Source organism: Enhydra lutris, unplaced genomic scaffold, assembly GCF_002288905.1.
Source record: "Enhydra lutris kenyoni isolate GAN:26980312 unplaced genomic scaffold, ASM228890v2 scaffoldscaffold19, whole genome shotgun sequence".
NCBI classification, from domain to species: domain Eukaryota; kingdom Metazoa; phylum Chordata; class Mammalia; order Carnivora; family Mustelidae; genus Enhydra; species Enhydra lutris.
The window spans coordinates 39,341,124-39,413,212 of NW_019154103.1; the positions used below are offsets into that span (position 1 = coordinate 39,341,124).

Below are 72,089 nucleotides of genomic sequence, written 5' to 3' on the forward strand. Positions count from 1 at the left end.
CCTGTAGCCTTAACTAGAGGGGATTTTTTTCTTCAATTCCTAAACTTTTATTTGTTATTATTTATTATTTAATTTAAATTCCATTAATGAACACAGAGTGTATTATTCGTTTCAGAGGTAGAGTTTAGCGATTCATCAGGTGCCTGTAACACCCAAGGCTCCTCACATCTGCTCTCATTAGCGCCCCCCCCCCCACTCCCTGCAGCTGGTTACTCCCTGCCCCACCCCACTCTCCTCCTAGAGGAGAATCTAAGGGAAGTTTGCAGCCCCAGTTAGTGGAGCGGCGGAGGGCAGTGCAGTGTTGCCCATGCCTCTAATACTCATGCAGCCCAGACCAGTAACTGCCTGGCTGGGAGTGGACGTGGGAGCCTAGGAGCTCCAAGTACCTTCATCTAGGGTCTGCTTGTCATCATCTAGGAGAGTATCCACCGGGACCACGGCTAGGTTCAAATTCACGGTTCATGGAGGTGCCAACGACTGTTAGATTATTTTCTTCTCACGGTACAAATATCGGCACGGAAGTGAATTAATTGGTGGGAGGGCCGCTGGCAGAGAACAGACAAGCTCCTTCCTGTCCCTGCGGAGGTTCTGAGGACTTACCTTTGCTGATAGACAGGAACTCTCTTGACTGTTGTCATTCCTACTGTAATTCCATGCAACACTTGCAGGCCAGTTAGGGGCGCCCCCCCCCCACCCCCGCAGCCCTGTGACCCGTGTCCAGGAAACTCACCATTCCCTGGGGAAGTGACGATTCCTGCAAGACCCGTTCCTTTCCCCCTTCAAGGACCCACAGACCTAGTAAGCTTGGAATTTTTTTTTTTTTGGTCATGCTTTGAAAGGAATGGCTATCAGAATGTCTTGTTAGGACCCCAAGTGGCAATCCATTTCAAAGTTGAGGTCAGCATTTTTGGTGTATTTCCCCGCTGGACTGCTCAACATCTGCGGCAGGCAGGGTGGCTTTTGAAAGAGCTGTGCAAACTTGGGTTTTCACCTCTTCTGTTTAAGAGAAACCCTGACGGGCAGGCAAACGACAGGCATCCTAAAATCCCTACTTGCCTTAGTTACTTAACGCTGGGTACAAAAAAAAAAAAAGAAAAAGAAAAAGAAAAAAATCACATGTGTTGGATCATTTGTTCGCCTGGATCATCGAGCCCGTGATGAGATGTAGCATACAGAGAGCACGGGTACCGGTGGGAGTGTGGGATTCCGGGAGTCATGAGTTTGCTTCCCTAGTCCATCCCTCTACTCAAGCCCAGTGTGACCTCGAGTTAGCTTGTTATCTATTTAAATACCGTTCCTGAGACATAAAATAAAGATAACCTCTCCTCCTAGGCTGATGGGAGATTTATCCGCATGGCAGTCTAAGGGGCTCTAAGCACAGTGGCTGATTGACGGTACACTAACTCCGGTATTAGATGTTGTCATCTGTGCTAGCAAAATGAAAGAACTAAACCATCAACAGGGTGTTAGATGCTTTATCTTTCTCAAGAGGGTAATCTTCTTTGAGGGTACCTAAAGACTATTTTAAAAGTTAATCTCTTCTTCCTTTGGGACAAAAACAAAACAAAATAATAACAACAACTGATTAGTGCAATTATCTTAACCTAACCTCTTGTAATTGGAGACGTGGGACTAAAATATTAGGTCCAACACATTTACTTGTATAATTTGGAGCTGACTGTGCTGTGTTAGGTCATGAATTCAAGGTCTGCAGCAACCCAGTGGATCCTGGATAGCTCTGAACTTCAGCCATAAAATGAACAAAGACCTCAAGCAAAACTGCCAGGAGTCCAGGCAACGCAGCGCTGTCCAGGGGAGCAGAATTTCCTGGGCAGAGCACCTCCTGACCCTGGCCTCCTCCCAGGAGAGCCCCGCCTCTATGAATGCACATTCAAGGTCTAAAACACAGAGCAGTTGCACAAGCCATTGCCTGGGCAGTGGGTGGGGAGGCACAGAACTTCCTGGCAGGCTTTTAGAGCTCAACAATAAAACACCTATAAGCCTCTCTGAGGCCACAGAGAACTCTCTGGACTTCTCCTATAGGAGGAAAGCGCTAACCTCCACCACCCATGTGATGAATCGCACTGTAGCAGTTTTCTGACATATGAGACTGGCATCAATTCTGAAATTTCTCTGTAGCATTTCCCGCTCTTGGTAAGGGAGTAGGAGTTAGACATGATTCTAGTACTTTAACTCCTTAGCTATTTTTTGAAAGTCTTTGCTGTGCAATGATTTTATAGAGAAAAGAAGATTCCCAATCAACAGCTCAATTAAGAGCGTTTCCCTGGGTTAGAGGAAACAGGGAGTGGCGCCTTATTTCAGAAAGCACAAGGGTGGGAAGGAATCCAGTTCTTCTGGAGACAAAGGAGTTGCCTGAAATCGCCACCTGAACCCTCTTGTTCCCTGAAAAATAATAGGCCTTATTGTGAAATTCAAAAATCCTGCTCAGGAAGAAGAGAAGGGAAGAAAAACAGCAACAGTTGGCTCTGAAATTTCCTGGAGACAAAAATGCCAGCCCTGAGGAGTTGCAGCCTACGGGTAACTCTGCCCCAGGGAGTGTGACGAGCCCTCCCTTCCCTTCGCCACCGTGTGTCTGCGCGCAAGCACGCAGCGGCTCGGCAAATGCAGAGCGACGGCCCACCACGTCAGGGTCATGGTCACGCTCGCGCCACCAGAACCCTGAGCAGGCTTCCCGCTCTAGACAACCTCGAGTGGTTTCCAGGGTTTCTTGTTTCCTTGCTTTACCCCCTTTCCCTCCGGCTCTCCATACCCCGATCTCTCTCGGAAGGATCTAAGTCCTGTAACACTTGTGCTGGGAGAGGGCTTTACTTGACGGCTTTTGGTTTACAGGATCGTTGGTGAACAATCAGTCTGTCTGGCAGGAAGGTACGCCCACAAATATTACAGGGAGCCAACTGGCTCAGGGCACTGGTCCAAGCAGCTTCATTTAAGGCATCGAGATCATAGAAACCTTTGGCTGGAAAGTTAAAGAAAAAAAAAAAAGAAAGAAAGAAAGAAAAAAGGAACAAAAAGGAAAGAAAAGAAAAAGAAAAATGGTAAAACATGGATCAGTTTTTATTCTGGACAACCATACTCTACTTTTTATGGAAAATATTTTCAGGAAATACCTGTTGACTGAGGGTTTAGACAAATCATACTACTTTTGCCAAAAAAAAAAAAAAAAAGTACCACTCCCTCTTTCAAGGGTTGAGTAAAAAGTTAGCTATGAACCAGAGACTTTTCACTCCTTGGATTTTAAAAAGGGGAAGACTGTTGTTTTATGTGTTATGATAATGCATTCTTCACTAATTATTAACATCTTTGCTTACACATTATTATCTTGTAAATACAACTTTTGGCCTTCTTCCAATTGACTCTAAATATAAACTTACAAAGGGAAAAGAACATGCATTTGTGTTTTCCTCTTCTGTAATCCTTCAATGGAATGTTCTGAAAGGCCAAAACTGACAGTTCAGGGTGAATTTAGGATGAATGATATCCTAAAAATGTATCTTCTCGTCATGGCCATAAACTCAGAGACTCTTTAAATAATTAAAGCAAAGAATGCAAACAGAATAGTTAATCTGACGAAAAGAAGTGTCCTTAAGAGAACAACCAAGATATCTGAGAGATGTATAATCGTCATTGGCAGAGCATAGGAGAAAAGGCATATGGCTTTATTTTAGAAAAAGTGCGGGATTTAGCTTTAATAAACCTTATTTAAATAGAATGGCTTTAGTACATTAAATTGACTGTGTCTTCGAATCACCCAAAAAGGCCCCCCTAAGTGTAGCCAGGCACTCAAACCTAAATTGCATACTTTTCTTTTTATCATTTTCACAGCAAATATTTCTTCATTAAAGCCCAGGCAATTCTCCTGTGACTCCTTCCTAATGGTTCACACAAGCATAGCAAACTTTAGATTCCCATCCCACTACTCCTCATGTTCTTGATTTTACTCCACGGGAAATTAAACTCCAGCACAACTTCATTTTTCTCCTTTGGACAAACCCAGTATCACTTTCCATGCAGGATACGGATGTGTATTTTGAGAGCTTTGAAAACTATTGAAAAGGGAATGGCACGGACTTTCTCCTTACTCATACGATGTAACATGGATTCAAAAATTCCAGAGTACCTGTTGAGTCTCACTGGGGAGGATTCATCACATTACTAAAAGTTTTTGAGTAGCGCTTTGACTTTGGATCTGGAGGAAGGGTTGTCTGGACCCCATGACCAGAAGAAGTCCATAGGGTGGGAATGGGAATTTTCTCAGCCTCGAGATGGAAGGACACCTTCAGAAACAAAAACAGTGTGGCACCCAGAGGACAACTGCAGGGAAGTACAGGAATAGGGCCCACCATTTCCACCTGTGGCCAGTAACAGACTAATGAACCCCTCAGGGCCTTCAAACCAGTCGTTTCTCTCTCCTCTTCTAGACTTGTGCAGAGAAGGTGATAAAGTCAGAAGTGAACAGATTTTTGACACCACACAGAACTGCTAGGAAGAGAGTTTCAGTGAGGTAAATAACGTCTTTGTGGGCAAATGCTCTCATTTCATGTATGGATGTGTTCACCTTGAACACCTTTCCCACCTGAATGATGGATTCTCCTACTCTTGGCAAGGACTGTGAAGAGTCGGGTCCTAGCAGCCTCTAGAACTTTATCATGGCAACCTAGATTCCACTCTGTGGGAGTTAGAGAACTCTTCTGTGTCACATTTCTGACAAGAGTGCTCTGGACTCATTGATACTGAATAACTTGGAGGTACCCTCTAGTTAGGCAAATCTACAGTTACAGAAAGAGGATTAATGAATTGAATGGTAATTTTCTTAAAACCAAGAATGATTTTCCTTTGAGGGGATCTGCTGAGGAAGTGATGACAGTAGAAATAAGATGCGAGGCTGAATTGGTCTGGCAAACATTTTCTGAACTACTTTGTTCTTGCCCCAAATGAGCAAACAAAGGCTCCATAAAGAGGCTGCACACAGCAGTTTACAGGGTTTCATTTGGCTTGTGCCGTGCTGTACAAAGTATTAATTGCAAAGTTTGAAAGATCTGGGCATTGCATATCAATTTCTGGATTTCCAGTTTCCTTCGTGTTATCAAAAATATGCCCACATGGAGGGGCGCCTGGGTGGTTCAGTGGGGTAAGCTTCTGCCTTTGGCTCAGGTTGTGATCTCAGGGTCCTGGCATCGAGCCCCGCAACGGGCTCTCTGCTCAGCGGGGAGCCTGCTTCCTCCTCTCTCTCTGCCTGCTTCTCTGCCTACTTGTGATCTCTGTCAAATGAATAAATAAAATCTTAAAAAAAAAAATATGCCCACATGGGAATAAATTTCTTAAAGGTAACAGCAGGAAGCAGGTAGCAGAGACCTCCTTTAGAGAGAGTCAGCATTCTCCCACTCACCATGGTCCCCACCCTCCCTTTTGTCACACGTGAACCAATTTATTCATTTTGCACCCTGGCTGGTGGACCCTGCAAACTGAGTCTGCTATGCTGCTCTGTGAATACTAAGACATATTCATATTTGAAAACATGTCTCTAGGTGCCCTCTAAGATTTTTTAAGCTTTGTGCTTCTTAAGTATTAAGTTTGATAATACATGAAAGTAGCTTTTGGGAAATACAGGGAGTGCCAGTGGGTCTCCCTCCTTGCACAGTTTTGACAATAGTGGCTTTACATCTTAGCTTCTGAGGTCCTTTGGTCAGGCATTCTAGAACTGTTTTTCCTATTTGGTTGTAATCAAGACAGTAAATGTTGCTGATTTCAGTTGTTTGAATAAGTAAGAAAGGAATACCTCTCCTCTAATAAGTTCGGAGAGAAAAGTCTCCCTTACACACTCAAGTCTTTTCTTCTTTTCTCTTTTTTTCAAAAACTTACCAGTAATGGTCCTGACTTCTGGTTTTTTAGGTTCTGGTCTCCTTAACTCTTTCGGTAACAAGTTGTTTTCATTATGCCACTTTTTCAGACATTGTGGTTCATGGATGGCAATAGACTTTGTTCCATATTCACGACCACAAATGTAGCAGATAACTGTTGGTGGACGCCTTATCATTGTTGGCTACAGGGAATATAAAATATCTGTTAGACAAAGTGCAAGTGTAGAAATAACACTTTAAAATTATAATACATTCACATTAGCTAGACAATCACAGTTTTTAAAATTCCAACCAGTCAGGGAAACTGAAATATTTTTGGCAATTAAGAGAATAAACCACGTCATCTGAGTGATTGGGAGTGGGGGAGAGGGTGTGGGTTTGGGAGGACGATAAGAAATTAAAAAGAGATGACCAGAATTCTACGAATTGGTACTTTATAAAATGTGTTTTCTCATTTAATAATTCTTGCTTACTTATCTTCTGGCCATTCTCCCTGCTAGGAGACTATGGAAATGAATCAGGTATGAATCATCTTTTCAATAACATCAGGCTCTAGTAGGCCAATATTCCTGAGAAGTAAAATCATAAGTGTCATTGGAGAGTCTAGAGGAGACACTGTACCATCCCACATTCCCTCACCTGAACAACTTCCTGTGATTCTAGGCCTTTTTGACCTGGAACAGGCGCCACCCCCAGACAGGGCAGCTAATCAATCACAAGTGGAAGTTGGTCGATAATGGCCACTTCACCAACCAGGCTGATTCCATGCAGTGTTCCAAGAGCCCCCTGCGGGACTGCACCTCAGCTGCTCATTCCCACCCTATACAGACTTCCTTCTCTTCCCTGTCTTCCTCCCACTACTTTACTGGGGTTTCCTGGGGCCACCTCCCCAATGAACTGCTTGAACTCGAGTCTTTTTCTTAGCACTTGTTTCTGAGAGAACTAAATCTATGGAAGAGTGAAGGATAAAATGGAATAGGGAGTTTCTGCTTCTGCCCAGGGTATAGAAAGTGACAAAAAAGATTGCTCCCACCTAAGCAATAAGAACAAATCAGATAACTTACGGAACCATAAGTTCTTAGTGTGTTGGAGAATCAAAGTTTCAAAGTACATTAATGAACTAAAAGGACTGCCTGAGTTTGAGAGTGCATCAGCCTGACAAAAAGAATATCTCCCAAGCTGTAACCTTACATGAGTATGAGGCAGCAGGTGTCTGCCACAGAGAAAAGGCAGAACAGCTGAGTGAGAACCCTAGGGAAGGCAGGCATGCAGGAACTATCTACACAAGCCCTCCAACCCACCATGTCTTACACCCAGTAACAGTAAGGCAGTCGGAGGGGGCAGTCTAACAAAGCAGAGAGACCCTCATCAATTCAAGAATGCAGGTCCTGCCTAAATCTGAAGGTAGAGCTGGAGAATTAGACCTTGCACAGGGTACCAGATAAGAACAATCTACTGCTGATGGGAGGGGTGGGAACTAAAGGTGGGGGGGGCAGCGGCAGGAGGGACTCCCTCTGTGTTGTGTGCATGAAGGGTCTGCAGCAGCCTAAGGGTGCAGCAGGAGAACAGGGAAGAGCCTTGTAAGTACAAGGCAGGGGTGTCTTACCACTGGGGGAGTTTAAAGCCTATAGTGCATTCAGCTTACCTAAAGCAAGGACTAAACCCTGGAAATAGATTGTCACAGAATTCTTAGATTTTTTTCTGAAACTAATCTTTTAAACACAGACTGTGATATGTTAAACGTGCAAACTTTAATCTCTACAGTAATCACAAACCACAAGCATATGCAAAGAGGCAGAACTAAAAATTCAACATGGGGGGGGGCGTGCCTGGTGGCTCAGTGGGTTAAGCCTCTCCCTTCGGCTCAGGTCATGATCTCAGGGTCCTGGGATCAAGCCCTGCATCAGGCTCTCTGCTCGGCGGAAAGCCGGCTTCCCCCTCTCTGCCTGCCTCTCTGCCTAGTTGTGATCTCTCTTTTTCTGTCAAATAAATAAATAAAATCTTAAAAAAAATTCAACATGGGACATAGAATATCAGGAAAAAAAAGGTAAGTTAACCACTTGTCAAAGAAAGATAGGAAAGGAGGAATCAACCAATCAACAAACAAACAAACAAGGACAAGAGGAATAGAATTAAAACACTAAGGTGATAGATTTATACTCAAATATATCAATAATTGCAGCAAATATAAACAGACTAAAGAACATAATCAAAAGGTATGGACTGACAGACTAGATTAAAGAAAAAGCTATAGATGAAAAACCCCAACTATATATTGTTTACAAGAAACATGTTGTATGAATAAAGACACAAACAGATTACAAGCAGTGGGATGGGGAAGAAGTTTCATGTAAACACTAAGCAAAAGAAGATGAGTATGGCTCTATTAGTAACACATAAATGAAATACAAAGGTTGGAAATGTTTCTTCCAGCTGTAAAGATCAGGGAAGCCTGAAGGAAGTAGCATTTGAAGAATGCATGGAGTTTGGATCACAAAAGGTGTTGGAGACAGGAAGCAGCATGAGCAGAGTCTCGGGGACAGGAACCTGATGAGTAGAGAAAAGAGCAACTAATATAAAATATTTACATTAATAATAAGAAATAGTTGCCCGGTGATAAGTGTGGTCTTGAGAACGATCATCAGATAGTTTGGCTTCAGGCATGTTATCAACAACCATGAATGCCATATTAAGATCTGGATTTTGTTTTGTAAGTGGCAGGAAGCTATTCAGAGGGGAATGACCTATAATTGCACTTCTCGAAAATTAGTTTGGCAATAATGTATCTCAAAGGGCTGTGTTGACAGCATATCTACGAAATCTTGAGCATCCACGGAAATCACGGATCCAAGAGAACATCAGTGGCGATGTCACTTGAGGAAAAGGGGAAACCCGGAAAGGCAGGTTAGGGAAGGAGAAAAAAAGTGGAATCTGTTCTGGACCTGTTGCATGTGATATCGTAGTAGAATTCAAACGTAAGTCCAGCCAAAACAGCAAATAGAGGCCTGTCATTTAGAATTCATGGGTTTCAGAGCTATGCACACAGAGACGATGTCTAAAACCACGAAAATTTCCAGAAAAGGAGCATATAGAGTATGTATGGAGGGAAAGTCCTGAGAGAATATCTACAACAAAGAGATTGGGCAAAGGAAGTCACAGCCTGGAAAGACAAAGGTTCAAGTTCGTAATTAAAGAAACAGGGCATGGAGACAAAAGACTCCGTTCAGAATTCTGGAAACACTTCTGGTTTCCAGAAAGGCAGTGTCATCACATCTGTGCAGCGCCACTGGGAGTAATGGGGGGTTGAGGAAAGTCGCTAGATTTGGTTGCCAACAGATTATGTACCAGTGACTTTTCAGAGTTGAGCTCCAATGGAGGGATAAGGATAAAAACGAAACTGTTTAAAGTTAAGGTCAAGGAAAACAGAAATATACTTTCAAAAAGTTTGCAGAAGGGAAATTTGAGACATAAGTAGAGTTGAAGAAAGATCTGTTTTGGGGGCACCTGGGTGGCAAAGTTATTTAAGCTCTGACTGCCGGTTTCTGTTCAGGACCTTATCTCAGGATCATGAGATCAACCCCCACATCAGGCTCTGCTTTTAGCAAGGATCTGCTTGAGATTCTTTCTCTCTTCCCGCCCCTCTCCCCTGCTCTCTCTCTCTCTCTCTCTCTCTCAAATAAATAAATCTTAAGAAAAAAAAAAAAAAAGATCTGTTTGGTTGTTGTTTTAGGGGTAGAAGTATCTCAGGCAGAGAGCAGGTTAGGACTGAGAGAAGAAGGCTAAGTATGGGAATGTCTCAGAGGAGGTAGGAGGAGATGTGATCCTCAGGGGTAATTAGAGATGTTAGCCTCCGATGACAAGGAGAAAAAAGAGAGAGAGATGGGTTGTCAAGAAGTGAGGCACAGGGGCGCCTGGGTGGCTCAGTGGGTTAAAGCCTCTGCCTTCAGCTCAGCTCATGATCTCAGGGTCCTGGGATCGAGCCCTGCATCCGGCTCTCTGCTCGGCGGGAAGCCTGCTTCCTCCTCTCTCTCTGCCTGCCTCTCTGCCTACTTGTGATCTCTGTCTGTCAAATAAACAAAAATCTTAAAAAAAAAAAAAAAGAAGAAGAAGAAGAAGAAGAAGAAGTGAGGCACAAGAAGGAGACCCTACAGGATGACTTTAGTTAACCGTGAGGCAAACCATCTTCAGAGAACAAACAGATTCGGATTCTGGGAAACAGAACAGCAAAAATTATGGGGGGTTTTGCAAAAACAAATTGGGATTCTCTTGGCATTGCGGAGAATGTGATACTGATAGTGACTCAATTAGGGAAGACTACTAAGACCCAGTTAGGTTGAGCTGCAAAAAACTTCAGTGGAATGAAAAGACCTTTTCCAGTGTTTATAAGTAGCACTGGGTGACATGAAAGCAGAAACAAATTAAATTGGTGGTGTGGTTTCCTTTGGGGATATAAGACACCGTAAAATGTATGCATGTTTGAGAGGCAACTAGCTTTTCACAAAGGCGAATGGGGGTTACACCTGCAGCGCGAAGAGACAGAGCAAAATCACAGTAAGAAGAAAACATGTTTCTGGTTTCTGCATACCCAAACAGAAATGACAATTCTAGAGGAGTAAAGTCACTAATACACAGCAAGGAAAATGGAAAATGGAGTTATTCCTGAGATGATCCACTTTCTAAAAGATACACGTTATTTGCTAGAGGGGAGATGGGTGGGGGATGAGCGAAATAAGGTAAAGGGGATTCGGAGGTACCAACTTCCAGTTATAAAATACGTAAGTCGTGGGAATGGGAAGTACAGGTAGGGAATACGGTCAGCGATATCGTAGTAACATTGTATTGTGGCAGATGGTAACTACACTTGTCTGGGGTAAGCAGTGGGAATTTACAGAATTGTCTGGTCACTATGTCGTACACCTGAAACTAAGATAGCATGGTATAATATTGTATGCTGACTAGACTTCAATAATTTAAAAAAGGATAATTTTAAAAATATTTTAATTAATTAATTAATTAATTAATTAGAGAGAAAGAGAACAGGGGGGAAGGGCAGAGGGAGAGAGAATCACAAGGAGCCTCTGAGCTCCATGCAGAGCCCAATCTGAGGCTCAATTTCATGACCCTGAGATCATAACCGGAGCCAAAACCAAGAGTTGGATGCTTAACTGACTGAGCCACCCTGGCGCCCCCAAAGAATCATTTTTTAAAAAGCACATTATTTGAAGTAGAATATTTTTCTTCTATTATTCTATGCTGAAGTATGCCAGTAAACTAAATTCATCAAAAAATGCCCAAATCGCGTTTAGTCTTCTTTTTTATTTGCCGTGTAACAGGATCTAATGCCTGAAAAGTGACTTTAAAAATATCTGGCAAATTCGAGACCTAAGAGAAAGGCTAAAGCAGAAGCAGTAATTTTCAAAATACCCATCGGTTTCTTACTATTTTTTACAGATTCATTTACTTGAAGATTAATTAAATAAGGCTTTTTAAAGTTTAACATGAGAAGCTCGCCTTTTTACTTTGCGAATAATGAATATTAATATTCCATATTGGAAATATGAGCCAAATCCAGTATTTAACCAAGCATACAAGCCGGATAAATGGCACGGGTCATTAATGGAGACGTTCATGTCACATTGTCAGAAGGTTTCTTTTGGAAGGAAAAATTAGAAGAAAACAGGCAGATCCAGAGGCCAGAAGATATGCACAAAATAACTTAAAGGGATGTGGGAGAAAATTAATACCATAAAAAGGCTAAGATGTTCTATATTATATTTTCCAAAGCTTGGTCCATACTCTATATTTGTGGTTGAACTGCAGTTGAACCTGCAACACACTCCATATTCTTAGGTTTTAACATTTTACTCCTAAGCCTGCTCCAGAGAAGTGTAAGCAACCCAGAACACAGCTGAAGAGAAAAATGCATCCCCTCGGGGCGGAATGGAGATAAGAGAACCTCTTTTACTTTTCATTAATTTCACCATTGTCAGTCGGAAACTTACAAAGAGAGCGGAAAGAGTTCCATCCCCTGGTCCCCCCCACCCCACCGGTTTGCTCTTCAGCCTCTTTTCTCTGGTGTTTTGAGCTGGTTAGGGGTAGGGGGAAGATGGAGGGCGGAGGGGGTCGGTCAGCGCCCCAGGGGAAGAAGAAAGGGCATAGGGTCTGCCATGACAAGACACAGCCCAGCAAGCAAGGCAGGCAGGCAGGCACACCGAGGCTTTGCCCGGCGCAGCTCCGGGGGCTGTCTACCTGGGGTCTTGCCAGGACCACGGATTCCAGGAAACCATAATCAAAGGAAGGCAAAGAGGAAGCCGATAAAAGTTCCAGCAGAGCAAATGGTTAAATCAACAGTCTTCCTGTCAACATTTCAGATATTCTTGGGGTGAGGTGTTAATTTTTTAACATTAAGGTAAAAGATTTTTTTAAGAAGTTAATCTCTGATTCTGCGGAATTGTTCTTTCGGGTGCGAACTGTTTTATGGTGGGGAAGCAGGGAGGAAGTTTATTAAGGGCTCATCACAAATTTGCTTTTGCTTCCTGATTTCCTGAGAAAGTCTACTGAGGCTGGAGATGGACAGAAGGCATTGAGCCCTTCAGGGAAAGCTTTCACATGTGTGTATTTCTTTTAACTTGAATCCACTAACTTTCATATGTTTCCAATCATTTTGCTGGCTACCATTGGCATTATCATTTTATTTTCCATGCAGTGTTTTTTTTTTTTTTCTTCTCTTTTTGCTATGTCTTTTCTCTACTGAGAACACTTCATGTTTCATCTTTCGGGCCAGGACTGTGCATGGCAAAGGAAAGTGGACATTTAACAACTTTCCTGAGTCACTGTGGGGGAATGACTGGTCATCCACGTATTACTTTTACAGTTTAAAATAAGTAGCAGTCACAACAAGTGTTGGTGAGGATGCAGAGATAGGGGAACCCCCTCTCTCTCTCTTTTTTTTTTTTAAGATTTTATTTATTTGACAGACAGAGATCACAAGTAGGCAGAGAGGCAGGCAGTGAGAGGGGGAAAGCAGGCTCCCTGCTGAGCAGAGAGCCTGATGCGGGGCTCAATCCCAGGACCCTGGGATCATGACCTGAGCCAAAGGCAGAGGCTTTAACCCACTGAGCCACCCAGGCGCCCCAAGGGGAACCCTCCTACACTGTTGGTGGGAATGCAAACTGGTGCTGCCACCCTGGAAAACAGTATGGAGGTTCCTCAAGAAGTTACAAATAGAGCTACTCTATGACACAGGAATTGTGCTACTGGGTATTTATCCAAAGAATACAAACACTCTAGTTCAGTACATGCACCCCGATGTTTAGCAGCATTATCTACAGTAGTCACACTATGAAAGAAGCCCAGATGCCCATCAATAGACAGATGGATAAAAAGTGGTATAGTATATACAACAGAACTCAGCCATCAAAAAGAATGAAATCTTGCCATTTGCAGTGACATGGAGGGAGCTAGAGATCATAACACTCAGTGAAGTCGGTCAGAGAAAGACAAATACCCTGTGATTTCACTCATAAGTGAAATTTAAGAAACAAAACAAAAGAGCAAGGGAAAAAAGAGAGACAAAGACAAGCCAAGAAACAGACTCTTAACCCTAGAGAACACACTGATGGTTACCAGAGCGGAAGGGCATGGGTGAAATCGATTTCATCATGAAATCGGTGATAGGGATTAAAGAGCGCTCTTGTCATGATGAGCACCGGGTAATGTATGGAAATGCCGAATCTCTATAATGTACGCTTGAAACTAATGTAATACTGTAGGTTAACTACACTAGAATTAAAATAAGATTAAAATAAAATAAAATATAAATAGCTGTGTAATACCACCATCTAAGTGATGGAAACAGAACAAGGACCAACAAAGTGCGTGTTTTGGTATGAAACAAGGTATTAACAAAAGAAGAATGGAAAAAGTTCCTATAATCCTAGACTAGGAAATCTATTTCAAAAGCTTCCAACAGCTCCCAGTGACCTCCCTGACAGCTCAGGCTGAAAGGAAACCCAGTAAATAGCACAACTCAGTTGCGATAGAGCTTGTAGAAGGAAGTAGAACAACTGGTTGAGGGGGAGACATATGCCTAATGGTAAGTGTTAGCGTATGAATCGTAACAAAAGAGATACTGATAAGTATAATCAAAGTCATTACTAGCAATTTTACGAAAGATCAGAAAAACTCTACATTTTGTCCTTCCTTATGCTAATCCCACAACAAAAACTAAGTAATGATAATGTGAAATTATATTTATGTGATATCATTCCTACATTAGGGGAACATAACCCAGCAAGATAGCTTTTTGGAGATTTGTGGTGAAACAGAGATTAGTGATGCTCGTGGGGGCAATAGATCCCTTTGAAAATCTAATGAGTTATACGGTCCTCTTTCCAGAATAATGTCCATGGATACAGAATTAGGCATATGATTTTGAACAATTGGTGGACTCTGTAAAGCCCACCCATTGCCCCCAGGAAGTTAGTCGAAGCAAACCTTTTTTATTCCCCCAATAGATGCTTCTTTGTGTGAGGAACCATTTGGCACCATTTAAATGCCTCAAAATGCCTCAAAAAAGGGCTGAGTTGAAGCAAGAACTTATGAAATACACCATGTCTGGCTTTAGGGTGATCTTCAGTCCTGCTTTGCCTAAAACAGTCCCTGTGATACCGGTTGTCTTGACAATTAACAGTAGCTCCTTCTTGAATTATCTAAGGTGTCCCTATTTGGTTAACAAATTATGAAATCACTCTACTTCTGATCTCTTTTGGAAAACATGATTTAATAAAACAGAAGGAATCAAGAGATGAAGCGACCAAACGAGCTCAGAAATCTCAAAGCCGTGACTCTAAGACTGGCTTTGACCTTGAAAATTGGGGTTTTGAGAAGAGAATGAAGAAAAGAACATTCCTCAACATATAAAAATACTTACCAAAATTTGAGAAAGGAAGGAGAGGGGCAAAGATGTTAACGATACTAAATTCTTTACTGTCATGACAAATAACTACTTCAAACAGTATAAAAATAAAACCCAGAGTTACACATTTTTTTTTCAAATCTGGTAACTTATCTTTGCTTTTTAACTGCAGCGGTTCCTTTAAAAATGAATATTCTTTTTTTTTAAGATTTTATTTATTTATTTGACACAGAGAGAGAGGTCACAAGTAGGCAGAGAGGCAGGCAGAGAGAGAGAGAGAGGGGGAAGCTGGCTCCCTGCTGAGCAAAGAGCCCGAGGTGGGCCTTGATCCCAGGACCCTGAGATCATGAACTGAGTGGAAAGCAGAGGCCCTAACCCACTGAGACACCCAGGTGCCCTAAAAATGAGTATTCTTTAGTGAAGAAATATTTATCTGAAATTCAGCAATACCATCACCATCTCTTTGGTTTCTTTCTGTCATAATCAAGTAAAATTAAATATAGTATCTGTTTTTTCCTTTATTAATATCTGTATTAATAACTTAGTCATGACCACCTTAGTCCCATGAAAACATCTGCATGCCTGTTTATTTATATATGTTTGTGCACAGAGAGAGATTCCTGGAATAATAATCACTTAGGTCAAACAAAAAGGAGCTTGGAACAATTTTTATGCCAATGTTTGTACTTTACTAGTGGCTTTAATTTTTTTATAATAAACATGTGTCATTTTTATAAGAATAATAAAATAAGAAGAAGAATATCAACTCCAGGGTCAAAACTTCAGTTGGGATTAGGTAATCCAATTAGTCCTAAATGGAAAAATCAAGTGGAGTCCAAAGTACTTTCTGAACATTCCTTAAATAACTGATAAAAGATGGTATAATCAAGCCTGTGTAGATAATCCAATCTAGTGTTGTCATCAATTAGTAACTGGACCTAGAATTAATGTTATAAATGAATAGTTTTGCATAGCATAAAATAAAACTGTAATGCAAAATGAAAATATTTACAGTATCCTAAATTACATTATTCCAATAGTACCATTTTATTTTGTCAGCTGTTCATAGTTGAACATACATCAGTCACATGTTTATATGACATAACTTAATTGAAGCCCTAGAATTTTACTCCATTACTTTAAAAAAGTGATAAAAAGGCCTGGAAAAAAAAAATCTGAAGACAGAATTTAGCATGAGTTTGTTTCCACCTAAGATAATCTAAATACAGCACTTCCAGATATTTTCATTTTTTTCAGCCTCGGTTGTCTGACCTGGTAGCGTTAGCCAAAGTATGATTTCAGAAATAGCTAAGTGGGACCGTATGGTATTAGCCATCTTATGCTAAAAAGTGGCAGCCAAAGAGATAATCTGGGGGGATGGATGGATTGAACCATCCCCTGGGTCCTCCGTTGTCCAATTGTGGCTGGACTGACAAATCAACATAGAATTTTCAGCCTCCCAGGTTCCCCCCTCTCTTCTCTGCACTTGACTATGTTTTGTGCAGACGTGGTGTGTCTGATGTGGTATCCAGAATTTCTGTGGTTTTCCGTGGCTACAGAAGAAAGGCCAAACATTTCATGTTGATTTCACTCATACCAACCTTAGACCTATGAAACAGGTCTACTAGCCACACCAAACTCAACACCAGACCTAAAGCTAGAGCCAACAGTTCTCAACTTTTCCTATCTTCATGACTTTACTCATCTGCTCCTTCCAGCAATAAATGTTTAAACGGAGGATAGCATCTTCCCTGTGCTGGAGGTTATGTGGCATGCCAATCCTTAGCTTTCTTTAGTAATGGAGACTAGCATATCAACTACTTGTTCAATTAGAAGGAAAAGTTGGTTAAGTGCCATGATAGACAGAGCCCCACAGGAGCCTGCCCTAGGAAGGAAGGAAGGGTTTTGGCCAGAAGCCAGTAAAGTGGGCTGTTGAATAGATAGAAAAGCACTTGACCTGTTCAACAACTGTTTAATATTACTGTAGTCAGTTAATATGAGCACATTAAAGTCGGTCATGAAGACTGATTAGAGAGAGTATGAGAGCAAGGACCAGTCTATTCAAAATAGGCACACCGAAAGGTTGGCACCTCTTCAAAGCTTCCTGCCATCTTTCCACTTTGGTCCTGATCCCAGACTCCACCTGCCTGCCACAAGAAACTAGCCACGCCTCGGGCGCTGGGGCATGATTGCACAGAAGAGACCTGCAGCCAGTACTTTCTCTGCCAACTGAGTGGCATCAGCCACAGCTAAGGCACAGTGCTGTTTGGGATGTCAGACAGAGGGAGGGCAATGAGAAAAGTAATGAAAAGTGTCTTGATCGTACTGAGACCTGAGTGTAAGGATGAGGACCTCATCCTTTTGAGACAGAATCAGATGAAGGCATGGCTCATGTTGGGGCATTTGATACTTGTCACAGATTAAACCGTCTTGATTTCTTTCTTGTTGAGAAAACGCAGGTAGGTTTTGCCTTCCCTGAAGTAGAAAGCATTCTTAAGTGATAATAAAAACAGTAAGGCACATGTTATGATGAGTACTGGGTGTTATATGCAACTATTGAACTGTTGAGCACTACATCAAAAACTAATGATATATTAGTATAGTATTATTATACTAATATTAGTATTAGTATAAGCTGGCTAACTGAACATAATAAAAAAATTTTTTTTAAAGATTTTATTTATTTATTTGACAGAGAGAGATCACAAGTAGACAGAGAGGCAGGCAGAGAGAGGGAGGGAAGCAGGCTCCCTGCTGAGCAGAGAGCCCGATGCGGGACTCAATCCCAGGACCCTGAGATCATGACCTGAGCCGAAGGCAGCGGCTTAAACCACTGAGCCACCCAGGCGCCCCAATAAAAAAATTTTTTTAAGAAAAAAAAATAAGGCAACTGGAAACACCCTTAAATAGATAAAGTATCACACTGCCATGGCATGGACTTAGCAATAAGTACCACTGATGCTTGTACCAACATGGATAGCACTCAGAGCCATGAGGCTGAGAGCAGCCAGACATGAAAGAGCCCATTGCTGCCGGATTCCAGGGAGAGAAAATCTGCACGAAGCTGTGGTGCTTAAAAGTCAAATCAGGGGTCACCAGGAGGTAGAAGCAAGAATGAAGCGTATAAGGAATCTTCGGGGTGATGAAAATGTTCTGTATCTTGATTACGGTGGTGATATAACAGGTACATAAAACTGTCAAAACTCATTGAGGTGCGTGAGTTTCATGAACGTAGTTTATTGTTTGTCTATCATTCCTCAATAAAGCTGGTTAAAAACCACTCATGCAGACCTCGTTTGGGGGAGTACTTTGCTTTGCAGTGATCACGGATTGCAGTGAATTTCAAGTCAGCAGTACACCCCGTCAGAGGAAATTGCAGAATCAAATGATGTACTTTAGAGCGACGTTTGCCGGGCACTAGAGACTATTGTTAAGATGTCTAGGTTTGCACGCTTTTAATTTGTCTCCCAAGAAATTCTTGAAAAGAGAAAAAAAAATGTCACGGAAGAAAAATGAAAAAAGAAAAAGAACTAGAGAGAATTAGAAAACATTTTATTGAGTCCCCCCCCCCCCCCCCGACACCGAACATTAACATTTTTAACAGGGACAATGCACTGGGGAGCAGCAACCCCGTTCACATATAATTTCATTCAGGAAAGTCCAATTCTAGACTGTCAGGCCCTCGCTCTGGGGCAGAGATGAGTAGTTTGAAAGTAGGGCTATTCCCCCATGCCTATATGCATGGCATCTGGTCTGTTGGGAACATCACTCATGCCAGTTTCTATCTTCCAGTAAAAGGAACTTCAAAATCCTTTAGTATATGAGTGCGTGTGTGTGTGTGAGAGAGAGAGAGAGAGAGAGAGAGAGCACAAAGGACACAGGTCAGGTCAGTCACTTTCTGCAGGTGATGTCAGGGATATCCAAAGGCGTTCTTTGCTTCAAACTATCCATGCCTTTACATTTCCTTTGGCTATGTCCTTGACCTCCTTCCAGCCTACAGTTATCATCTCTCGGTTCATTCCCCTCAAGAGGAAAGAGAGAGAGTCAGTCCTGAGAGCTTTGGTTCTAGAAGGCCACTAGAGAACAGAGGAAGCCTCCCACGTTCACGCACTGGGAAGCAGACGTTTGCTGGATTTCTTTGCCATCATGAAAGCTGTTGGCCTGTTCCTTTCTAGGAGGTCATTTCAGTGGGGCTACGCCAAAGCAACCACATCAAAATGTAAAAGATGTCATTTTATGGCCAAAAATGTATGTAAATGAAATGCCTGCCTTTTTCCTCCAAGGAACATGCTTCACATGTTACTTGGAAATGAAACTAAAAATGCAGCAAGTTTAATTGCCCTTTTTTATTTTTATTTTTAAAAGATTTTATTATTTACTTGAGAAAGAAAGAGACAGAGGGAGAGTACAAAGGGAGAGTAAGAGTGAGAGGCAGACTCCCCACTGAGCAGAGAGCCCAACGTGGGGCTTGATCCCAGGACCCTGAGGATCATGACCTGAGCTGAAGGCAGACTCTTAAGCAAGGTTAAGAGTGCCCTGGGTTCCCTATTGTCTTTTTTTTAAGGTTGCCTCATAACATCCCTCCATCAAAACAGTCATATGTCCTGTGTCTATTTGGGGATGTTCATTAACCTGAGAGTCAAAGAGGAATCAAGGAACCCAGAGGTGAGAACATCCTGAAAAAGAAACAATCTCTGTTGGTCTAAACCATGACTTTGATAAGTACATTAGAGAAAGGTGCCCCGCCTTAACATGTTTTCAAACCATCTGGTTGTGATCATTAATCTGTAATGGTAGAAATCACAAGATGCAAAATTAAAAAGTAATGACCATGGGAGGGATAAGCATGGCAATCTTGCCTGTCTCAAGACTTGGCCGCAGACCATTCGTCTATATGTTGACATGTACTTTGTTTCTGGGAGTGGGACTGGTAATGAGCACAGTATGGCTAGTCTGTCAATATCTGGGTTTCATCAGCTTTTTTTCAACTTCACAAAAGCCAGGAGAGCATTGAGATTCTAAATATTGATACTGAAGTCGCACGGTGAAGAGAAAGCACCCAGAGACACCTCCTAAAAGCACAGGCTTTTGGAAGATTGATACCTACCCTATGTGGAAATGCATCTGGAGGAATGGGCTGTCTGTCTGGAGGTGATTCAAGGTAGCCCAGATACTGTTGCTCAGGAAGAATCTTCTGGTTACAGACCAGGTGCCAGACACCATGCTAGATACAAACCAAGGAACTGGTCCCAATAGTTGGGATAACCATACTTCATTCCCTACCTTTACTTGGGAAATATTTTTTCACTTTCTCCTGAGCTCTTTCTCTGGACAATAGGTCAGGTGGACAGGTCCCTCTGTGGCATGCCCGGAGCCCACTCCGTGTGAAGTTAGTCAAAAGCAGAGTCTGGGTGACAAAGGAGCCCACTGAGTGGAGGAAGCATTTTTTAACCTCTTCACCCACTAATATGTTTAAACTCAGACTCTAAGTTCTAAAAACTACTCTCCAGATTGTGGAATCTCTCTAGGGTCCTGTACTTTCTGTAGCCCTGTAAAATTCTTAGGTTTGGCTCCTGGATGTTTGACTCACAAGAACAGCCTCCATGGTTTGGGGACTCCCACGGGTGATCCAAATGACAGTTGGCTGCTGAGGTAAGTTACCCTGTGTTCAGGTATGGAATGCACAGGCCAGTGGGCCCTGCTCTCAACTGTCACTTAACTACGTGCATCCCTTCATGGGTCCTTCACGACTCAGGCTGTCCCTTTCACAGCATCTTAGCCAGGCTACCCCCCAGAACTCCCTTCCCTCTGCTTCATACTCTGGATCTCTGACTGTAACCCGATGGACCAATGACCATTTCAGCCAACAGGCAGTCTTGTTGTACTTGACCAGCGTGAGGTTCTTAAAAGTTTTAAATGTGATATCTTTGGGGAGAACTTACTCTCCAAAATACCACAGACTCCACCACTCCCTATTGCCTTCCAGGCAGCCTACCCAAATCCTGAAAGCACTTGAGGAGGGGAAGGCCTTGAGTAGCTATCTCCCTATACCTCTCTCCAATCAAAGGTATTTGGCTTCTATCTCATTTCTAAGAGATGACCTGAACTTGTGGTTAATGGGCATTCATGTGCCAATAGCTAAAGAGGGTTTGTTATCCATCAATGAAATCTTTGTGTTTTAGCTGGGAGTCAAAGGACTAAATCTCGGACTGTGGAATTCAAAACCCTCCAGGTCACAGGGGAGGTGTTTTTGTTTTTGTTTTGTTTGTTAATTTGTTTTTAAAGCATGTGCAGTGAAAATTAACAGATGGTCACAACAAGAATTCCCTGCTTTCTTTGAATTTAGCCCTCAGGCAATTCCAACAGAACTCGACCAGAGTCTTGACACCCATTCCGAGGTCTGAAGAAGTTTTTACTTTAAAGGCTGAGGATGGTTTCCAAGACCACATAGTAACCACGCTCCCGGGAACCGGGCATGACCCACAAGTTGTCTGCTTGCCGGAGGATGTTTTGCTTCCCCACTCCTGATCACTGGCTGTCAAAAGCAGGGCGCGTCCTGCCCAAGGCTGAGGGACTCTGAGGCTCTTTGGATGGGTGTCATGCCATTGACCGTGTTCCTCTTTCTGCACAACAAAATTAAACATAGAGGAGTTGGGCCTTCATGGATGTTTTAGATTTTCCACACTCCTGATTCCTTCCACCAGGGCCAAATAATTGAAATGTCTGTGGTTAAGTGCACAAAGCATATCAGAAAAGGCAGAAAGTTTGGATGGAGAAATAAGAGGGAAAGTTTTTCTCCTCCATACGTGTGGAGAAAAGGACAAAAGCTCTTGTAGAAATCCTTAGGAACATGGCAATATTGAGAATATCTGACCAAGTAGCTGCTAATCATGCTCCAGCACTTTCTAAGTTCCAGGACTTGTACTAAGCACTTAACATGCTTTAATTCCAATAATTCTCATTATAATCCCCTGGGCAGGACTCAGAGCCTTGTTTTACAAATCAGGAAACTGAGGCACAGAGTAGTTAATAAGTAGTGAAGCTTGTTTTCCTCCAGAGAGTAGCTCTTCTGCCCTTGCCACTGCGAAGGGGCAGGAAGGAGCTGACAAGGGACAATTTGTCAGACACCCATCCTGGGTCCTGTGTGGGAGAGCCTTCATTTCAGCCTCTCACAGTGGGGCGACAGAAGCTGGAGAAATTTAGTAATTGGCTCAAAGTTCTGTGAGTTCATTGTTCATCTATTCGCAGATTCCAGGTCTGTCTGATTCCAGCTGCTTCTAGAAACATGGTGGAGGTAAGGTTAGCAGAGCATCATGCTCAGTCTTATTTGTCTGCAGAATCAGCCACTGGGTAGGATTTGAGAGAAACCAGCACAATTCCCACGTCTGTTCTCTTGACTACCTTGAATGTTCTTTCCTTTGGGTTGAACACCACCCTCCTTCCAGCTCCTCTTTCAAAAATGCGGATAATCCTATGAAAGATTTTCCTGTGAAGGATTTTCTCAGATTCTCCCAAGCCCCTTCCAACGATATCTAGAGGTGAGGGTTATTAGAGACAGGGAGTGTACACAAGGCGCTAACAAGTAGAATGAGATCAGAATATGAGACCGGGTCATCAGAGACTCCATTCCTAAAGTCAGAATTTTGCCTGCAGCCATTTAAAGCATAATTTCAACAAACCTGATGGAGACTGAATGTGTATAATTAAGTTTCCGTTCCCTTGGGCACTCCGTACACATGCAAAGTATAAATAGCATTTTAATGTATAGGAGTAATAGTATAGCTCCATCTGAAACCACAACAATTGCAATTTGATTGTCTAGAAACCACTGGTATTTCACATTTCCTTCTGGTGTTTTCAAACAATTCTACCCAAATGTCACATCTGGAAGGATCATTGTTTGAAACTGAATTGTTTTTGGAAATCACTGGATGCCACGTTAAGGAATTTTCCGACCCAGCCTGTGTATTGGCCCACTATTAGAGTCTGTTACTTATGATCTGGAGTTTTGTTTTGCTCCTTTGAACGATAAGAAAGACTTCACCAATCATTTGGAAGGGCTGCTAATATTCAAGTATCTGCACGTACCTGATTTTTTTTTAAAATGAGCTACAAGTATTTGGAATATAGGCTTAGCATTTTAGTTATTTAAGGGCTCATCCTGAGATACAAGGCTGAAAAATGTAAGTCAAAGAACAAATTCCAAATTGATCTTTTCTTCTGAAAGGAATACAGATTCTTGGCTGAAGTTTTTTTCTTCTCCTCCTGTTCCTCCTCTTCATCCTTCTTTTTCTTCTTCTCACGTTTGAGATAAAACTGCTTTTGCTCCTGATGTTTTAGAAGGATGTTGGTTAGAAGGTGAGGTGTACGATCAAGTAAGTCTCTTTCCAAATTATTATCAAGACTGACTTTCCTTGAAATACACGGCGTTGAAGTACACAGAACCTGGTGTTTGGTTCTGGTGCTTCTCTGTTTTGCATAAGACCTGACCTTGTGGCCCTCAAAGACTTTCAGGTCACAGGTAAAATGAACCATCAAGGGAGCAATGAGAGTAAGGGAGGAAAAACTCACAAACAGAGAAAGCCATTCATTTTTTTCCAGGTTTTATAGTTAGAGAGAAAGAAAGCAAATCATAGATACTATCTGACCTGGAACTTGGAAGCTGGGTTATTTCCAATGCTTGATTTGTCTCCATCTTATATACTAACAGGCCCTGCAGCTCAGAGAGAAGGCAAAGAGGAATATTAGAATATTGATATATTGAAATATTGGAAACTTCTTGAGTTCCTGGGAGTATCAGGCCCTCCTTCAATTTCTAGGACATTTCTTCATGTGTAACACAACCTCATCGAGGTAAATATTTGAAAGGGAAGTAGATGTAAGAAGGAGGTGAATTATACCATATAAAGGGAAAGCAAGAGAGAGTCCTAAGTCAGAACTTTTGTCTGACGATTTAGCAGTGAGATTCTGCTCATAGGAGAACCACCTCTGTTTCAGAAAGAACGTCTTCAAGGTTGTATTGCCTTTGGTGAAGTTCTAAGAATCTTGGGAGAGATGTTGGTTGTTGATCCTGGAATTTGGATTTCTAAGAACTATGCATATCCATTCAGTCATTACACAACAATTTACTAAGTATCTACAACCAGAAAATACAGATGTCTGCTTGGGGCTGGAAGTAGGGAGACGGAAATGACTGGGAAAAACAAGCACATAAAGACGTATGAAATTATTTAACCTGAATTAATTGTTTTGAGACTGTGGTGTGTTGTAGATTTGTCCATTTTAGGACTGACTAATAGAATTTATTCTGTATGATACTCTCTTCTAACAGAGGTGACAGTCAGTATAGTTGTTAAACAAATATAGGAGCAGAAAGCCATAGATTGGAACACCAGTGCAATAACTACCTAATATTTCTTGTCTTTGGGCTCTGGTTGAGGTAACCCTGTTAGGGTCTCTGCTACCATATGTACAATTATAATTTGAAGCTGATTTAAAAAAATAATTATGTTAAACTGTCATTGGTACAGACGAGCATTACTCTTCACATTTTCATATTAGGAAGTGATACCTCAATCTCACGGATAATGCTGTTGCTCTGAAATTTGTAACTCCCCCACCCTCAGTACACACAGAGTCCACACATGATATACAAGCACAGATTCCTTTGGGCTGGCTTCTAGAATCAAGAGTTCAGAAGAGAACTGGTCTGGTTACCTTACAGTTGTGCTTGGTACACCTGAGAGTCATGGGATCCAAGAATGGCTTCCCTGGTATGCGGGCATGGTTGGCACCAAGGAAAGATGAAGAAATGGCACATGGGGTTGGACATTAGTGGTCCAGCTGTCAGCATCATCAGGGGGCAGTTTGTGAGGTCGATGCTGGTCTTCATGACATCAACACAGCTGAGGAGGTGAATTAAGGCCACTTAAGAGGATTATAAGGCTAAGAACCCCCAGAAGGATCCCACTGAATGTTTCATCTACCACCTCCAAAGACTTCCAAGACATTCTTGTGTTTGCGAATCAGAGAGGTAAATGGTTCCAGGAGCCTAGCCTTAGTCTTGATTTTAGGAACTCAGTCTAACTGAAGGCATGAAGAGACAAATGACTAAGTAGACTCTTAAAATCAAACTTTTTCTCCCTCTGCCTCTTTTTCTCATTTGATGGGCTTGATAAACTTGACTGGTATTTCATTGAGAAAACATGAGATATAAGTGAACAGATCCAAGTTACCTCATCTTCCCACCAGCAGCCTACAAACTTGCCTTATCTTCATTCAACCTCCTCTGGACATGAGTAAGCGTCGCCTCCTGTCAAACTCCACCCTCCCAGTGTGCTAGGATCTCACCCGCTACTGTGTGTTTCTTCCCCAGGGTTCACACTTGTCCCCATGACCTCTCCTGCATCTTCAACCCCCTCTCTCCACTGAATCAGGATCCTAAACATTCATACATGTTCTAGAGTTTCCCATCTTCTATAGAAACCTCTCTTAACCTGACATCTCTATTTCTAGCCTACCCATTGGTCTTCCAAGGCAAACGTTTCAAAACACACCCTCCTGTGACTGGTTTTAGGTAGTTTTACTGTAAGCATCTTTCGCAAGCATTTTTGCTGCATACCTAATGGGCAGTAAGGCAATTTTGACGTGAAGGATGAAATAATGAAAAATAAAAGAGGAACAGTAAAAAGGACATAATGAAACATACAAAGAAATAAAAGTATTAATTTCTTCCTTCATTAAGAGAGGTATCAGTTTTCCTAATACAAGGATGCATATTTGAAACTGAGCTTTGTGTTGCATTGTGAAAACCTTCTACACTGTTCATTCTTGGCATATTGTCACATATCTGTCAATAGATGTTCCAAAGTTCTATGGGAAATGTGAAAGAAATGCTCATGCTGTAATGCGTCTGTTGCTGGGCTTGGTTTTCATTGTCACCGATGTATTATCATTTTCTTGTATGGTAGAGTATAGTATACAATCTGGTTTCCCACTCTCTTTTTTCACACTTTTTTCACTCTATTTTCTATCAAGTCTGCATATGGTGGTTTTATTCACTATTTTAAGATCACCACGTCTGTTTGTCCCTGGATGGAGCTTTATGAGGGCTAGGTAAGATTTATATAATGTAAAAACTGAAACTTTGTCAGTGAAGAAATGAAACCAAACTGTCAACCACTTATTTTGTCTTTTATGGCCAAATTGCTGTTTAGCCCATGAGTTACACAGTGAAAATGTCCGCAGCAAACTACTTGGGACAAAGATGTCTGTGGCAAAGATGCTCACAGCAACAATACCCCAAGGACACGATCTTTATCATTCACACACTCTGGAACCCCCAGCACTACACAGAATGTGTCCTTTCCACGGTTATGAGACTCAATCCACATTGCCAAGTTGAACAGGTATTTTTTTGGCCCTCATCCTATGCCACCTCTCAGCATCCCACACTGCTTTCCACACCCTTGTTTGTGACATTTTCTGCAGTGTCTCCAGGCTCTCAGTCTCCAGCTCCTTCTCCTCTAACCGCTACATCATTTAATGCCTCAGGGCTCAGCCTGGCGTCTCCCTTTCCAAACCACAACTCCTTCTGATGACTTTAAATATATATTAATAATGCACAAATATATATCCCAGTCCAATCTTCTTTTTTGAGGTCCAGACTTCTATATTCAGCCTGACTTACCCACTTAGATTCCTCACAAGGACTTTGAGTTTGCTGCGTCCAGAAAGGAGCTATTGGTATTAACCTCCAAGATCCTCCCCTGACTCCAGACTTATCTTAGAAAATGGCACCAGAGCATTTACTCAAGCCAGAAGTCTGGGAGCCACATTCGACCCCTCCTCAACACTTCCAACATCCCAACTGCCACCAAATTATGTCTATTATACCTCATCTCCATCTTGGCTATTAACGCGCTTGGCCAAGCCTCATCTTCTCTCAGCTGGACCCCCTCAAGAGCCACACAACGGATGACCTCTGTTCGCTGGGCAACTTCAGGGGCTTACTGCTTCTATAGCCTCATTTTGTATGCCTGTCACCTCCCTCATCGAGCTCGGGCCTCATGAGCTTCGGCCAGAATGTCTCTTCCTCTCCCTATTCCCTTCTCCCCACATCTTTACTCCTGGCTAATTCTTTCTTACCTGTCATGGTGCAGCTGAAATATCACTTCCTCCCAGAGGATTTCTCTAACCAAGATTCTGTATGTCAACCTCCCACCATTAGACACTGTCATATCACAATTTGGAATTCTATATTTAGTTCCTATTATTTCCTCCATAAGAATAAAAATTCCATGAGATCAACTGTAATTTTTTTTTGACTCTCTATTGAGGACTCAGCCCAATGCCTAACAACAAATATTTGCTGAATAAACACACTTCTATCCTCTGTTGAACACCCTTTTTGTATCTTAGACTTGAAAAGATAGGGTCTTTGGAATCAGATCTGGTTCTGACACCCACTAGCAAACCCACTGTGTAACTTTGGACAGGTTGTTTCACCTCTGTCTCCCCAGATGGAAAGTGGGAAAACTGTATCTGTGTTATGGTAAAATTCAAAGGAGATCATGCATACATAGGGCTGATCATAAAGGTATTCAATAAAAAGTCAATTTCCTTTCTTCTGTGTTTTTACCTAAACTCCAAATGTTTCTAACCCAGTAGATGCAAATGTGCTTCTATTATAAGGACACCTTCTCTAATATATTTGGAGGTAACAGGAGAACAATAGTATTTTTGACAGCACAGAGACCTTACTTTAAAACACCAGATGGCAGCACCAGATGCTAGAGATGTGTCTGATGGGCTCTTAGTTCAAACCTAAATATCAAGGATGACAAAGGTAGCTTAAAACTAGATTCAGAGAGAATCATTTACGGAAAGAGATGATTTCCCTAAAGAACGCCTAATTCATAATATAGTATGGGATTTTTAGGAACAATGTTTCACAGGTTACAAGCAGAATTCTAAGAAAATAACCCCAAGCATTATCTAACCAATAAAAGATAATGAGACTAAGGCTTCATTTTGGTTTGTAGTGATATTTAATTAACTGCTGATCTGTGTTCCAATTAGCCAGAAAGGGCCTGAAATCAAAGAGTGAAAGATGATTGGGTTTTAGAAAAGGGCAACATTTTTCCCCAAATATTAAAATGCTAGCACTAAAATTTATTCACTCATTAAAATCAAGAGCAGTAATGACCTCTATTACTGTACCCGTCAGCTTCACTTAGGAAATTGCTTACTAAAATAGACAGTAGGCTTACTAAAGAGACTAAAATTTAATAGACGAACTAAATGCAATATTAACATTTAAAAGGATAATCTATGGGTTTCCATATTAGGCATCGAAACTTCATCTGGATGTACCACCACTTTTAAAATCTTGCTAAGGTGGAGATTGCTTATGCAGCCTTTCCATTTGTTTTTGGAGGAAAGAAAGAAAGGGTGATTCAGCTCATGAAACCATATCATGCAGGTGCAGTGACCCCAGAGCTGTCACACCTTCGAAATAAAGATCCTCACTCAGGGTTTTATCCCGCTTACATACTGTTTAGCGTCCTTCAGAGCTCGCCTGTGAGATCAGAAAGGGTAAATGCAGCCTTGTGTTCTGGAGGAGACACAACAGGATAACTCAAACGCATGAGTTGGTTAGCGGGCAAAGCAGAGCTAGAGCAAAATGCCCGTGGAAGTCTCGGAGAACTCATCTCAGGCGGCATTTATTTGCGTTTGGGTTTGATTGAAGGGTAACAGCAGCGCCTGTGTCATAAAAGAACTGAGCCAGTCTATGTTGGAGGAACATTCTGAGCAGAGGCAATTCACTCTGCCAGCGGAACAGTATTGTTGCCCGACCGGAGTGCATCGTTTTCCAAGCCCCGCAATCATGGTGCTGAAAATATTCTCCCTCACCCGAATTCTCTACGAGACTGGGCCCTCTGGGAGCACCAGGCAAGCTCTGATGCTGATCCGCCATCAGATAACGATTCTAGAATCTGATTGACGAGAGAAGCAGCGCATATCGGAAGGGCGACAAGAACAGGCCTGTGCCAAAGCCAGAAGTCGGCTGTCACCGGCTGAAATATGGAGATCTAATCGTGCACAAGGCAGTGATCTTCAGGGGAAATGGATGATTTTCCATAATATTTCAATTTTGAATGATACAATGAAATTGTACTTCTAAATTTTCAATGACACAAAGGAAGAAAAACAGCAATAGATCAAATCGTAACTGAACGAGAAAACCACACTGCCTGGGAGAGGTTTCCTGGTGAAAAGCACTGTGGAATGGCAAATACCTCTTCTAGGGAAGAAATCAAGTCCCTTGCTTCAAGAGATCTTATGCCTCTCTGAAGCCTACCAGTTTTCTCCATTTTAATTCATGCAAGCTTGCTTTAAGTCTGGCAACGAAAGGGACCCTATGTTGGATGACCTTCCTATGCCCTTCACGAAAGCCTGTGTGGTCCCCAAACGGGCCAGCACACGACTCACAGCCATGAGCGCCAACTTCCTGCTGCCCTGCGGCTCCTCAGGTCCAGGAGCAGGGTTGGTGGTGCTGTGACACAGCCATGTCCTCCAGATGTCTTTGTTCTGACGGATAGCCCCCGCTTTGATCTAAACGCCCGAGTCACCAAGGGCCACCACTGTGGCCTCCTCTTCTGACATCTCCCCCCCACCGACGCCTGGCTGAGCAGGAGGGGTCTTCCTGGGAAGCCGTGAGCCCGGGCCAGCCTCTTTCAGCAGTCACGACTGAGTGAGAACACGCTGTGCTCAGTCTCTTGGCACAAAGTATGTGTTACAACAACGAGCACAGGAATCCTGACCATGCTCTTCCCTATCTCTAGATCTGTACTGAGAACATGTGAAGCAAATGCATACACTCAGGAAACAGGGCTGCGAGTCAGAGAGCTAATGGACTCGCCGATTCGTGGCCCTGAGACACAGATTCTTGTGTTCTCTGAATCCAGACCCCACACATTTTGGAAGAAAAGCAACAGCCAGGAGATGGGAAAAGCAGATCATGTTTATGAGACCAGCCTGTAGCTCATGCCACACTTAAGAGTGTGGGTTTTGATTTCGGTACAGAAACTAACCATTCTTTCTTCAGTGTTCATCGGAAAACTCGCCCAGCCTCTCTTAGTCTGACTCTTGGGCTTTATGATCATAGTCTTGGAATCTTCTAAACCAGTAAGTTTCTAATCATTTCATTTTAAACACGGAAGTGAGAGAAAAGTACTAGAAGACTGCCAATGTAATGCAATACAAAAGTAAGGAAGAAAAGTTGCAGTAAAAAGTAAAAAAAAAAAAAAAAAAGGCTACTTCCCATCCCCTAACCCCCAGTCCTTCTGGTTTAATCTTTTAGAAGAACTTGGGTAACCTGTTGCCCCCAAACCATCCATTAAAAGATAGGGGTGCCTGGGTACCTGGGTGGCTCAGTGGGTTAAGCTGTTGCCTTTGGCTCAGGTCATGATCTCAGGGTCCTGGGATCGAGTCCCACCATCGGGCTCTCTGCTCAGCAGGGAGCCTGCTTCCCCCCTCTACCCCCCCCGCCTGCCTCTCTGCCTACTTGTGATCTCTGTCAAATAAATAAATAAAATCTTAAAAAAAAAAAGAAAGAAAGAAAGGGGTGCCTGGCTGGATCAGTCAGTAAAGAATGTAACTCTTAAAGATTTTTTTTTTTATTTATTTGTCAGAGAGAGAGAGAGAGAGTAAGCACAGGCAGATAGAATGGCAGGCAGAGGCAGAGGGAGAAGCAGGCTCCCCGCCGAGCAAGGAGCCCGATGTGGGACTCGATCCCAAGACACCAGGATCATGACCTGAGCCGAGGGCAGCTACTTAACCAACTGAGCCACCCAGGCGTCCCAAGAATGTAACTCTTGATACTGGATTCATGAGTTTGACCCCACATTGGGCGTGGAGCCTACTTTAAAAAAAAAAAAAAGGAAAGCATCCCTACAGGTGAGGTGTTCTAGGTAGCAAACCATAGAGAAAATATTTTTACCACTGCCTATTTCTCATGATTTGATATCCTGTAAGGATGTCACAGAATGGTGCAGTCACATCCGCCCAGGCTTAATGGCAGGACAAAGCACAAGGACCACGGCTTGTGGGGAGTCAACCTCATAAGCATTCTTGCCCAGTTATGGTTGATGGTGAACCTTCAGGTAAACAATACTTCACCATACGGGTTAGGGACCCATGGTGTCATGCTTATTCCCAAGTCCCCAAGTGGGGAGCAGTGCCTGCTGGCCAACCCAAACACAGGACTCAGAGTAGCAGTGGGAACTGAGCCCTTCCCAGAACCATGAACCCACACCTCGTCGGTTCAGGGTGTGCCCTGGGGCTTATGTCCCGCATATCATAATCACGTTAAAAGAAAACATGCTGTATTGGAGGAGCACGTCTCTTTCTGTGAGGGCTCCAGTGCCTAATTGTTGCTGAAGTCATTTGGGGTTTTTGACACAGATTCTATTTTAGTAAGATAAACTCAGCATAACCCGGCATTGCCAAGAATGAATTCCTAAGGTAGATGACTAAAATAAACCGGTAATAAATATTGGCTGTTGGAATGGGAATTATATCTCTGCAATGTAGACACAGCATTAATGACTCATTTTCAAATAACAGTCTCTCCCAAGGATTATTGGTATGAGGAATCAGGGAAGAAGGACGTCCATCTCTCTTTGAGGAGGCAGAGTGGAAGAGGACTATAAACCCACCGGGCAGGGATGTTCTTAGATCGACTTTGCCAACCAAGATAGAGGGTCCGACAGGGGTCAACCAGGAGAGACTGCACTGAGGCAGAGGCAAGGCATTGAAAGAAACCATTCTAGGGGCTGAGGCAGCTGATTCTGGGGATAGTTTTCTCTCATTCTCTCATTTCTTTCATATCCCCTGGGGATAGTTTTCTCTCAATGTACCCATGGGTCCACTCAATGCATCTCACGAGGCATGAATTACCTTATCAGTCACCGTGGGTGCCTCCATGTTCCTTTGCTGTTTGGAACTAGTGGACTCTTTTAGGGCATCTTTACTCCCTAAGGTTAAATTCTGAATCTTTGGCCCACTAGGTTGAGCTTTACAGCTCCTCTGGTGTACCAGAAGGCAGTCCGGGGCAAAGGTCCGGCCACAGTGTGGACAGGGCACCAGCTGGGTTTGACTTGGCCCCCCTTGGTTGGACTGTCCAGTGGGAAGTGGCTGAAGCTTCTGTGGGAGTGGTCGGCGGAGCTCCCTGGGGAGCCGGTCATTTTCTATTTTCCACTTTTCCAGGCATTTGGGCTCGTGAATAGGAAGGGACAGGGTGCCAAACTCCCTACCACAAATGTAGCAGATGAGAGTCTGTGGTCGGACGGGGATGCCACCAGCAGCCTTCCTGGGACCAGCACGATCATCAGAACTGCTGAGGGTTGGTGCTCTGGTCCCATCATCCTTGGGCTTGCAGCTTCTCTGGTGAACGGGAAGCCGATCTGGCAAGAACGTGCGGCCGCAGTATTCGCAGGGCAGCAGCTGAGCCTGGGAACTTTGGAACGCTGCCTCGTTCACTGCCTGAAGACCGTAGGACCCACTGCCCCCGAGAGGCTGAGGTTTGGAGGGCTCTGGCCTCCTCAGGTTCTTGGGCAACTTGCTGTTTTCAATCCGCCACTTCTCCAAGCACTGGGGTTCATGAATGGCAATTGACTGGGACCCAAATTCTCGGCCACAGATATAGCACACCCGGAATCCAGGCCTGCGGGATGGGATCACCGGGGGGCTGGGCTGACTTTCGGACATAATTCTCCTACTGGACTGTTTTGAGAGTATTACCGTTCCAGGTCTCGCTTTCTGAGGTCCTGTCTTTATTTTTCCTGCATGACTGACATTCTCTGTGTCTGGCAAAAGGCTAGAATGGGAGTCACCACAGAGAAGGGCCTGGTTGATAAGGAAGGTGGGCTCTTTAGAATGGTGGAAAGTCTGCTGCAATTTGTTGCAAATCCTTCTCTCCTTTCCTGTTTCCATTAACAAGCAAGTCTTTCTCTAGGCTTGCTCTGATTTCAGGCCAGACTCCTTTTGGGATTCTGCTCGGACTGAAGGTTAGTCAGGTTGGCTGTGCTGGGGTTCCACATTGTTGCCAACTTCTTAGACCCAGAGACTCTGACTCACAGCTTCATTGCAGGGCAGCAGTCTGGAATGCTGGAAAGTCCTCATTAAACCTCAGATGCCTCCAAGATCTGTGGGGGAAACATAAATGAAGAACTCATCACCACACACACACACACACACACACACACACATATCCCTTTGATCCTAAGTCGGTGAAGAGCAGTAATATATATATGTTTTTTACCTAGTGTCCTCTTTGGCTAGATAGTAACTAGCACATAAGAGCTGTTCAGTCAACGCTGAAATAAATTTGAAGAAAATTTCCACTATGAATCGCACTATTACTGTATTGAAAGTAGTGTTCTGCCCAAAGATCAACAATCACACACGGCACAATCCAACAGAGGCGTGATGGTGAGACCACAGAAGACAGAACTAAGACCTGTGACAACTCAATTAATGAAACTGCTGATAATGTAGAAAGACATTTTCTACTCTCTTAAGCATTCTTAACTTTTCAGTGTCATGGATCCTTTTGACAGTTCTCTGAAGCCTGTGGTATTAAAGGCAAAGATCCTACTATCCCAAGTGAAACGAATTTTATTGAAATAATTGATCAAATATCTTTGGTCATAATATGTATTTTATTGAAGATATGGTAACAGGCCCGACTTAATGAATGCCCATTAGCCTAAGCTTAAGAACATCTGCCAAAGGAATTCGATAGTGAATATTATGAATATTATCAGGAAAACCCACAGAGGGGGTAAACTTCTTATAACCTAACATGTATCCACTTTTCTTTGTGATGGGAATGGAGTGTGAATAAATTGGGGCCATAGATGTCAAACCAAGAATGCAACCCTGGCCTACAACCTTTCCTGGTAAATTATCTGTAGATTTTCCTGGGGATGAAGATGCTTAGATTTTGCTTGATGTTCTTTATGTAACTATTATACTTAATTCCTTGTATTATCTCAATCTCTATCTGTATCTATAGCTATACTGATAGATAATATAGATACTCATTTAATATTAGATAACATGAATAATATACAATTGGATAAATATTATCTATTTCTATATTATAGTTATGTATTACAGAATATATTATCATATATTGTATATATTATATAATATATATAATATATATATATTATCATATATAATAATATGTAATAATAATATGGAAGTTAGATAATATAGATAATATCTTTTATCTATAAATATACTTTATATTTATGTGTTATATATTGTTATGGTATCTATTATATTTATTATTTATTATTTTAAATTATTTTAAATTTAAATTATGTTAATTATCAATAATAATTCATTAATGTATATTATATTTAATCATACATAATTATATTCCATCCTAGATATTAAGATAGATATTATCTATCTTCAAAATTATTTTTGTAAAAATATGGCTCATGATTTTCCCCAAAAAACCAGAAGGGCAGGTTGATAGAATCTCATCATGGGCAGAAGTGTAAGGAGTTTTTACCCTGGAGAGAGGCAAGAGTCAGTTTCACCCAGGGTGAAGATTATTCTCTAGGGTCCAAGAAAGATTACCATTAGGCATTTTAGGGCCTCTTTCATTTCCTAAAGAGGGATTAGGGTCTGGGTGAGAGGTTCTGTATCACCGACCCCCCATCACAAAGGGAGCAGCTCCTGACCTGAGGCTGGACCCTGCAGACCACAGGAGACCCCTGAGTTCAGGCTGCTGGTAATATCACAACACTGGGCATTGAGTTTGATGAAGGACAAAAAGAGCTCTAAGACCTATGCCTTGTTTCTGTATTTTGGTGCCGAGGAAGGTCTGGATCTTTGCAAATAAGACAGACTATCAGATCAGCACTGGCACAGAAGGCAAGCGATTCTTCATTTTGACAGATCCTAAGACAGTGATATTAACACATGTGACAAAAGAATGCTGGCCCCAGGATAGCCAGCACAGAAAATGAAGCTCGCACAAACAAAATGTGTCCCCTGCCTGGCACCATCCAAAAGACAAAGGGGGTCTAAAAAACAAAAGGAACCTAGGAAGATGATTTCATGAGGTTTTGATCAGCATGTGGGGGAAATAATCTCCAAACCACTCTGCTTCCTTGGTTCGGACATCTTGTTTATCAAGGATCCTTGTTTTCCTTTCCATTTTGCTTCATACCAGAACGCTGCAGATAACAAAAGGACTTAAGAAGACAGGAGAAATCAATGCAATTACATAACCTTACTCCCCCTAAACTTACAGTTTCTCTCTCTCTCTCACACACGCACACATACACAGAAACGAACACACACACACACTGCTCCCAGCAGATCAGAATACTGGGGAGGCCCCTTAACTCACCCCAGCAACTCCTGTCTCCCTTAGGATCAGGTGAGAGGACGAGTATTTACTGAATACCAACTATGCATCAGATATTGTACAAATTTGTTATATACAGTGTTTCAGTTAATTCTCAAAAAGAAGGCAGGTATGATTGTTTCAGTTTTACAAGTGAAGACACTATGAGTCAGAAAAGACAAGAAACTTGCCCACGACAGTCCGTCTTTAAGTGACAGAACTGGGAACCCATTCCAGCTCTCTTTGGCTCTAGCAGTCGGCTCTTTCCATGATTCATTCTGCCTCACATTCAACCGACAGAGCTTCTTCTCTTTAGTTTTTATCCTGGTTTTAAAGTAGGAGGCAAACGTCTCATGGGAAGGCAACTAAGCTCCCATTGGCCTTTACACTGCCCTTGAGGAGAAGGAAGTGTCAAGGGGAGGAGGAAAACAGGGCACGGAGGGGGCGGGGGAATGGGTGTGTGGGGGACAAGCCCCTGTGATGGAAAAAGCAGGAAAGGGAGATTGGGGTTCCTGGAGACAGCATTTTCCCCGAAGCGACAGGGCTCATTTTAGTTTGCTGGAAGTGGTTTTCTCGATGATGTCGTCCGTTTGCAGCCTGTGCAATATAGAGCCTATTCCCGATCGCACCAACATCCCTGGGAGAAGTCTGTGTTATTACCTAGACGTGGGGATGGGCCAGGGGGACCTGGGGTGGTATAATGAGCGCAGGGTGAAAGCAAAAGCTGCCCCAAGGGGCCAGACGGTTGCTCCCTTCACGGCCCCTTCATCATTTCGATTAGGGATGGTTCTTGCAGCGAGCAGGCATTTTCCTGCTATACATATTTTCTCTGCAACAAAACTGAGAGCGTCATGAAATTCCTGACTGTATCTTAATAAATTTTTCCACTATCTCTTTCCTCCTTCAATGTCCTCCTAAAATTGTTATCTTACTGTGCTTAAAGTTTTCAAAATATGAAAGAGGAGGTAGCTGGAAGAAGTGAAATCTTTGGGAACCGCAGCATCTAATGGAGAGTCTTGTGTTGTTTCTTTCCACCCAGGATTCTGGCAAGGCCTAGCATGGCCAGCTACTCTCCCCTATATGTTAGTTCTAAAAGCAAAAGTACTGGAAAATACTAAATACGTACAGTTAAATCACTTAAGAAACTGGTTTGCCACACAGACACAGCGTAAAGCAACGTTGCGAGTTTATAAAGAGAACTACTTTGCAAAGCCAGCCAGCTCTACCCCAAGCAACCGTGGAGAAATGTTCACTCTAGTTGGTCTGAATTATCCATTTTGACCATATTTGCACATAGGATATTTAAAGAATGTCTTGGAAGGCATCACATTTTATCAATATGATGCCATTTTTCCATGCCCTTTGGGGTTCACGAGAAGGGAGAGACACTCACAAGGATGAATATAATAACCATGGAAATCCAAACCCATCTTGGCATAGAAGGTGTTTCCCTATTAAAAAAGGGGGGGAGAGAGCATAATCAAAGGATTAAATCTTTTTAAAAAATTTAGTCTTTTGAAACAAAATGAATGTAAGCAATGCATGCCCCCTTCCCTGTTAGTATAGAATCCAAATTCTTTAAATGGACAAATGAATAATTAAGAAAGATGGAGTTAAGCTGGTGCTGGCTCTGAGCAAAATTATAAAATAGAGGAGGTTTGTCTTCAATATCCTCCATCCACCCCATTCAGCAGGCTCCATTCTCCCCTGCCTGGTGTCTTTATATGCTCGCTAGTCTTCCTTATTTTTGAACTCTCCCTTTTTCAAAAAGGAGCTGATAGACTTATTCACACCAAGGCTTATGACTGATGAGGTAATATCCCTTCCACACTCTGGCAAAGACAATTAGTCCCCCACCAGTAGTAACTTTGCCCAACTTCCTCAGATTTAGAGAGCCCCAATTTTTAGCTGGGCACACGATTTCCCAACTTCAAGTGTGCAGGCCCCTTTGCAGAATTATATAAGACATGTCTACAGTGTGCTCCTCTTTTCTTCCTTCAAACTGATGCTTAAAACATGGATGTGATGGCTGGAGCTCTAGCAGCCATTATGGACCAGACTACAGACTACATTCATGTTACTCCTAACATGATGGAGTAGATAGATACCTGGATGGACTTGAGTCCTTAATAATGGTGGAGTCACCATACAAGCTCTCAAGTGTCACCCTTGGCCTTTATTTACATAAGAGAAATAAATATCTAACTGTATTGTAGCCACTTTTAAACAGTCTTTTCCTTGCATGAAAACTATAACTAGAACCTAATTCTAATGAGATACCATTGTATTTTAAGAGCTGCCATTGGCTTAGCATAAAATGAATTCTAACAGCGATATTTCAAACTTCAGGGTCTACTTTTATGAAAAGCGAAAAAAAATTTTTTTTGAGATAGTACACCTTGGGGGCAAAATTGACTTACTAAACATATACTTTTTCCTGAAAATCAGAAATACAAAAATTGAAACTATAAATATGAACCAATGGTCCTTAAGAAATTCATTCATGATCTTCCTTTCCTAGAATTCTTTTTTTGGGGAACAAATTTGAATGACATATATTTTCTACAAGCTTTGGAAGGAGCTAGAGTGCATCTGTTGTGATAATTATTGTCTGTGTATTCCAAATGCTCTTTTCTGTATTCAGTTTCCCTAGGCTCACTCTCGGACTCCACATGCTCCATAATAGACAGGATTAATCCTAACCTTTTCCCTTTGATACTTCAGCCCTAGGAATGGTATCTGCTGTCTCCTTCATAGAGTTGTGTTCTTTTTTTATCCTGCAAGTTACTATCTATGTAACGACTTCCTTCTTGGTTAACAACTCTTTATATGACATTGTAATCAAATAATTGGCATGGTTTCTTGTCTTATGACTGATACAACCACCCTCAGAAAATAAGTAATAAAAATCTGTGATATTCAAGCAGCATACGTCCTCAGTATTGCAATAAATATAAACTCAAATGAATTTTTCCATAGCAGCTTAGAAAAAATCATATGGTGCTGAGCACCCAGGTAGCTCAGTCATTAAGCATCTACCGTCAGCTCAGGTCATGATCCCAGGGTCCTGGGATCGAAGACCACATTGGGCTCCCTGCTCAGTGGAAAGCCTGCTTCTCCCTCTCCCACGCCCCCCTGCTTGTGTTCCCTCTCTATATATATCTCTCTGTGTCAAATAAATAAATAAAATCTTTTAAAAAAAATATTGTTCTTATCTTAACATTCAATCTTCAACTTTCAGACCACTGAAAACAAATTTTTAATTTTACATCATCATCATGCTTCAAGAACTAGAAAATGTTGCTTTTCCTTTTGTGACTGATTGAATGAAACCAAAAGAGGAAATCTACCTTTTTAAGCATATTCATATTTTCTTTCATTTTACATGATTGTCTTCTGCAGCTGACTGCCCAGCCATAAGGCCACCTCTGTCACATAGGGAGTCAAAGTGATCCCATTCTTAGATCACGGATGACCGGGGAAAGGGGGTGAGAGGAGTGGTCCAGGTCACTCTGGTTGATTCCCTGCACTCCCCTTTGTGTAGCCACTAGGCCAGTAGCACCTGTGGTCCTCAAAAATTCTAATGGGAGTGACAAAAGACCAGATGAGAGCAACTAGGAACTGGAGGTGGACTGGTTTGGGAAAGACAGGAGCAGCACTGAAAGGTAAACTAATAGAAACACATTCAGAAAAGCCACTGACCCTGAGGCATATGGCTTCAAGGGAATCTGGCTGTGCCTGTTGGCAATTCCAGGCTGATTCTGAATAGCTAATGAAAATTAACCCTTCCTTGTCTTTCCTTCACTGCGAAGAATTTTAAACCAAGAAGTAAGTTTCTTCACCTTCATTCACTCTAATTGTCAGGTGTGTAGACATAATAGTCTATGGTGTTAGGAGAGCCATGCAAACAGAAAATGGGAGAAATGTACTCTTTACACTTCTAAGTAGAACTTTTGGTAAGGACATTTTATGTTGTTAAAGCTCATAATATCACTCTATGAAGGCTGTTGTTAGATCGAGCCTGTAATTTTCACTCTATATTGAGCTTCCAAATCACAGAGTACTCGAGAGTCATGAACGCCACACAGGTATGACCATGTAATTGTAACATAGACATTGGGAGGGGTGGAGAACTGGTTATGGAAACCATCAGTACAATCACATTAGAATCCTATCGTGTATAGAAATTCAAAGTGTAGACAAAAAACAATGGGGGAGTCAAGCTGTTGAATCATAAACAAGCATACAAACCATCTTTTCTGGCATTGGGCAAAAATCTTAATAAAAATAGTTCTATTCCAAATAGCTCTTTCATAAGACTTTAAGGCAGTAGGTCATATGCCAAATTTGGCCCATTAATAAGTTCTTTTTGACCTTCCTAGAGTTAAAAATGGTTTTGGGTGCCTGGGTGTCTCATTTGGTTGGGTATCTGACTCGTGATCTCAGCTCTGATCTTGATCTTGGGTTGTGAGTTCAGTCCCCACATTGGGCTTCATGGTGGGCATAGAACTTACTTTAAAAAAAAGTTTAGGGAGGCCTGGGTGCCTCAGTAGTTTAAGCATCTGATTCTTGGTTTCAATTCAAGTCGTGAACTCAGGGGTTATGGGATCAAGCCCCACATCAGGTTCCACATTTAGTAGGGAGTCTGCTTGAAGATTCTCTCCCTCTGCCCTTCCCCACTCTCACTCACTCTATCTAAAATAAGAAAGTTTATCTTTTTTTTAACAAAAGTCTGAGTTAGGTGCCATTATTTTAAAGTTGGGAGTTGTCACACAAAATCAGGATTTTGGTTTCTTTTGAGAAAATGGGAGAGCTGGCCATACAGAGCCCACATTCCAATGTGACAACAACCCACATTAACTGATACTGAATAAAGGTTGTGCCTGTGGGTCAGACAGCCTGTCTTCATTCTTCCAAAGTTTCTCATCAGTCCTTTGCTTTATTTATTTGTAATTCATCCTTGATTCTCAAAGGCATTTGAGTTCCTGACCATATCCTCATTTTAAAGTGTTCCTTTCCCCTATTTTTATCCTCAATTAAATATTTGAATATCACTTAAAGGAGCACTTGCCCTCAGTTAACTGGGAATCCAGTTGAAGGCTTTTCTGTGAGAAATATTTACTAAAAGCATGACAGATTTATTGGTAAAAATTCAGAAACAAAGCTTCATAATGACAGCAGAGTGAGGCTGAAAGACTTATTTCTAAGAGGGAAGGAATATCCAAAGGGAAAAGAAAGAACCAGTGACCTGAGGAGGAATTTTCATACATTAATGGAAGGTCACAGGAAATGATGCATCTAATTTCAGAGAGAAAAAAAAATCAAGCAGCCAGTGTTTAGATCAGCCACAAGAGAGATGGTAGAACCAAAGAAAGGAAAAAAGAAAAAAAGACAAACACAAAAAGAAATGTGTTTGGAGACCATCTGAACTTTTTGGAAGCATTCCCATAATTATTTAGTTACCGACGATATAACAAGAGCTACTCATCTGCTTAAGCCAACGGTTCTTGATTTACCATTAAATGATCCCTCACATGAAGAATGCTGGATTGCTTAAGTTATTAATCTAAAGAAAGAATCATTCAGTCAAAATAACATCAACAAACCATTAACAATATATTGTTAGATTTCCAAGATTTGGGCTGGAAATACTTCCTAAGAGAATTACGCTTCCCTGTATAGATTACAAAATCTGGGGCACTTTTTCTTTCTGAAAAACTAGCCATTTTGTCAAGTACCACTTACAAATTAGTTTGAACTGAAAATGTATAAGAACAGCCAGTAATTCCCTCTCAACCTAGAATGAGGTATCAGATATCCATCAAGTATCTAAAGTTGATGTATTACGATAAAACACAGTAGGGGAAAGGATAGATACTGTTTAAGAATTTAAAAACTGTAAATAGGTCATGTGTTTCCTAGCCCCCATCACCTGATATGTTTGCACAGGGTTCCCACTGTCTTCTTGCTCCTGATTTATCATCTCAGTGCGTTACCCAGTGGGATATCTTTGGCACTGACTTGCAAACCACAGGGTGGTAGTATCAGAAGGACAATCACTGGATTCGTGTGTCCAGGTGGAAAGAAGCACAAAGAAGAATACAGCTGCCTTTGAAGGGAGAGGTTGGCCAATGGGAGATGGGCCTCCCTGTATCCTGGAGGAAACTTTTCTTAACCACATCACCCACTTACCAGACAACAGCCTCAAAATCATGCCTTAGTGTGACCCACCTCCGGGAGGTCCGTGCCTCCCAGAGCCTGGCTGACACGTTAATTGATCGTCATTACCATTCATTGCAGACATCAACACCCTTTGTTAATGCTCTCTCCACCCAAAGCTGTTTCTCAGGAAAGTCCCTGGGAAGAAAGTCAAAAATAGGGCCGAGCCCATGAGGCTGGGCTTCTGCTGTGTGTGTAATGAATGCACCTCTATTTTCTGGTCTGATCAGCATGACTTCCCTGGTGGTGGCTCTGGAGACCTGGGAGTTTATGTACGGCCATGGGGTGAAGGCTGTTTCTGAACATGGGTTCTTTGTTGCTCTTCCCCCCACATCTCTGGTCCTCCTATGTAAATAAGTCATCAAAAAGCTATTGTCATTCCGTTTGACATCTCTGAGTCTCATGAACAAAGCACTCTTTCACAGGCCAGATGGTCTGAGATCCCTAATGGTTCAGAGTCCTCCATACAACATCCTTTCATTGCTCAGGAATCTTACATAGGCTCTCCCCTGCTGAAGAAAACCACTAGAAGGCGTCCTCTGGGATCTTGGGGGAAACCTGTCCATCCTCTCTGTCCCCAGAGCCCAGGCCAAACAGGAAATATGGTGACAGCTCTTTATTTTTCAACCTTCTTAGCTTGTAGTTTGATTTTTAAATTTACTTAGTAAATTTAAAACTACTTAGTAGTTTAAAATTTACTGAAAGCCTCTTTCCACCCCACGCCTGGTAACTATCAGATATCAAGGAAGTCAGTCAGAGTGTCAAACTGCTTTGTTCTGTTTTCCTTTAGTAAACACAAAAAAGATCCATGTGTATTTTAAGTCGTACCTTGGATCAGAAATATCAGGAAACTTTAAATAACAGACGAGTTTAGGAAAAAATAATAAAAGAAATCTGTCTTAAAAAAAAAAAAAAAGGAAATACCAGGATATCTGATTAGAAGAACACAATTTAAAACCAACGGTGTGATTATTGATTTTCCCACTTTCTTACGGTTTTACCACCTTCTGTGCTCTCTCTTGCATTTGCTTTCATTGTGTCCGCTGTCTGTCTGTCTCCATTTTAGGTGTGGAAGGACAACCCCAACACAATACAGAGAAGGTGCCATTAGGAAGGGCAACCTATGGTTGATTCTACTGTCAGTTGGCTCTAGAGACATAAGGCAGTGCTGACCACTCACACTAGAAAACTGTGGCTTATATTTTAACTCTGTTATATTCTGGAAGAAGAAGGATTAGAAATGATAAGCCCAATATAATGATACGAGTCCTCAAAAGTGGACAGCCTTTCCCTGAAAGAGGTAGGACAACCAAAGAAGAAAGGGGCCCAACCACCCATGGCTGACTTGAAGATGGAAGAAAGGAACTATATATGCTAAGGAATGTGTATGGCCTCTAGAAGCTGGGAAGACCAAGGAGACATGGGGCCTCCAAAAAGGGCTCCTAAAAATGAACACAGCTTTGCTGACACTGATTTTAGCCTCAAGAGACCCATGTTGGATCTATGACACAGAGAACTATGAGATAATGAATTTGGGTTGTTTTAAGCTGCTAGTGCTATTGTATTTTGCTACAGCAATAATAGCAAACTAAAGCACCCCAAAAGAAAGAGACCAACACTGTGAAAGCAGACTTCTGTAAAAATGTTACTCAGTTAGTTTTGGCCACACCGTACCCCAGAATTTTAATAGTTCACAGTCACCCAGCTCTAGTCTCCACTGGAAACACCACTGTGGGGACTCTATCCCAGGGCATTAGGTGGCCTGCTAGAATGAGAATTATAATGCAATTCACCTTATGGTAACAAAGGCATAAATATTCACATAATATTATACAGGAGAGTCTCACCCAGTGTCACTTGGGAAATAATTCTTTCAGAGCTGGCATTCTCAGTATGATCTATATAGCTTCCCCGTCTACATGTCAAGCTTGTATTCCCCTTTCCTCTTTGACTGTATTCTCTGTCTTAGCATCTAATGTGATTACATAAGGTAGAGTCTTTATTGACTGCTCATGGCTACTGACTCCATTTTGTGTTAAGGGTTGTGCTGTCTGCATAACAAGGGTCCCCTTCTCTCTTTTCAACTGTGTTGTGAGGACCACTAGCAGTCTTCTCAAACGATGGAGCTGGATGGTTAAACCGTTCTTAGGTGGTAAGGTCATTATCAGTTTGGATTCTGAGCTGAAAAGCCATTTCCCTTTTGTAGAGAAATTTCTTATTTGGAATTGTAGGGTATCAGATATGCCACTTTGGCATAAGGATTATTTTGAGTTGAAGGCAATTGGGAAGAAGAAAATGTCAGAAAAGCTCTGTGCTCTCACTCTATTTGCCTAAAAGTAAGACATAAATTTGTAAAGACGTCTCTCTTTCCCAAATCAGGAAGGGAAACTCAAAGGCAATTCTACTCTTGTCAGCTGAGAGCCAAGCACCAAGAGGAAGCTACACACATCATTAAATAGCCCGTATCTTCTATTAGTTTCCCCCATATATTTACTTCCTATATTTTGCCACCCCTAAAAGCCTAAATCCCTTTGCCTTGTTACTCCTTCACGAATTTATTGTTTTTTGTTAAGATGCAATGTAAACATCAAATTCTGACCACCCTAAGAGTTTTCATCTTGTGTGTAGGTATGAGGCACCAATTAATACACTCTATTTTTCTCTTGTTAATCTGTCTTTTTTAAAAAATGGATTTCTTTTTTTTTTAAGATTTTATTTATTTATTTGCCAGAGATCACAAGTAGGCAGAGAGGCAGGCACAGAGAGAGGAGGAAGCTGGCTCCCTGCTGAGCAGAGAGCCCGATGCAGGGCTTGATCCCAGGACCCTGGGACCATGACCTGAGCTGAAGGCGGAGGCTTCCAAGGCGCCTGTTAATCTTTTATTAGCAATATTCTGCAGGCCCAGCCACTGAACCAAAAAAGGTATAGAAACTTTTTCCTCCCCCACAGAATCCTAGGATAAAAAGGATCCCCCAACATGCTGCGTCAATGTCACTTTGTTTAATCCCATTAGATGGCATCATTAGTTCATGGTCAATTACAGTTCAGCCATTTCATACTCATGTATATGCAGTACATAAACACGAGAAAAGCAAAAAAGAAATTTGGAATATACTGTAAAAATAGCACAGGAACATTGGAGATATTGCCTATAGTGCTCAGAAAAAAGAGGTAGATTTGATTTTAATACAGAGGTGAGACTGTTTGATCAGTAACTGTGTCATATTTGGAAGTTCTGCATAGGTAGAAGATGATTGCCCTGGATAAGTCACCACATTAACATGAGGTAGCTACCCAAAATATGGAACTTCCTTTCATGTTTCCCTGTCTGTGTGCTCCTCACAAAGAAGAACAACTTGGTAATTCAATGTCAAGAGTGGGTTGTTTAAAGCTGGGGTAAATGTTTGGTCTGCCTTATCATTGTGTCCCCAACCCTAGTTGTGGCCATGTGATCTGCTGTTGAGCTAGGTCTCCCTCAGTCAGCACTGATGTGATTGACTATTCGGATCTAATTGTAGAAGTTCATGCTTTCCTAGGTGCATCTCATCCCATTTGGTTTTATCACATTGTGATCCTTTAAAGTGTGTCTTGTTATCTAGATAATAAGAATTAATGTTAATGTCTTAGGTCTGGAGATGATATTATATTCTTAATCGCAATTTTTACTAAGATAATTGTGGATGCACATGCATTTCTAAGAAAAAAAATATAGAGATCCCTTAACCCCTTGTCTGATTTCTCTCAATTGTAACACAGTGTAAAATTTGATATAGTATTTCAATCAGAATACTGATATTGATACAATCGACTTTGATCTGTATTCATGTCTGTGTGTATTAAGCTTTGTACAATTTTACTGCCTACAAACAAAAGCACCACTATAGTCAAGATACTGAACAGATCCAACACCATATGATGTCTCATGTTATCAATTTATACCCACCTCTCTCCCTCCCACTGCCCCCTCCAAGTCCCCATCTCTTATTCCTAAACACACTAATTTGTCCTCCATTTCTATATATACATATTTTTTTATTTCAAAATGGGATCATGCAGTAAACCACCTTTTGGGATTGGCTTTTTTCCCAGCTTAATTCCCTGCTGATATATCTAGTTTTTGTTTGTTTCAATAATTAGCTGTTTTTTTTTAATTTTATTTTTAAATTTTATTTTTTATAAACATATAATATATTTTTATCCCCAGGGGTACAGGTCTGTGAATTGCCAGGTTTACACACTTCACAGCACTCACCATAGCACATACCCTCCCCAATGTCCATAATCCCACCCCCCCTAACCCCCCTCCCCCCATCAACCCTCAGTTTGTTTTGTGAGATTAAGAGTCACTTATGGGTAGGAGAAGAGTAAATGAAACAAGATGGAATTAGCTGTTTTTAATGGCTGAGTACTATTCTATGGTAGGCATGTACCATAATTTGTTTTACTTGTTCAAGAACATACAGGCTGATTACAGTTTGGCTATTACAAGTAAAGTTTTACACATTTGTGTGTAAAATAACAATGTCATTTGAGCTGGTTTGTGAAAGAATAGGAGTTACAAAGGGAGAAAGACATTTCCAGCTGACACAGATAGCACCATAAGCAAAGGTAATGGGAACCTAAAAGAACATGATGTGCTAGAAAAACTGTGGGGCTTTGGTTTGTGGCAGGAAGGACAGGTGTGCGTATGGTGTATGTGAAAGTTTGTGGAGGAGGGGTCTGAGTGTGTGTATGCCTATAAGCAGATGGGGATGTAATTAGATGTGAGTAGATGGAGGTAAGTTGATGAGTGTATGTATGGGTGGGAGTATACATGAGTGTAAGTATGTAGATGGATAGTAGTTGGTCGGTATGTGAGGACCAGTACAAGTAGATGGGTAGGCCTGTATTATGGGTGGAAATATGTATGAGTCTACAAGTGTATATAACAGAGAATGTATGTATGTGAGTGTGTAGATGGGTATGAGTGAATGAATGTGGGTTGTACATGAATATGAGTGAATAGATGTGTGTGTATGGATATAGGAAGAGATAGGTGTGATGCAAGGAGAGATGGATGTGAGCATGTGAATCAATATGAATTATTAAGTGTGGTATGTGTATGCATATGAGTTAAGTGTATTTAGATGAGTATGACTGGGATGCATGGATAGGTGTGAGTGGATGGTTGTGAGTATGTAAATGGTTGTGTATATGTGAGTTGGTAAACAGATATAAGTGGTTGTGTGTGTGTGTGTGTGTGTGTGTGTGAACAAGTAGTAAGATGTGGGTGAAACGGCAGAGGAAAAGAATGAAGAATAAAAGAGGTAAGTAACATGGAAAGTAATTTGAAAACAAAATATCAAAAGCAGTATAGCTACTTTTAGGAAATCTGATTGCCTTACAGGAAATGAGGAACCTTTACAGATTTTTCTTAAACACACGCAACATATGATTGAAAAAATGTCTTGAGTAATAAAATCTGGCGAATATCAACATTTCACATCTAAAGACTACACAAAGGAAGTTCTTTAGTTTCCTAAAAGGATCCATTACAGAATTTTCTCTAAAAGCAAACATTTAGAAGGAAAATAGATCACCCTGATCTACAAAATGTAATTTGTATCTAACTTCTTGAAACCATGTGTACTACACAAAACCAGACGTATATGTTTCTTCCAGTTCTCAAAATCTGTTGAATGTTGTTTCAAACAGTCACCATCATGTCCCATCTTATGTTACTAGTAGCTGACACATGTCTAAATATTTTTGTTAAAAATCTTGACAAATACTTCTGGACCAGAAAGTGAACTTCTGCTGTAGATTTTTGCTCTATTTAGACAGAACTTGTAAAAATGAAAGAATTTATTTTAAAAAGTATCTTTCCTTTGGATGCTAAACCAATTCCCATTCCCCTTTCTGTGTGGCCTGGGATTAGGTCACTCAGATCTTAAGTTTGATACTATCACATCTCGGAAAAAAGTCCAAGTTCAAGCTAACCATGAAACCCCTGGTAAGGTCTAATTTACTAAGAAAAAGTAGCTTATAGCAAAGACTATTAATATTCTCATTGGTCTCCATTCCAAAGTACTTTTTGCATAGTCCTATAAATTCAGACCTACCTGAAATGCTAGCTCCAAAATGCTTATCAGTTGTGGAATCTTGGGATATGTAACTTCTAGGTGTCTCAGTTTCATCTCAGGTTTAGTGGGATAATAATACCTTGCATAGTTATTGTGAGTCTTAAAAGTAAGAGAAAATGGTTAGCATGCTGTGTGGTAGGTGGTAAGTGTGTGATCATCGTTGTCACTATATGGCTTTAATGTCTGTCTGCTTCTCCATATTTTCATAAACCCAGCAGGTGGGAAATGTAATTAGGAGACTAACTATAGATTTCTGAAATTATTCTCCTTTTGCTAAATATTATGAGGAATTTCAAAGTTGAGTTGGCTAACTGAAATTATATTTTATTTTGTTTTTAAGATTTTAAGATTCTATTTATTTATTATTATTAATTTATTAATGCATCTGGGGCTCATTCTCAGAACCCTGAGATCATGACCTGAGCCAAAATCCAGAGTCAGACACTTAACTGACTGAGCCACCCAGGTGCCCCAAATCATATTTTATTTTATTTTATTTTTTTAAAGATTTTATTTATTTATTTGAGAAAGAGACAGTGAGAGAGAACATGAGTGAGGAGAAGGTCAGAGAGAGAAGCAGACTCCCTGTGGAGCTGGGAGCCCGATGCAGGACTCGATCCTGGGACTCCGGGATCATGACCTGAGCCGAAGGCAGTCATCCAACCAACTGAGCCACCCAGGCGTCCCTCAAATCATATTTTATTAAAAGATATTCCGGGGTGCCTGGGTGGTTCAGTTGGTTAGACATCTGTCTTTGGCTCAGGTCATGATCTCAGGGTTCTGAGAATGAGTCCTTCTCAGGCTCCACACTTAGTGGGGAGACTGCTTGTCCCTCTGCTCCTCCTCCCTGTTCATGGTCTCTCTCTCACTCACTCTCAAATAAATAAATAAAATCTTAAAAACAAAAAACAAAAAACAAAAAGACATTCTAACCTATAGTCCCAAAAAGGAAACAAATACTGAAACTTAGGAGATAAAGGAGTGCACTTTTTTAAAGTTAGCAAGTCTAACTAGTATGAAATCATCACTTAACTCCCCCTCCCCAATATGGGCAAATTGGATCAGAACTGGGTGCTAGAAAAAATGCTCCAATGCATGAATTGACAGGAAAAAAACTGGCCCAATCACGTTCTTGTCTTGGCGAAAAAAATAGTAATGGTTGCTCAAGCCAGAAGACAGTGAGAGAGAGCTGCCACGTCCCAGCAAATAAGTGATGCTTGGAGGAAGGCAGAACAGAGGGCACAGGAGTGGCTGGGGGTGATGACAGGTTGATGACAGGATAGCTGGAGCTGCCATTGTTACTTGGGGACAGAAGACATGTGATGTTCCACAGTCTTTACATCTCACTCTGAGTGTATAGAATATCCATGCTCCGGGAACATCATGACATTCCTACCAGATACGAGAAGAAACTTTTGTCACCATGTCCCAACTAAGAAATGAAAACTAGGTTCGGATGTTATCACTGCCAATCATGTCAGGTATGAAAGAGGAAGCACTCACCTCTGAGGTGGAAAGGCAGTGACCACGTTGGGTTCGTGGAGCTTGACTGTGGACAGGCCTCTTTCTCCACTTCTCTTTAAAAGGGAAGCAGGCTGTGGTCTCTAGTTCTCCTCAGATATTTCAAGATTTCAAGAAAGAGCCCTGATGAACATAGGTCTGAAAATCAAGGGGGGTAATATCTGGTTATGAATGCTCTGCTCAGCAGAAATAGAAAGAACCTGGTTGAGAAGTTCCTTCGACGTTACTCTAGAATTCTGAAACTTTATGAAAAACTGCCTACTAATTATTTTGGTGTCTGGGCCAGAGAACAGAGTTTACTCAACTCTCTGGCTCAGGAGTCCCCTGGAACAGGTAGGTCTTGTGGTTCCGGAAGCCGAGTTTTTAGATTCCCTTGCATTTCCATGCATGTATCCTTCTAATAAATGCCCCACTGTTTGAGGTACTTGAATCTGGTAAGAAGGCCTGCCTGGATTAATTTAATAGTTCATTCATCCCAGAATGCTGCCTCTGGCAGTAGAGTCCAGAACAGATATTTTGTGACATAATTTTTGAGTTCCCCTTGCCATCACAAACAACAACACGTTATTGGACATAAGTCTTATTGGACGTAAGGTTGGACATAAGTCCAACCCTTCCAACCATGAGTTAACAGGCTCATTTTCACAACATGTTTATCTCAATTATGTATTCTTAAGATTTTGTGTCACTATAAATAAAGAAAATCCTTCTCCCGTCACTTCATGAAATAGAGGCATATCTTTTTATCAAAGTAAGAAATCCGGAGGTCATCTGAGGCTCAACAATCCTGGTGCTTCAGTGATGGTCTTGGCTTTTCCCTCACGGTTGTAACTACTGTACTAGTGCCATAGTATTTTTTAAATCATGTCATTTTCTTGTCTTTCTATAGAGCAGACAGGTCAGTCCTAGAGTTCCCAGTCCTAAGGTCTAGTTGAGCTCTTCTGTAGGTTTTCTGTGATGGTTCGCAGTTGGCCCAGCTCCCAGGTAAATATTTCTGAGAATTCCATCAACCTATGTCTGTGGGACACCAGTACAAGGCATCACAAACATCCTCTTCCTCTCTCTTCCTTTTTCTTTTCCTGAGTTTTCATGCTGGGAAGTCCTATCTACAAAAGGGTGTTCCACTAGGAGAAAAATATGTCAAATTTCTCATGTGCCTCCTAAGCTGCCTAAAAAGGTTTTCCCTTCCTCTCTGTCTTGAGAACTATTTTGTTACCCTGGATCCCAGGGTGGGCAACTACAGTTGAGAAACCCTTAGTGAAATTTGCATTGGCTTTCAGCAAGCTTTGGCAATTTCTCAGTGCTTTACTTCCTCCCCGTCCCCCACGCCCCAATGTTCTTTCCCCCCAGAAGCTTTCATTTAAATGTTTTAAGCTGGTTTTCATTTATTTGTTCATACCACCATGTTCCTAGTTTTTAAACATCAAGATCTTATATACCATGTTTCTATTTAAAAATATATATAGAGAGAGAAGAGGTTGACATATCTCCAGACGCTATGGAATCAATATTTGAAGATGTATAGATTTAGAATCTATCCTGCAAATACTGTACGGAGGAACGACGATTTTAGGCTACAAACTCAATCCTTGTTGGTTAATTGTAAAATTCCACTTACAAAATTAACATTGAAAGAGATGCCATCACATTAAAGATAAATTATTCAGGGATGCCTGGGTGGCTCAGTTGGTTAAGCTGCTGCCTTCGGCTCAGGTCATGATCCCAGCATCCTGGGATCGAGTCCCACATCGGGCTCCTGGCTTGGCAGGGAGCCTGCTTCTCCCTCTGCCTCTGCCTGCCTCTCTGCCTGTGCTTGCTCGCTCTTTCTCTCTCTAACAAATAAATAAATTTTTTAAAAAAATCTTAAAAAAAAAAAGATAAATTATTCATGAAGCACTCAGACCTATTTTATTTAGGAAACCAATGGCTAGTGTCCAATTAAGTCATTTTAGCTACAGCAGTATTCCAGTGCTGCTTATCAATAAGCTTGTCCTGGGAGTCTCTGCTGAAAATTCATTTGCAAGTTTCTTATCACCCATAAATATGCTAATAACTAAAATAATTAAACTCCACTTGACATAGTCTTTGACATAAGAAATACATTAACTGAAGAGGAAAATGTGGTTTTAGTTTTTGTTACTCAAAATGTCATGTGTTTCATATATAAGATGGTTCACTTGGAACTAAATAGACAAAGTAATCCAAGATTTATCTTATTCTTATGTTGCACAATCATTTTGTATTTTTGAAGGGAAATGCCATGAACTGATTCAAATAATGTAAATCCTTATTTCTTTTTACACATTTATGACTCTAAAATGATCCATAACATAGTTTTTCACAAATTAAATATATGTATATCTATCTTTCCAATGAATTTATATATATATATATACATATAAATATATATGTATATATATATGTGTGTATATATATAGTTGCTTAGCAACAGGCTGGAATTTTTATTAGCTATATTTATTATCATGTCATTGGGGGGTCACACACCAGAACACATAGACACACACAGACAAAGACACAAACACACACACATCTCTTCACATATCCTTTCTAGGTCAGAGAATATATTGAGAATCACTGTCATAATCATCACTTAGCAAAGAATTGATGCCAGGATCCATCTAACACTCATTTGGTAACAATGTGTTGGATTGGAATCAGGTCAGATGGTACTAATAAGGACAATCATTGGCTGAAAATTGAATTTTGACTCTATCTGCGATTGTTTATTTCTTCTCCCATCCTCATTACTTCTCATTTTGCTCTTCATTCGTTTCACAGTCATTTTAATAAAACAACCCCTGACCCTATCTCTGGACTGGGAAGAAGTCACAGCGGTGGTGAGTTCAGACTGAAATGATCATGAGGGTGTTTTCCTTTGCCCCAACTCTCCAGCGAGGTTCTTGATCCTAGCATGGACTGGCATGGGAGAGGAGGGGGTGGGGAGAAGAGAGCAAGAGGAAAGGTAAAAGGCTCTACTTTAGTAGACACTAGAACACTTGGCTTTTCATTCCTCATTTTCTGTATGATCACCTATTAATGATCTGCCAGAGAAGTAAACCTCATATCCCCCTCCACTCCCCTTCTCCTTTCTTTCTGCTCACCATGTCATCTCTTGTCATCTCTGATTTTTATCTTCATGCATCTTCTTTCCTACATTCTTTCCCACCTATCTCAGTCCTACCCCTTTGATATTGGGTAACTCCATGTGATATTACATTAATTCGCATAGAAACGTCACCACACTTATCGTTGATGCGGGTGGTTATTCCTTCTAGACGTTTGGCCTGCCCACCTGAGTTTGCATCCAGGTAGGTGAATGGACCAGCCTCACCGGCCACAGGCTGCTTCAGCAGTAGCAGGGGAATAAATAACCCTTTCCGCGTGCCAATCTTTTCCAGAGCAGGCATATTCAACTCTTTAAATCCCAAAACAGGTCCTACACCTCCCTGGGTTAAATGTTCCATGGTTGTCCCTCCACTCTGAAATAAAATCCAAATGCTTAGCCACAAAGTTCCTCCGTACCTGGTTCTTTCTTTAAGTCTCTGCCCTGGTCCCTCTGTACTCTCCCCTGCTTGCACTCAAGTTTTATCCATGTTCAGTTTTCAGGTCCTCAAAGAACCTAAAGTCCTTCTCACTCCAGCGTAGGTCAGGGAAGGGACTGGAAGGGGCTTTGCTCAGGCTCATGCCACGGCTTAGAATCTTCCCCCAGTTCTTTGCCAAGTTTTCTCATATTTTCTCTACTTACATATCATCAACTCAAAGAGAGCCATCCTGACTACGCTTCTCTCAGTACTTTCTCTCTCTCTCAAACACACATACTGACGCACATACGCACACACGCACCAACGTGCAGAGGTACGTGTGTGCACACACAGGCATATACATGCACGTAGAAATACATGTGCACACAACAGGACTTTTGGACAGGAAGGGTTAACAGCCAGCTTTGTAGTATCTTCTCAAGTCTTGGGGATCCCTGAGCATCTTACCTTGCTCCTTGTAATCCTCAGGAAATTAGGAATTAGTATTCTAGCTTTAGAAGTGTAACTCCACCAAATTGGAGAGAAATGAGAATCCATCCAAGGACTGAGTACTGGACCAAACCCTCATGACAAAGACAGTTTTATCAAGTGATAAGCAACAAACATCAATGGCCTGGAGCTTCCTCCAAAAATGGGGATAATTGACAGGCACACCAGAGGTGACACAGAACTCGCTAGCTCAGGCAGTGGGTGCTGTGTGACTAGGCAGAAAGCTGAAGAAAGATCTAAGAAGTTGGTTTTCCTGAGCTGAACTTATGCTTACGTTGTCCCTCTTGATCACATGCATTCTGAATGCAGATGGATCTCAAAGTTTAATTCTTGGAAGTGTTATCTTTTTTGAAGAGAACCCCAAAGGACTGGGTGCTCAGAGAAAGAAGAGATCCGTAGCCACAGCCCTTTAAATGTCCATGTGTGAGATGGGAAGCTATTTCATCAGAACTGAAGATGAGACAAGTGTTAGCAAACTATGGCTCACTAGCCAATCTGGCCAGCTGTCTGCTGCTTTCTGTAAATAAGGGTTTACCGGACCAAGTTGCACTTACTCGTTTCTGTGTTTAGCTTTGTCTGCTCTTGCCCCACAACTGGAGAGCACATGGCCTATAAGGCCTCAATTATTTACCATCTGGGCATTGAACAGCCAAAGTTTGATGACTCCTGAATTAGAGCCTACAGAGGAGAGTCCGTTTTACTTTAACAGTGAAACATCCGATTACGAATCAACGTGAATTACAAAGTAGCGCTCAGTGCAAACAGAATTCTACCAGGTCTTGCTTGCATAGGACTCAGTCAGGCTCCTCACAGAGACTTCTCTCAAACAACAACAAAACAAGCAGAATCTCTTGCTGTATGTCACTCTGGACATTCTCTGCAGCTTGTCACCACTCTGAATCTCTCAACGGCTTGCCTCCCATACGTTCTCCCTCCCTGCAGCCCCGACATGGTGCATGCTATGCCTGGTGCCATACTTCTATGCTGTGATGTTCTGAAAACGCTGCTGTGTTTTTAAGACTCCACGGGAATCACCACCAGCTTCCTCAGGAAGGGTGTTCCACAGCAGTTCATATTCTTCACCATTTATGGGGGTTTTTTGCTTTGTTTTGTTTTTTAAGAATTGTGTGTATTCTTTTTTTTTTTTAAGATTTTATTTATTTATTTGACAGAGAGAGAGAGAGAGATCACAAGTAGGCAGAGAGGCAGGCAGAGAGAGAGGAGGAAGCAGGCTCCCTGCTGAGCAGAGAGCCCGATGCAGGGCTCGATCCCAGGACCCTGGGATCATGACCTGAGTCGAAGGCAGAGGCTTTAAACTACTAAGCCAACCAGGAGCCCCTCTAATTTTTTTTTTTTATAATACAAATGTTGTCAGTTAAGTTGCGTGTATTCTTGAAAATGTTTCATTCACCAGAGAAGTTGGGAAAATTATTTAAGAGATATAGCATATTCATTTAAATTGTTTACGCATCCAGAAGGAACAGCCAAATTAAAGTCCAAGTTTGTGAAGAAATTGCTCTTAGAAATAATATATGAAATTCAAATTCTAAAATAAGCTGAAAAAATGCAGCTGAAAGAAATGACAGTTTGCATCCTGAGGCTCAGAAGGAATGGATATCTTTTTTTTTTTTTTTTTTAAAGATTTTTTTTATTTATTTTTTTGGCAGACAGAGATCACAAGTAGACAGAGAGGCAGGCAGAGAGAGAGAGAGGAGGAAGCAGGCTCCCTGGTAAACAGAGAGCCCGATGCGGGGCTCGATCCCAGGACCCTGGGATCATGACCTGAGCCGAAGGCAGAGGCTTTAACCCACTGAGCCACCCAGGTGCCCCGCAATTAGTGTTTAAATGGATATCTTTTGACAGCGAGAGCAAACTTGGAAAGCCTGAGGAAATGTTCCTTAGTAAACACCTGAGTGTCGATAATTTTCTGTCAATTCAGAGGAATGTATGAAGACAATTAACCTGATGTTTATTTTATTAGATACGGATTTTTTTTCTCTATAATTGTGAGGAATAAATTATTAAATAGGAAACAGAGATTATAAGTAATGTTTCCTTGCAAAAATTATGGACCAAGAAATAGTTCCCTTCCCTCTTGCTTTGTCCAAAATCGTGCCTGCAATATAGTAGACACTCAAAAATTACTGAAGGAAGAAATGAAAATTAAGTTCACATATCATTCTGTATAAATACATTTGAAAAATGCATCTCTTTTGCTGGGATTATCATTCTTGGATACATTTATGACTGTACATTTTTGGGTTTTGTTTGTTATAGAATCACTTAAAATCAGATTATTGCCCAGGGAAAAATTTGGACAACATGCAAGAAAAAAATGTCCAACTTAATACAAACTCTTATGCATAGTTCCAGTGGCAAGAAATCATGGAAGGACTCCACTTGTATATTTGTTTTTAATACTTGCCGCACTACTTATAAGCCAAGATGAGCTGCTTTATTAAAAATTAACAATGCCAGTAAAGATAGATAAATAGGTTCATGTAACAGAATAGAATCCAGAAATATATGGTTGGTTCACATACACAGTCAATTCATTTTTGACCCAGATGCTAAGACAATTTAATGGAGGGAAGAAAATCTTTTAAACAAATGATGGTGAAATAACTAGATACATGTAGGGGAAAAGTTAATATCAATTCTCTTCTTTCACACATGAAACTTAATTCAAAGTGGATCATAGAACTAAATATAAAAACTATAATATGTAAAATGTACAAGTATAAAAACTATAAAGCTTTAGGAAGAAAGCAAAGAAAAATATCTTTATGACTTCAGTAGATACACAGAATTATTAGACAAAACACAAAAAGCATTGAACTTAAAAAAAATAGAATTTAAAAATTTTCCTTTGTATAAATTAGAAACTTCTGTTCTTTAAAAACCACCATCAAGGGGCACCTGGGTGACTCAGTTGGTTAAGCAACTGCCTTCTGCTTGGGTCATGATCTCAGGATCCTGGGATGAACCCCACCTCTGGCTCCCTGCTCAGTGGGGAGCCTGTTTCTCCCTCTGCCTCTGCCCCTCCCCCTCCACTCACACTCTCTCTTGCTATCTCTCTCTCTCTTAAATAAAGTCTTAAAAAAAAAAACCCATAAGACAAAAAACACCATCAAGGAGTGCCTGGGTGGCTCAATCAGTTAAAGCATCTGACTCTTGATTTCAGCTTAGGTCACGATCTCAGCGTCATGAGATCAAGCCCCCAGTCAGGCTCCGCACTCAGCATGGAGTCTGATTGTCCCTCTCCCTCTGCTCCTTCTCTCTCTCTCAAATAAATAAAAAAATAAAATCTTAAAAAAAAACAAAACACCATCAAGAAAATTAAAAGCCAAAGTCATAGATTGGAAAGAAATGTTTAGAAGACATATATTTGAAAGGATTTATTACATATATCTATATCTATCTAGCTATATATAGATGGTCATAATTCAAACAACCCAATTTTTTAAAATGGGCCAAAGTTTTGAATAGATTATGCATAACAGAAAAAGTATAAATAGTCAATAAGTTCATGAAATAAAATTCAACATCATTAGCTGTTAGTCATTAGCAAAATGCAAACTAGAACCAGAGATACCACACATGAGGATGGCTAAAATTAGAAAGGTTGCTAATACCGAGTGTTAGTGAGGAGGTGGGAAAACCGGAACTCCCACACATGCCTGGTGGAAGTGTGAAGTATATAAACACTTGGGAGACCAGTTTGGCAGAATCTCACAAATTTAAACCAACACCCACCTACTAACATGGTCATTCTATCCCTAAATCATCACCCAACAGAAGTGAAAACATACGTCCACAAAAGACGTATATGAATGTTTACAAAAGCTTTTACTCTTAATAGTGAAAAATCTAAGAAACAACACAAGCGTATCTCAACAGGTAAACGCATAAGCGAATTATGGGATATTCATGGGATAGAATAGTACCCCACAATAAAAATGAACAAACTTCTGATACAGTGATCCTACTCAAAAATATTTTGTTAAGGGGCACCTGGGTGGCTCAGTGGGTTAAGCCTCTGCCTTCAGTTCGGATCATGATCTCAGGGTCCTGGGATCGAGTCCCACATCAGGCTCTCTGCTCAATGGTGATCCTGCTTCCCCCTCTCTCTCTCTGCCTGCCACTCTGCCTGCTTGTGATCTCTCTCTCTCTCTGTCAAATAAATAAACAAAATCTTTTTTTTTTTTTTTTTTGGTAAATAAAATCTTTAAAAAAAAAAAGAAAAAAATATTTTGTTGAATGAAGAGAGGTGCAAAGAATATGCTGAATTATTCTATCTATGAACAGGCAAAGATAATCTGGAAGGGAGAGATTGCTTGTTGGGGGGTGGGGTGGGTGGAGAATGCACTACAAAGGGTAATAGACATGTTCTTATATTGATAACACTGGTGGGTAGATGGATGTAATCCTTTGTCAAAACTCATCAAACTGTGTACTTAAAATATATGCATTTTACTGGATGTGACGTATACACCAGTGAAGATGATATAAACAAGAAAAGAAACATCTAAAATGGACAAGAAATGTAACCAGATAGTTAATAAAAGCGAGACAGCGATGTCCAACAAGCTCATGTAAAAATGCTCAACTTCATTAGTCAGGGGAATGCAAATTGTAGCCACAGTGACATATCATTTCATACCCACTATAAAGTCAAGCATACACCTACCATCAATTTCAATGCTAGGTCTGAACCCGAGATACACGAAACCGTATGTTTACCAAGAGACTTGTGCAAGAGTGATTACAGCAGCTTTAGTTACCGAACTGAAAGCAAGCCACATACCAGTGAACAGGAGGAGAGATAAACAAATGCAGGATAATCCTATAATACAATAATACTCGTCTATAAAAGGAATTGAGCTAGAAACATATACAGTAACATGGGATCATCTCAGAAACATTCTGCTGAGCCAAAGAAGTCAGATACAAGCGTGAGTCTATTCCTATGAAGTTCACAGACAGCCCAGTTATTCTCTAGTGATAGAAATCAGAACAGTGGTGGCTCACAGAGGGACAATGGACTACAAAAGACATGAGGAAGCTTTCTGGATGATAGAAATGTCCATGTCTTGCTTAAGGTGATGGTTTACAGGATTATGTATATTTGTCAAACTCACTGATTTTAGGCATTTGAATTTAAGAACTTAGGATCAGTTGCATTTCCGCACGTATATTTTATCTCAATAAAAAATCTGCTGATTCATCTGAGTAACTCTAGCCTTTCTCACCCCTTTTTCTTTCAAGGATAATTTGGCTAATAAACATATAATCCTAGGTTAATGTAAAAAACATTTTATCTACCTTTCATTGAAGACAATTATTTTTAAATAATTATACATTTAAATAATATTATTCTTGGGGCGCCTGGGTGGCTCAGTCAATTGAGCGACTGACTCTTGGTTTTGGCTTAGTTCATGACCTCAGGGTCGTAAGATGGAGCCCAGCTTTGGGCTCTGTGCTCAGCGCAGAGTCTGCTTGATACTCTCTCTCTCTCTAAAATAAAAGAAATAAATAAAATCCTTAAATAATATTATCTCTTCAATTGGAATTTGGTTTTGGTTCTCTTTTAGCCCCTAAAACATTGACTCCAGAGTTCACATTACTGCCAGCACCACCCAGTGAAGTAAAATGATACTTGTTACTTTGTCAGTCAAGGGTTTTTACTTCGTGATTCATTATTTTATTTGGGGTTTCTTTTCTTTTTTTTTTTTTTTAAGATTTTATTTATTTATTTCACAGAGAGAGGGAGATCATAAGTAGGCAGAGAGGCAGGCAGAGAGAGAGGGGGAAGCAGGCTCCCTGCCTAGCAGAGAGCCTGATGTGGGGCTCGATCCCAGGACCCTGGGATCATGACCTGAGCTGAAGGCAGTGGCTTAACCCACTGAGCCACCCAGGTACCCTGAGGTTTCTTTTCTCTAGTGAGAAAGTATTTATGACATGCTAGCGAGATGGAAGTGGAGGAGATCAGGATGGCCTAACAGAAGCCTCTATCATTAGTGGAAAGGTAAGGTTGGAGACTGACTGATTAGTCAGACAACAGAGGAAAAGCACACTTTCCAAGAGAGCCTCACCTGGCAAGGTTTGTTGTTACCCTTCTGCTTCAGCTTGTGTCGTGGTCTGATGAGCCCCTCAGGGAGGGGGCTAGTGGAAACAGGAGCAGAAGAGCTGGGAGCTCCAGGATTCACATGCTCTCTTGCAAGAGCTCTTGAGTATGTACGGCTGGGCTGCCAGGAAGAGAAACCCCAGCCTTTGTCGCCTAGAGGTATCCTGGCAACCTGTCAACAAAAGGGACAGCACCGAGTTCTGTAACGAAGGGCTGGAAAAATCCAAAACAAGGGGTGGAAGGACTCTGAAACCAATAGTACAACAGGTATGGATGGATCTCAGCTTTCTTGGAAGTTGACTCCAGTGGACTGAGCCCCAAAGGAGGAGAGGTGCTTGAATTTAAGCCACAAGGCTCTTTTCAGGGAGGAAATGGAGTGGAATCCCTTTTCTTTTTCTAAGGAAGAAAAAGAAAGAATTTACTGTCTTACTGATCTTGTCTAAGGTCTTCAGAAAGCATCATCTATAGTCAGGAATCTTGGCCTCTTAGGGAGACAAATGGGAGATTCTCCATGAAGATGTGGACGTTAGGGGTAGTTTATTTTCTAATGCGTCTCAAGTCACAGCAAATGACTTTAAGAACTCTAGTCAACATTTCAAAATGTATCTGAAAGAATGATTTTTCTAAGCCCCCCTTTTGAAAAATAGTGAGATGTTAAGCTAATTGTGGTACGTTCTTACTTTGAAATACTCTGCGTGCACACCAGCTCCCAAGGTCAGACGGTTTACAAACGTGGGGAAAATCCACAGTCTCTTTGTGGGAAGAGAAGCTCTGAAAGCAAACAAATGCTCCGATCTCATCAAACCCTGCGTAAGTGCACATGTGTGCTCATATATATGCATATATGCTCATATATGCACGTGCTCGTGCATAACTCATATATTGTACACCAATATATTTCCAGTAGGAGCTGCTTCCTTACTCCCAGATAACTGATTTGGGAAATACAGGTGATTCACAAGACTGTGCATTCTGTTGAATTCATGTCTAGAGACCCTGCTGGATGATGAAGTTCACATCCTAACATTCTGTAATGCTCCAACGATGACTATACAGAGAGATTTAATGATGTTTCGATTGTACTATCCCCCAAAGTAGTTCCAATTTGGATGTTTTTCTTCTGAACTCTTTCCTAAAATGCCACAGATAAGCGATAGAGCACGCTTGAAGTGACTTAAGAGCTGCTCTAAGGGTGGGAGCGGGAAAACTTTGCTTTACAGAGGGCTTTTTCCTAATTTGTGGGTCCCCAGTCAACCTATTTTGTACTTGACCCAAACTCCATGTTTTCTCGGCCCTATTGTCAGCTGAGTGAGATAAGACACTGCCCAGTCAATAATCACCGTCCCACACGCACCCACAGGATTCCGTTCGGTGGCCAGCCACTTGGGCCAGATGGCAGAAGAACAGATAGGGAACTCTGGCCTAGGGCAGGACAGCCCGGGAACACACAGACAGAAGAGACTGCCGAGCTTCAGTGGGGCAAAGGGTTCTTTTCCCCGGCTGGAGAGACTGCTCTGGGGGGAGCCCGAAACAGCAGGTCCTCCAGGAGCGGGCACAAGAATCTGTTGGGCAGCTAATAGCACATTCAGAGCCCTGTCCTCCCTGGTCAGGTGGCTGACTGGCCAGCAGCTTCCCTGCCTTTACCAGAGCTGCTTCTGAAACTGATTGCAGAGGAGCTTTTGTTTTCTTGTAAATTTGGGACCCATGTGAAATTCATGGGGTTGTAGTTTCAGCTTAAAGTGGCCTCCAGGATGTTCAAATCTATTTCATCTTGGCCCCACAGGCCTTCTTAGGTCTCTCGGTCTCTCTTGGTCTTTCTCTTTCTCGGCCTTTTAAGAGAGACCAGCGCTTTTGAGCCGTTTGTATTTAAACAACGGAAAGATCAAGCTCACAAGGCAACTCGGACATCACATAGCTCTTACAACACAACGTTTTGATGACTTAAGTGTAAACGAAGCAGAAACATATGGATTCCATTTCCCATAAATCACACACGGTCCTTTAAAAAAAAAAAAAAAAAAAAAAAAAAAAACAAGGAAGAATGCGCCCAGCACGATGTATTCTGTTTGCTCGAAACTAAAACATCTGAAGAATACTTGGAGGCTGATGAATCCAAAATATTTACCCCTCACTGTATTTAAAATTGAAGAGAAAAGCCCTTGATTCAGGGCAACAGCTTAAGTGCTCACATGTGCTGAGTGGACGACCAGCAACCAGTCTAAGATGCGAGGGGACTGTGTTCCCTTTTCTCTTCCCTCGCCAGATACTCAGCTCAGCCGTGGATCAAAGACACGGACGCCCTTCCTTAAACAGATTTAGTCCGGTTTGGTGTTGCATGAGCTTTTCTCACCTACAACAATTGAGAGTTATTTCAAGCTCTTGGCTGTCCAGTCCTGTTTGTGTCTCTGTGGGCTGATGCCAGGCTCCACCAATAATAGAGATCCGACCCCTTGTGGCAACAGCCCTACCACAAGGAATTCTGGCTTAGGTTCCCTTCATAAAATCACAGCTGTTGTGCCTGCAAGAGCCCCTGACTTTTTCATTAAAGGAATAAATCATGGTGATTTTTATGGAGCAGGAGAAATACGGCTCCTTGCCGGTTTCTCTGAAGGTTCTGATGTCCCTTTATTAAGGCAAAATCCAAGTCCCCCTCTGAAAGCGACTTATAATACTTTTGAATACTTCATTCTTTATACAGGACAGGGGCTACATTCTGTGTGCAAGATTTTTTTTTTTTTTTTTTTAATGGCAGCAGCAGGAGCTCAAACAGGATGTTTGTGAAGTTTGGCAAAATAGGTCCATGGGGCGTCTTGTTCTCTTCTACCCGGTTATGGTTTACTTTGCCTTTCTGCCTCACTCAGAGATGGCTACTGTCCATCATCTCAAACCCTTCCACCACCTTACCAGGTGAAGCATCAGGACCCTTGTCCTACAGATGAGGAAATGGCATTAGAGGCTTTAAGCGACTTGCCCATAGTTTCAAGGCTAATCCCAAAGGAAGACTGGGACTGAGGTGTGTGTCCTTTTGGTGCCCGAGTACCCCTTTCACAGCCTCCTGCAAGACCTCACTGCCAGACTGCCACCCAGAACAGTCTGATCTCAAGAGAGAGAGTCGTTCTCCAAGCCACACCTTTTGTCACAAGGGAAGAGTTTTATGCGCCGCATTGAATTTGAAGATGTCTCAAATTCATTTGAGACATTTCAGAAAGTGTCCTGTGGTAGATTAGAAAGGGCAGAGGAAGTGAGTTTAATACAGACTTTTTAAGATAAAAAATAAAATATATTTGATGCACCAGAGTCTTTCTCAACACATCTTAAGGCCCCGAGAATGCCTTGTCCCAAGACAGTGTTCCTCAACATTGTTTTTTTATTGCTCTCTCTCCAAATCATTTTATATATATATTTTTTCTAATCACCCCAAACCAGGAAATTTTAATAGCACAGATAAACTTGCTATCTGTTTATGCATTATGGCCCCATGATGGGCCATGAACCAATGTATTATCTAGAATTATGTCACCCCCGAACCCGATTTATACTGACTCCATGGAATGCATGCCTGCGGGACATACATCCAAAAAGCTGACAAGGTTGACCTCTGATAGACAAAAAAGTGACCAAGAGGACACAGAAACCATGGAAACCTTCCTAAACTGCCAAAACAAAAAGGACAACAAATTGCCCTTCAACTGTGTTCAAGAGATAAATGGATTTGTGAGTGAAGGCCAATAAGGGTATGATATTTTCTATGCACTTGAGTGGTTTACCATAGAACCAGAACTCTTGGAGCTAAAGTGGGCTTTAGAATAGCCTCTAGTCCAGCCAACTGTCTCCAGGCAAAAGTACATAATTGGCCTGACTTTTTTAAATTGATGAGGCAGGGGACATTAAGTTCTTTGTGTATGTGCTATGGATTTCAAACTCAGACTCCAGTGAAAGAAAATGGTCAAAGGACTCTCTTGCTTTATCCTTGGCATAATGAAAAACACTGCCGGGGCAGAGAGAAGGATTTTTTTCTTTTGATCTCGCCTCCTATGGACGGGGGGACGTTTTTTTCAGATTTTTATCTAGGCGCTCCAGGGATTATAAAATATTTTGTAATATACTGTGTTGTAAATCCTCCTCTTTTGAAGGCCTATGATTCTCGGTTTTAAATATCTGCTATGAATCTGGACAACCCTTCACAAGTTCTGGCTCTCTCCAGAATGTCCTGACACACCTCTCCATCTCGCTTCCCTTCCCCCTTTTCAATACTCACCACACCCAGCCAAACACAGAACTTGTACATACTAGGTGCTCACAAATATTTACCCACTAAGCTGGGCACACACCTTTCTTTGTTAAAAAAGATGATGTGACTAGCTTGGTTGAAGGTAATTAAAAGTCACAAGATGTTAAGACCAGATTAATCCTTAAAGTTTTCTACTTAATGCAATATAAACATTTTGAAATAATTTGGCCTCTTTTTCAGAGAACTGGCAGAAGTCCAATGCCTTATGGCATGTGAATAATAAATATTTAATAAATACTTAATCACTAGTTTATTGCCCACAGATTTCCAAAGCTGGTTTAAATTAGAGTGCTCATGGCTGATAACAGTCTCATATTTTACCTTTCCATGTGCATTTTATGAAGGGCATTTCAAACTCTAAATTGAAAACTGTAGGTTATAAAGGGATTCCCTCTTATTCTCATTTTTTAAAGATTTTATTTATTTGACAGAAAGCACAAGCAGGGAGAGCAGCAGACAGAGGGGAGGCAGGCTCCCCACTGAACAGGGAGTCTGATGTGGGGCTCGATCCCAGGACCCTGAGACCATGACCTGAGCTGAAGGCAGACACTTAACCAAGTGAGACACCCGGGCTCCCTCATTCTCATTCTTTCTATAGGTCTCAGAGGGAGGGACATTTCTTTTCCAGTAACTGGCTTCCCTGGTTAGTTCCTTCTCTCTGGCACCTTAAATTTCTTCTATTCTACTGGCTTCTTCCCTTCACACTTCAGATATTCTCAAGTGTTCTCTATCTTAGAGACAAGAATCTATGCACTTTTTTTTTTTTTTTTTGCACTTACTCTCTTCTTCATAAAGAGTGGTCCAAGTCACTGCCTCCCTTCTCATGGCTTCCTTCATTTTTTATCTTCTCTTCACCTATTGTCTGGTTTCTATCTGCTTTTCTCCCTGAAGCATCATCTTAGAATCTCATCAGTGGCATCTCAATCAGCCCATCTAAGCATCTTTCCATCCTCCATCACCTTTGGTGACTCTGATATATTTAACATGGTCACCCTCCAACCCATTAGAAATTTTCTCTTCTTAACCACCCATTGATTTAAAAAAAAAAAAAAGTACACATTCCCCAGGTTACCTTTACGACTTGATTATATAAATACGATCAGTCAAGAAGTGAGGAGTGCAAAGCCTAAGTCACAGCCCACGGTTCTGGGATGAGTCACGAGAGACATGGCAGCTGGTCAGATGGCAGTAAGGACGGCCATATTCTGAGACCTAGGAAGAAAGGAGAGAGGATACTCTTGTTGTGCACCATGTCTTGTGCCGGGCAATATGCAACTGAGTTGTCCCTCTGCTATGATAGGTTGGAGTTTTCTGTCTGTTTTCACTCCCTGATTTCCCACAGATCTTTGCTAAGACAGAAACTTGGTTAGAGTGGTGCTCATGAAATCTTTACCAAAGTATTGACCCGTATCAGCAACACCAAGTTTGTTTGTCTTACAGAGGCTCATGGTTGAGGCAGACCATGCCTTAAGATGAAGCTCTACATTTTCAGAGTACAGCAGACCACGTCCTCATTGCCCTAGCAAGGTACCTAATGAAGTTAGATTGAGGGTACATGGTAAGGCACACCAGGAAAAGACAACTAGGCTTGGTCCAGATACCAATCCTAGTCTGACTATAAGAACCAAAATAAAAGTTGATGGGAAAATCATCCTCTGAATCATTACTTTTGAACTGGTGGTGATTCTTGCCTCCACCCCAGGAACATATGGCAATGCCTAGGGTTTTTCTGGTCGGTCACATACGGGGTTGTGGGAGTGTTACCAGCATCTATGGGTAGAGGTCGGGGATATAGCTAAACATTTTACAATGCACAACACAGCCCTCCACAGCAAGGAATTACGTGGTTCAAAATGGTTCGAAATGTCAATAGTGCCAAGTTTTGTGCTCTAGACTGTGTTAAAATGAGGATGCTTTCTTTCTTTCCAGAATAAAAAAAAAGAGGCTCTTTTCAGACTCATGGTGCATAGCTAAGGGATTACATTACAAATGAAGCAGCAGGCATAGAAAGTCTGAGTAGCTTAGTCATAATTCTGCAGTCAACAAGTGAGGACACCTTGGAAATGTGAACACAGGCCCTGTCTGCCTGACTTCAAAGCCTATACTCTTTTTCACATCACCTATCCCAAGCAACTAGGTGGCAGACTTTCAATCATATGTGACTAAGTGTAAAATCACTTCTGCAATGTCAAATCCAGTTAGAGAAAGTGCAAAGACAGAGAAGGGAGATGAGTCTTTACCCATTCAAGCTGTAATGGAATTAGAGTGGGCAGGAATACAGCTAGGAGCCGTAAAGTGCGGTCAAGTGCATACTCTAAGGAATGCGGCCAAATCCCAGTTACAGGAAAATATTAAGACAACTTCACTTGGGCTGGTCAAGGGCAGCCATACTAAAATTCACTCCTAGATAAAGCACAGACTGGCAGATGCTTTTGAGAGGTGATGATCCCAGTCTGGTGAGCTTGGTCGTGACCAAGTTGTCTGTTATCACCCATGAGCCTTTAGCCACTCTGCTCTCCTGCTCCTCCCACCATGGCTTCCACTCCTAACAACTTCTCCCCCTCTTCCTGAATGCTCCTTCTTAGAGCAACTGCTCTAACACAACCACTGAAGTTTGAATTTTTCAGCTAGTAAGATATACTGCTTGGGGTTCATCTTGTTAACAAGACATTTTTTCTCTAATATCAGACTCAAAATGAGTATGTTTATTTTCTATGGTTGGGGGAGTCCCTGCTTTAACAAACATTGGCCTTTTCTGTAGTCTAAATTTATCCCACTTTGTATTAGAAGAGTCATTTAAGGTTCAGAGGGGGAAAATTATCCATCCAGCACAAGGTAGAGCCAAGAAGGACATGGTCTTTGTTTGCTCACTCTGTCTTTTGATACTGCATTGATTTTTTTTTCAATGAGCAATGCATATATATTTGTGTATATGTATGCACACATATGCATCAATATGTATATGCTTTCTTGAATGGGAGATGTGTGTGTGTGTGTGTGTGTGTGTGTGTGTGTGTGTGTATATATATGAATACACTCTCCATATATATATGAAGTACAAGACTGAAAAATGAAAAAAGAGCATACGTGAAAAAATACATTCTTTTCCCACCTCTGACTTACCAGGTTCCCACTCTAGGACCTACCCCAGCAGCAACCTGTGTCACCATTTTCTTGTGCATCCTTCCAGAAAGCCTATGCATTGACAGTCACATAGTTCATGACCCACAGGCGGGTGCCCTTCCCAGTCCTCTCCATGGCCATGGCAGCTTCTATTGCTCAAGATGAGCCATGACAAAACAGATGACACATTTGTGCTGTTGAAGGAAAACTCAGTGACTCAGATAGACACAAATTGTTCCGTACACCTTTCATCCTCATTACCAGGTAACTTTGCCAAGGTCAAGTGGTGACATTCTGATTTACCACAGAGCAGACTGAACACAACTCCCATTTGATGAGAATCTGGAACTCAAACACCAAAAAAAAAAAGAAAAAGAAAAAAGAAAAAAAATAGTATTTTCTTAAGGCTTCCAGTTTCATAATTGAACTTGCTTTCTTGCTTTGTTGAAAACATTATTTTCCTTTTGGTTCAATGACTACAGTCAGTCTGAAAGGATAAAAAGAGGACTCTCCCAAACCCCCAATTTATCACAAAATTGCTAAATTTAAAGTCCAGTTTCACCATCTTCTTGACATCTCCATTTAGCATCTCCGAGAATGAGGACCAAGGAGCCTCACTGTTTTCACCAACCAGGTCAGGTGGAGCCAAATCCAGGTTCCAGGTACGAAAGGCAAATTTGGCTCAGGGTGGCTTTACCATTTACAAGAATCTGTATTCTCATAAATCAGGGATACACTTCTCTTAGCTCTTACGGAGACCCTTCTCAATAGTGACTTCAACCCTCCTAAGGTTTTTGTCCGGGTTGCCTGAAAGCGGACAATTTTCACAAGTTTGCTTTGGCACCCGTGGCATGAATTTTTATTGAAAGTCACAGTTGTTTTAGTGGGCACCACAGTCTGCCAGCAGATCTCTGTAGGGGCCTCCCAGCCAATTCAATGAGAACTATGTGCACTTAAAACATGCCAAATGTTGTAAGAAGTGACACGTCCTCCAACTCTTTGCTTGCCTGCATATGACCAGTGATTCGTTTGCACTTTTGTTTTAAGGACACACTATTGAGTGTGTCTGTAGCATTTCTGAAGTCAAACAGCTACTTCTATATTGATGTTTATTCTGGTTTTTCCCTGCAAACATTTCTTTATCTCTGGAGTTGTACTCAATGTACATTGGGAGCATACCTCTTCCATTGAATTAAACAAGTGAAGATTTGGTTGGGAAGAGATGGGAAGGTCACCCAAACCCATTCTCAAAATGTCCTTTAAGTCACCAGGGGGAAAGAACACTGACTTAGGAGGCTTCAAATACATCTACAGAGGTATGTGGAGACCAAAAAAGACATCTGTTATTTTTACACTGCCATGTGTAAATCATCACATAATCACCAGGAAGTCAAACAGAAATTGGCTTAGATCTACATCTACAAGGTCCTTGCCCCAAGATTGAGAAGTCCCCTGACATTATTCCTTTAGTTTCTGATTTTTTTCTATATTCCATTTTATCATTTGTCATATTATTTTATATCACTGAAAAACTTTCTAGAATTTTACTTTATGAAATGCTTAAGAAGTCTTAGCTTATTAATGGCTCAACCCTAAAACAGCACAATTTTCATCTTTAAAATTAGACCAAAATCCTCAAAGCCAATTCCTTCCTGTTTACGAATACCTTTTCGCTCAATTTATGGTAACACCAGAAAACGAATACATATGCATGAATTCATACGGGGAACATAAGGAATAGCATGGAGGACAGCAGGAAAAGGAAGGGAAAAGTGAAGGAGTGAAATTAGAGGGGGAGACAATCCATGAGAGACTACGGATTCTGGGAAACCATCTGAGGATTTCAGAGGGGAGGGGGTTAGGGGGATGGGTTAGCCTGGTGATGGGTATTAACAGGGCCTGTGCCATGATGAGCCCTGTTATATGCAAATCATGAATTACTGAAATGTAAAAACAAAAACAAAAACAAAACAATGCAAAGCAGAAAAAAAAGATGTATGTGAAAATAGATTTTGTTAGCTGCTCTCGTGAAAACATATCTTAAACTGACCGAAAAAAAAATCTGCTCTTTTAAAATTTCACCTTCCCTCCGATTATACTGGCTTTAATGTTTTTCCTTTGAATTCCCCTGGGTTACACAGGACTCTTAAACCTTAAGATCGTAAAAACAAGAAACCTTTCCAAAATCACATGGGTCAAGTCTCAACCTGCTGTTAAAAATACTGCAGATGGGCCAGCCCTTCATTCTGTGGGCAGGCTTCAAAGGATACACGGACACAGAGAGCCACAGTGAGTAGTGATGAACTACAGGGAGCACGGCGTTCTGCACCACCCTGTCCCTGGAGAGATACCATGGCAGTTCCTGGGATCTGTCCCATCAACAGACATTCTCTATCTCCTTTGCTCTTTCCTATTTCTTGGGGGGAAAAAATTACTTTCCCTTCCTCCCTTCTACCTGGGGACAGCCATGTCATTAAGCTCTGGCTAAAAAGACATATGAACAAGTTCATTAGGGCAGGGCCTCTCAAATTTTGCTGTGTCTATGAATCACCTAAGGATCTTGTTAATATACAGAATCTGAATCAGGATGTGGCTTGGGATGTCGCATTTTAATGAGTTCCCAGGTGAGGGATGATGCTGTGACCTGAGGACCACAATCTGAGTAGCAAGGATTTTCTTCCTTGATTTGGCCAGAAGGGTGCAAGGAGGAAAACTGCTTCCTGTACTTCCTGCAGCTCTCTGCTTTCCAGTGGGACTGAAGAGGAATGTGAGTATGGGGCTATGTCAGCCATCTTGTGCTGAAGAGTAATGGAAGCCAATGTTGAGAAAGAGAGGAGTGGAGAACATCTAAGTACTTGAGGATGTCATAATGCTGCTGAAATTCAGTAATTTTAGAAGCTCCTACCTCTAGCCTTTTTATTTTACTGGGATACGAAATATCATGATGGCTTACATCACCATTGGTCGTTTTTTGTGAACGGTAACCAAACCGTTCCTATTTATTATACGTGCTAAGGTGATTCATTCAGGACTGGGCTTCAATCAGTCAGCTCAGAGGCAGATCCCATCTTTTGGAGCCCGTGGCCTGCGGAGAGCCACTGGGCTTAGGGTCTGGGAATTCGATGGCTGCAAGTCTTCTGGGAGTAGAGAACATTCACTCCTGTGCCACCAGAAAGGAAATTTACTCTGAAGACTAGCAAGTTGGCTTTTAGCCGCTGGCCCAGAAGGAAGCAATAGGGGAATGCAGAGATACAAAAGATGCTTAAGTATTTCTTCTGCTTTTAGTCTTCTAATGAAACTATTCTGAGGAATGAGAGGATCAGTTGTTTCCCGTGGTTCAGCTTAGAACATGAAGGTAGCTATTGAAATCCCTCGGCACTCGAAAGCATCTTTTGATGATCCATACCGAGGACAGGGGGTAGCAGATCTATAGTAAGTTAACTAATGTGCATCCTCTTGGGAAAACTGCACACTTGCTTCTCCCATTACTGAATAAACACAGGGTGGTATAACTTGGTCGACAATGCATTTTTAACTTCTTGCTTTACCTTAACTATCTTTCACCCCAAAAGAACTCTGATCTTTCCAGTTCTCCCCCATAACTTTGGTGACTTCTTTTCCTTGTCTTCATTTTCTCATCGTTGTAGTTAGGCTGTAAACGGGTCCCTTAGAAAAAAAGAAAAGAACAATAGGTTCACCCATGGTAGAAATGGATGTATGTCTCATTTAACAGTCTGGGTGAAAACGGTTCAGGACAGAGAAGCAGTTTCACAGAGTCAGGAACTCAAGCTTCTTGTAGTTTCTTGCACCATCTTCACGGGATTTCTCTGTTTCATAGTCTGAAGTGGCTGCTCAAAGTCCCACCATTACATCTCCAATCCAACCAGATGTGAAGGGAAAAGAAGAAATGGGAGAGATGTTCCTCCTGTTAAAAGCCAGGTAGGACTTAAAGGTCCGAGTGCCAGGTACAATTCAAATTTTGCTACTAAATAGAGAAGTGAAGAATGCATTTGGGAGACAGTCTATACCACACGCATTGGTCAGCTGGCTCAGAGGGTTTGTGGCTGTCCTTCTGCAACAGCAGTTAAAAAAAAAAAAAGTCCCAATTATTGTCCTTTTAGATGCATTGGTTTATCTGGAGTATTCAGTGCCAGGAGAGAGGTAAGGATGATTCACAGCATAGCCCACATTCTGTCTGGTCACTCTGGTCTAGTTACCAGGACCTCATACTAAGAGACAGGACTATAACAAAAAAATGAATAAAAATTAACTTAACTGAGATTTTTGGGGAGTCCATGGCATATCTATATAGATGCTAGAAGCTTCCATAACAATGAGAGGGCACATTTGCATTCACTGCCACAGTCAGAATTTGGTTTAGGTGCCACTGCCCGGGCATATGGCATTGCAGTTTGGCTCGACCATCGCAGTACGGTGGCAGGAATGCTTCTAATATGCACCATTGAAAGAGCTGCTTCTTTGTTCATTGTCATTGCCATACCGATTTGGAGCAAAAGAGAAGATCACAGACGGCACGCTGAACTCAAACAACTGGGCTGCAGTACACGGCAAGAGTTTCCTGAGAACTTTAAGGATGACTTTGGAAGAATTTGGCGGATGCTGGCTTTTCCATAGAACAAGTGGAGTGTAGCCAGAAAAAATCCTGATATATAACTGTCCATTTTCATTCTTGCTTTGACTCTTAGGGGAATTTATTCTTCATTCAGTAGTCCTCACAATCTCACCTTTCTCAATGGCTGCTAAATCTGTGTGTTTCAAACCCATTTGGTCCCCTCTTCCATTGGTTAAGTCTTCCACCTGAAAGAGACATACATCACTTTCATTCTCATGTCACTGGCCAAAGTGGTCATCATCTTAAGGAAGCAAGGGGTAAAGTCACTACAACATACCCTGAGAGAGGAGAATCAGGATATTCATAAACAGTCAGATGAGGTCCACAGTACTTAAACAGTAGACTTCAACTGCCAAAGGATATGATGGGAAATATTAGCTATGAAGAATGCTGCAACCAAATTGAAACTAAATTGCTCCACCTAATTTTGGTGTCAGCAAATGCATTAATCACTACTCTCCCCATTGAGTGCAACTCTTTGTGACTCTCTAAGACATAGGGTATGCTTCCTAATACAGAGCTTGGTAGCCAAAGAGCATAAAGGAAGCCATGATTCTGTTGGTCTGCATGATATGAAGTAATGGGCCATGCAGGCAAAAAAAGTCTCACATTTATGATGAAAAGAAGTTGAATCACAAAGTTATTGTCTACTTCCTCTAGAATGGCTATGGTGCACAAGGCTGGGATTAGGAACATTTGTGCAGAGAGTATGACTTGGAAATATTTCATTATCTCTTGGGGCTAATAATCTTCTTCTTCTTTTTTTTAAGG

The 72,089-nt window shown here is 41.5% G+C and overlaps 1 protein-coding gene across 1 annotated transcript; it reads right to left on the minus strand.

The window, feature by feature from the left end:
• Positions 1-2,825: 2,825 nt before the first annotated feature.
• LOC111148450 (zinc finger protein 474-like) lies at positions 2,826-33,045 on the minus strand. Its single transcript, XM_022505002.1, has 3 exons — positions 31,759-33,045; positions 5,881-6,061; positions 2,826-2,977 (listed from the first exon to the last, which is right to left on the minus strand). The coding sequence occupies exons 1-3, from the start codon at positions 32,791-32,793 to the stop codon at positions 2,826-2,828; spliced, it is 1,368 nt and encodes a 455-aa protein (XP_022360710.1). The 5' UTR covers positions 32,794-33,045.
• Between the last annotated feature and the right edge of the window lie 39,044 nt (positions 33,046-72,089).

Bases quoted from the DNA above. Each gene is read 5' to 3' on its own strand.
- LOC111148450 (XM_022505002.1), bottom strand. From the start codon at position 32,793: ATGGAAACAGGAAAGGAGAGAAGGATTTGCAACAAATTGCAGCAGACT. The intron at 6,062-31,758 runs GTAATTCATGCC...TATTCCCTGTAG, and splicing joins CACCCACGGTGACTGATAAG to CCAACAATGATAAGGCGTCC. The intron at 2,978-5,880 runs GTAAGTTTTTGA...TTAACTTTCCAG, and splicing joins AGAAGTCAGGACCATTACTG to CCAAAGGTTTCTATGATCTC.